The sequence below is a fragment of the Mixophyes fleayi genome, chromosome 9 (genome assembly GCF_038048845.1).
Source record: "Mixophyes fleayi isolate aMixFle1 chromosome 9, aMixFle1.hap1, whole genome shotgun sequence".
Taxonomy (NCBI): domain Eukaryota; kingdom Metazoa; phylum Chordata; class Amphibia; order Anura; family Limnodynastidae; genus Mixophyes; species Mixophyes fleayi.
Genome location: NC_134410.1, coordinates 124,391,766 through 124,463,854, shown reverse-complemented (window position 1 = coordinate 124,463,854; position 72,089 = coordinate 124,391,766). Strand labels below are relative to the sequence as shown.

Below are 72,089 nucleotides of genomic sequence, written 5' to 3'. Positions count from 1 at the left end.
CTTACATTTGATTTAAAGACTTGTTTCATTACTAGAGTCCTTTCTACCCACTACTGTTTTCATATTGCAGACATAGATACGCAACGGTGTGACAAGTGTATGTCAGCATGAGTACTTACAGGGAGACTCCAGGATTTCCATGTAATGAGTGATGTATTCAAGATCCTAAGGTCCAAGAGGAAACTTCCGAAGCCATGCAAGGTGTAGAGAGTGGAATCAAGGCAACTGCTGAGAGTAGCCATGTGAGATCGGAGGTGCGGAGTGGCCAGGTACTGTTAGTCTGACCAGCTACCGAGCATAGATGTCCTCTCTAGGAGTCATATCTAGAGGAACAATTGTGAGAGACTGTCCACCCGTGAGTACTGTGACTGACAGGATGTAGAATGTCTTAGATCCGGATCAAAGCCACTGTGACTAAAAAAGTGACAAGCAGATTGACAACTGCAGCATGAAAGAGTGTCAGCTCTGTGGTCATAATGTAATGTGATGCTCCTAGTTACGCTTTATTTTATCAGAGCGATGGCCTCTTATCCGTTTCTTATGCCAACTTTTATGTACTGCGCTACCATGTCTGTGTCATCTTCACACTCAACTTTCTTTTGCTCCTAAACCTACATGTACAGGGTCACCTCTCCTGAAAACTACTCACTGTGCCTGGGACAATGAGGACTGAGCTAGATGTGGGTGGGGAGCATGAGGATCTCCAAATGAAGGTGTCTGAGAGTATGCATCTACAGATGGATAGGGGCTAAAAACTGGCTATCAATGTTGAGCTGAATGCAGCCCAAAGCAGGGTCATTGGCAGAAACACATGGCTAAACAGTTACCCCAGCCAAAGCAAAGACATTTGGGGTTCAGCGTGTGTCAATCTTTGGGTTCCCACCCTAAGAAATGTTCCCTGTAGGAGTGATGTCACCATCTAAACATCTCAACTAAGGGATGCAGAATCTTTAGAGAGTATGCAAAAAAGGTCTCAGAGTCTACTATAAAAGTAGCTGAGAACAAAGGGTTGACTGACCAGCGGCATCGACCTGAGAAAGAGATGGAGGGAGCAAGGAGACTGGTACCCACAGTGGTTGTACTAGTCTCCTTACATCCATAACACAGTATTTTAAGTATATGTTTTATGCATAATTTTTATTAATTATATTATTCAAAATTTGCATAAAATACATCTACTCTTAAACCATGGCTTATTCACTTGACAGGGTTATGTACAATGGTCAAACGAAGCAAATAAACAAGTCTGCTTCTCTGCTCTGTTATCAGTAGACTCATGTCTAAGTCTGTTACCATCTTTCCAGTCATCTGAGATTAGATTGTGACACTTTTGTCTCCTGTTTATATCTTCTCTGTTCAAAACACAAAATGATATGTGTGCTGCTTGTACACCTTTCTCCCAAACTTTTATTAAAGGAATTCTGCTAAATTATCTGATCCTCTTACTTTCATTTTTGCCCAAATTGTCTTCTTATTGCATTGTATGTGACCTCATCCTTACAGGTCAAAACCTGATCGAGTCACATTGAAATGGAAATGCCAGGATAGTCAATCAGCTTGGCCAATAACCTCAATGATTGCAAGAGATCATGGGCTGATTGGGAGTTATCAGGAGCACAGAGAGGCATGGCGTGTGTCATGTGGTGCTTGATGACAAATGGAGCTATAAGGGTCACATACAAGATTGCAAATAAAAATATAATGGTGCCTTGTGGTGTCATGTATGAGAACGTACCAATTTTTACACTTCTAGAAGGGGGTCAAGGTGACATAAGCTCACAGCCTACTTTAGATATGAAAATAATACTCAGGGGGGGATTCAATTCTAAGTCTCACAGAGTCTCATCACACCAGGCTCCAACGGGATTTTGCAGGTAATTGAATTCCCACCCATAGTGTAAGACTATTTTGGTGAAAAGTAAAGCTGGAATCCCCCATTTAAGATCCAGTGCATGCCCCCACACCTAGTTATGACTGCAGGACACCCCAATTATTACTTTATAATGACCTCTTCAATTTTCTTGGAAATATTTCTCGTGGTGTCATACTTTATGTCTTTGCCCTTAAATAGTCTCTTGTGTTCATGGATGGCTTCAGGAGGATTATATAGCATTTGGGGCCAAATATAAAGCACAGAAGACCAAAACTAGACACTAATATGGCAAAAATCTCAACAGCAACAACATATTTTCCCTTAGTGCTGAGATAGGCTGGAATGAAGGATGTCCAGACACTAAGGAAGGTCAACATGCTGAAGGTAATGTACTTGGCTTCATTGAAGCTGTCCGGTAAGTTCCTAGCCAGAAAGGCGACAACAAAACTTATTGTGGCCAAGAAGCCCAAGTAGCCAATTGTGCAGTAGAACATGACAACGGAACCCTCGTTACATTCCATGAGGATTACGCCAATTAAGAGATGGTAACCAGGCTCTAGAAACGGTGGGGATCTAACCAGCCATACCAGGATGATAAACACCTGAACACAGGTTGAAATAAGAACAACGAGAAGGGCTGTCCGGGAACCAACCCACACCCTCAAATTGCTGCCAGGCTTGGTGGCTTTAAAGGCAATGACAACTATGATGGTTTTGGCCAAGATGCAGGAGATGCAAAGAGAGAATGTGACCCCAAAGAGAGCTTGTCTGATGGTGCAGGTCAGTCTGGATGGGCAGCCGATGAACGCCAAGGAGCAGAGAAAGCAGAATGTTAAGGACAGTAGGAGGAGGTAGCTGAGGTTCCGGTTGTTTGCTTTCACCACGGTGGTGTCCCGGAACTTGACAAATACACACAGCACCGTCATTGTGGTGACGGAGAAGATGATGGAGAATGAGGCCATCACCAGCCCCAAGGGTTCCCCATAGGAGAGGAATTCAATGACTTTAGGAATGCACTTGGTTCTGTCATTGTTTGACCACTGGTCTTCTGGACACATGAAGCAAGCGGTAGAATCTGCAAAATAATGTTAAGAGGATAATATCATTAGCAATAGGTCAATATACATGAAAATGTTTCTCAAATGGGCATGAAAACCACAGGCACCATAATATTCTTTCTACATGATGTGACCTCCTTGAGTCCAGGCACAATAATTATTTTTGCCGACTTGTTTAGATGGTATCAGGATTGTATAGGCCATATTGATTTTGGTAGATCAGTTAATGTATTTATTGTCCTGCTTTATCATATGGGGTTTAATTCAATGATTGATTTATGTTTTTTTAAGTGCTGTATTTTTTAATTTACTCAACAATTTCTTATGAAACTTTATATTGGTTATTTGACAGCAGAGATTAAAATGGGAGTCATATAGGAACACCAGGCAACATCTTTATCCTATCAAACTACTAGGCTATAGGAATTTGGCGTTGAAAACCTTGAACTCCTAAATTTATACGATCAACGTTTTAAATGTGTATTCAGTCAGTTGTGACCTTTTAATGGGACTATAACTCACTTGTTTGGTTGGAGATCATTCCATCGGGACACGGAACACAGTCAAAGCAACAGACGGGCTGACCTCTCTGTGGCGTCTTCCTGTAGCCCGGAGGACAGTCGTGGCTGCAGACCGATAACGGAACCTGGAATATCAAAGAGAGAAATGATTTGTACTTTCCTGTGGTTTGAAACATTTTTAGAATAAGGAATTTAAGATATAGTATTAAGTAATAAATCTATGGACGTAGCAGAATATAAAACAGATCATGAAAGCTGGATAGTTTTCAATAGAACAAAATACATTACATGGACATGCTGATGGAAATTCACCTTGCCTGGTCCTCCAGCCCAGAAGATGGCGCTGTCATTGATGAAGAGTTCCGGACCCGTATTGCTGAAATTACTAACGGTCCCAACTTTCTCATATTGTCCTCTGTTGTCCTTCAGGCGCCAATTCAGAATATCGAAGTACCCGTGGATGTCTCCATTAGCATCAAACGACACCTCTTCCCCAGCAGTGTTCAGAAACCAAACTCTTTTCAAGTAATACAGGAGCTGTTATAGAAACATATTAACATTTGTGGTGTAACAACATGGGACACGTTGATGGAGTCTACAAAACCCAATTTAATTTACAAATTGGTTCATGAAATTGAATTTTCTAAAGGCTAGTTGCTAATCAAAAAGAGATGATTGCTCCTATTAGAGATGTTCACTGACCCCCGTGTTTTGGTTTTGGTTTTAGATCTGGATTAACTTCATGTTTTGGTTTTGGTTTTTGGTTTGTCAAATCTGCCCTCGCGAGTTTTGGTTTTAGTTATGGATCCCTATTTTATTTCTTAAATTACATAAGTTGCCTCTTTTTTGTTCCTACATTATTATTAACCTCAATAACATTAATTTCCAGTCATTTCCAGTCAATTTTTGTCAAGTGACAAGAACACTGCTACCCCTCCTGTTTCTGTGTGAGCAATGTCACTGGAGACTGGAGAGTGACAAGAACACTGCTACCCCTCCTGTTTCTGTGTGAGCAATGTCACTGGAGACTGGAGAGTGACAAGAACACTGCTACCCCTCCTGTTTCTGTGTGAGCAATGTCACTGGAGACTGGAGAGTGACAAGAACACTGCTACCCCTCCTGTTTCTGTGTGAGCAATGTCACTGGAGACTGGAGAGTGACAAGAACACTGCTACCCCTCCTGTTTCTGTGTGAGCAATGTCACTGGAGACTGGAGAGTGACAAGAACACTGCTACCCCTCCTGTTTCTGTGTGAGCAATGTCACTGGAGACTGGAGAGTGACAAGAACACTGCTACCCCTCCTGTTTCTGTGTGAGCAATGTCACTGGAGACTAGAGAGTGACAAGAACACTGCTAGCCCTGTTTTTGTTTGAGCAATGGCACTGAGCAATGTCACTGGAGACTGGAGAGTGACAAGAACACTGCTACCCCTGTTTCTGTGTGAGCAATGGTGCTGGATCTCTTGGGGAGGGAGGCAATTATGGAATCCAAAACTCGTGAGATCCGACAATGCAACAATGACGTTTTGCCTCAATTCAGATCTGAGGTTGCACAAAAGTATTGACCCGGCTCGCGAGCCTACTAGGATCCCCTAAGTCCGGGTGGGCTCGGTTTTCAGAAAACCGAGCCCGAGCATCTCTAGTTCCTATTGATTATCCAAGACCCTAAAAATAAAACAACCCTCAACTATTTGTGCCTTTTTTCAGATTTAATTAATGTCAGGCCTTACTCCAAATGACATCTATATATATCCGAGTTGGCTTTGTTTTTTACCGCCTCCTATATTGCCTTCCCGTTAGCTTACCCTTACCCTAGACCTCTCTGGACAATATACGTCTATAATAAAAACATACCTGGACGAATTTACCTGCCAAGGTTTTACATCATGTTTATCAGCACAAGAATTTCCAGCGAAGGGTCCTTGGCCGGGTTTGCAGGACAGTAGATTGTGGATAGCGTGAGCAATGGTATACAGAGCGTTGTGGGCCATGTACGTGTTTTGTGATGTCGGATCATTGAACTCTGTGAGGTCATCCGTTACCAGCTTCTCCAATCCTGTACAGGCTGGACTGTCTCGACCTACTCCAGAGGATAAGCTGATATTAGCCCCATCCACAGCCCACCTGCAGTTGAATAATTGCTCCCAAAACTGTTGGATAGAGAACATCCTGGAGTGTGTGGAGGGACGGAGAGACTGGAGGAAGTTGGAGAAATTTGGTAGTATTTTTCTACTCTTCGCCATCCCTATGGTGCCATTGAGAATGTTCCAAAGCTGCTTTTGTAGGAATATTGGTGCGGTGAACCAAGATTCTATGCCAATCCACATTTTTCCAATGAGATTCTGTTGAAGGACCTCAGTAAATATCATGTAAACCTCTGCAGGAAAACAGTAGAGAATAATCACGTTGGCTGTTGATCTACGAACATTTTCTATCATCACTGGGATTTTTTCTTTGCTTAGAACATAGGTGACTGTTTCAAAAAATGCAATACAAATCCCGTTCTTGGTAGCCTCTCTTTTGAGTGCTGTAGCGGATGGCTGAAAATAGTCTATAGAGGAAATAAATATCCCTATCCAGGTCCACCCAAATTTCTTGCACATTTCAATCAAAGCTCGGGGCTGGCTCTCAATACTGACGCTAGTTCTTAAAAATGATGGAAACTCCAATTTGTTGCTGAGGGATGGAACTGTTGCTATGTAGCTGACCTGGAAATATATATAGAATGTATTTCTTTACAATGAGCTACCACTACGTATCTTGTAAAACATATATGATTACAGCTTTCATATATTTATATAATGTTCAAGTGATGTTATACAAACTCATGGACATTATATTAGTATTAACAGTTTTGATGTAATTCCTTCTAATCAGTTAGTCTGATTTAACCATTTCAGGTATGTATTATAAGCAATAATGTTCTCCTTACTCCAAGAGATATAGATATCACAATAAAAGTACTCCACAATGACTTCAAATATCCATATAATTTAGAGTATGGAGTACATTATCCCATATATAATAACAAAATAGGATGTCTAAATGTCAGAACTATGTAATAATACACTTGTTTATTATGTCTTATGTACAATATTATGTAGTAATAATAATAATAATAATGATACTTACTTGAGGTAACCTCCACAGACCAAGTACTCTCGCTATTGCCAGAGACGAGCTGGATATATCTCCAATAACAGCCGGTGGAATAGGCTGGGGTTCACAGTTATAATTTAGGGCATAGTTTCCACCACCTGAAGTCATCTGGAAAGTTGCCTGTAGAGATAATGGCTCAGAGAAGCAAGAGTCATACATCTGGAACCCCAGTGTGATGTTCGGTAGAAGATAGGGACTTTCGTTAACTTCTTTGACAGCAAAAAGTAAAGCGAGAATCGACTTGTACAGATCATTCCTGAAACTGGAGATACCGGGTATATCTCAGTACATGTCCTTCCTAACAACACATGTCTTTAACCTACAGATAAATGGCCTTATTTAGGGTAAGGAGTATTTTGAGCTAGAATGTACTATTCTCCACCTTCATAAAATCATGTATTGATCTCTTCTAGAACTGGAGATTAAAGTTACATTCTGTACTGATCTCTACTAAGCCTGAAGATCCAAGAGATATCTATATAAATATATAAAAGTCTAACGCTGCTCCTCACCTCTATAAACACACACACAAAACACACAAACAAATTTGGTAAAATGTTTGCAAATGACTCTTTTGTGCACTTGACTATTCCTACTGAATAGATTTTCCTCAATTCTACGGCTTATTTTGTTTGGTTTATTCCGGGTTTTTTTATGATAGCTTGAGTCTGATTGGTGGTTAAGGGCAACAGCTCCCCTTTTCCCCATAGATTTGACCTCTAGGTGATTATCAGAATATTAGTACTCACAGGACACATGGACGAGGATCTGGATGTTTGGAGAATACAATCACCGGCTTAGTTGAACTCGCACTTATAGGATTGACCATTCCTAACATGATGCTTCCTCTCTCGGTGTAATCTGGTAGAGGAGGGATGGAGAGGAGACACCTGGGCCCCAGGGCCACAGCACAGCAGAGGGACAGAGCCATGATACACAGATGGAAGTGGAAACACATTACGGACCTGCCAAGGACAGAACGACACAATCCATAGACATCCTGGAAATATCCGGTACAATGCGTGATAAAGAGGAAGTGTGTCATAGTGTCCTCTTACTGATCAGTGATGTAATAGATCGTCACTGCAAACCAGTATGTCTCTCTTACTGAAACACAACCTCATATTATATAACAGAGCAGGTCAACCCCGTGCGTTTGGTCAAACATCCCAGTAGCCAGAAATAGTGTTGGGACACCAGAATTGCCCCCAATTATGTGGTGAGATTCATTATATCCTATAGAAATGCTAAGACAAGGCGTTGGCTACTAGTCATATTGACTACTGTCACCAGAGGGAGGACAGAGAGAGGGCACCCAGCGCTAGACTGTTGGCCGTATTGATCACACTAACCCCCACTACATCTACTTGACCCCCGCCAGGTAAAGAAAGTACCGAGTTAGGACCGTATTTAGGGCTGTGTAAACGGATCACCTGCCCAGGGTGCAAAGCTGATTGGAGGGGGGAGCAGGGACATGAATATTTTAGGTTAATTGAGTTACAGTTGGGGATGGGGAGGCATCAATTTTCCGTCTTGCTCCATGTGCTTAAAATGTCTATTTACGGACCTGGATGGAACCATTTATCTTCCCTGGTCCCTCCCCATGTGTGGCTGAGGTGTTTTGTATTATGTAGTCCTGACAACACACAAGGTGGGGCTGGATATAACACTATTGGCATGATTTGATTTTTTGGGCATTTTTTGGGGATATTATGAGCGACCCATGGACCCTCACAATACCAAATAGGGCCAAAAGTGCCTCCAAGACTAGGCTAGTGAGCCATTCTACTAGGCAGCCCACCATTGCACCAAATACATACCATACTTCTATATAGACTCTGATATAGAGCACATAGCTACCAGATGCTTCAAAGCACACAGGTTATATTCAAACCAACGCTGTAACCTACTGGTTGTTTCTAACATACATAAATGTAACAGTGATCAGTCTCTGCTATCTGACACAATGGTGGCCGATCCCTCAAAGTACAGATCAGGTTCTATTTCTGCTAAGTTGGTTCCTATAAGAGTTACATTACATGTATACCTCGGCTTATGGGCTGTTACTGCAGTATAATGTAGACATAAAGCGAGTTGTTGAATATTTCAAGTCAATAGACAACGACAGACAAAGAGAGAACTTGCCTCATAGAACCAGCCGATGTGGAGTCGGATCCGTCCTGCGGGGAGCTGTCCGTGGTCCTGGATGACAATGTATTTATAATTTCACCGGTCTGTAGGGAGAAGTGTTCTTGGCCGTACTGGGATTTTCTGCCTCTTCTTTTGCTGCCTACTTGTCATTATAATTATCACAGTTTCTGCACCATATACTTAATTTTCATCATTATAATTGCTGGAATATAATTGCGCCATGTAATATAATTATTACATTGCATCGACTTGTAATTATTACTGTGAAATGCTTTGGGACTATATGTGGTAGCACATCACATCTTTTTATCTCAAAGGACAATATCAGGTCCTTAAGACAGACGGATATTTGCAACTGCTATCATTTTAATTTCAATTAGACCTTCATTTAACAGTTGCTATGCACCACCAAAGTGCACGTTGGGGTCTTTTTAGTAAGAAACTGAAAAAAAAATGCAAAAGTGTAAAAATTAAACCTCACAATGATAAGTAAGAAATAAATCCACAAAATGTTGTTTCATTATATAGAGACATTCGTTTGACTCCAAATTCTTCCCATCACTGCTCTGTTCTCTTGGGGCCCCTTTAAATATTAACCTAAACCTCTTTGACCTTTCCACCTGGACTCAGTTTTGGGTTAATAGGTATTGTTAGTCTGACCGACTAGTGGAGGAGCATGGATGTCCATTCTATGATTCATACCTAGAGGAGCAAGTGTGAGAGACTGTCCACCGGTGGGTCCTGTGTGAGGCAGGATGTAGAATGTCTAAAATCTGGGTCAAAGCAAAGACCCCGATACCACTGCGAAAGTGACAATCATAGTGGCGACCCCAGGGTGAGAAAGTGTCAGCTCTGAGGTCATAATGGCGTCCATTTATAATCGTCTTCACACTCAACTTTCCTTTGTTACTAAAACTGCACGTGTAGGGGCCACTACTACCCAATGTGCCCGGGATAAAGAGGTCTGAGCTAGATCTGGGTGGTGATTATGAAGATCTCCAGGTGTCTGTAAAAATACACCTACACCACCACACAGACAGACAGCGGGCTACACGTGAGGCTACTTGGTAATTATGTCCTATGTGCACCTAATGGGGTATGTTTTGTCATGAGGGTCCTGGGTTATTCCAATGCCCGAAAAAACAAGCAAAGAGCTACTTTTTGACATTTAGAGCCAGTGGTGATTGTGGAGGATTATATTGCCCCCTTGATGGAGGACATACAGCCTCTTAATGTTTTTAAATACACAGTTTATATCTTAGATTTATGTTTTCTTGTATGTAATGAAGTTATTATTTTTATTATTATTATTATTATTACTATTATTATTATTATTATTATTATTATTATTATTATAATCTTATATTCATAAGGTGCCACAAAAGGTCTGCAGCGCCATACGTGCAATATACAGTCGTACACAATAAACAGACAGAAATGATCCATAACACATTACATAATGCATAATACATAAAGCATAAAAAGTGAAATAATACAAAGACCAGATATGCCGATTAAACAACAAAATAGACAGATAGCTTGGTAATACAGATTAAATTATTTATGGAGCAATGATGAGAGCAATGGTAATGTCCAACATCAATTAGGCCTGAACTCAAGAAAACAGAGCTAGGAAAGCAGACCGAGAGGTGCAGATGGCCAGTGGAAGGAGAAAATAGGGAAAGAGTCTTAAGATCACGCTTGAAGCCTTGGAGAGTAGTGGCTAACCTGGGCACTGGAGACGGTTCCAAAGTTGGGGGGCAGCAATGTGAAGTCCTGGAGGCGGGAGCGGGCAGAGGTGATCAGTGAGGATAGTGAGGCACCGGTTGTTGGCAGAGCAGAGGGGTGGAAATCAGTGTGGGCAGAGATGAGGTTGGAGATGTGGGGATTGGGGTTCTTGAGAGCTTTGCATGTGAGGGTGACAAGTTTAAATTTTATTCTGTAGGATACGGGGAGCCAGTGTGGCATAGAAGGACGGCAGAGATAGAGTGGCACGAGATAAAAATAAGGCGAGCAATAGCATTCTGGAACGGCAAGGCAGGAGTTGGGTTGGCCATAGAGAAGGAGGTTACAGTAATCAAGATGGGAGATTACAATGGATTGAATAAGAGTTTTGGTGGTTTCCATGGTGAGAAAGGGCCGTAACTTGGATAAATTCTGGAGGTGGAAGTAACAGGATTTGGAGAGGGACTGAATGTGAGGAGAGGGAGAAGTTGAGGTCGTGGACTTGAGTTGCAGAAAAGAGGGTAGTGTTATCAACAGAAAAATTTCTGCAGGATGGAAGACAATTATTTCAGTCTTGGAAATATTAAGTTTAAAAAAGCTCTGGGACATCCAAGAGGAGATGGCTGAGAGGCAGCAGGAGACACGAGACATAAGAATAGGGGAGAGGTTGAGGGAGGAAACATAAATTTGGGTGTCAACAGCATAGAGATGGTACTGGGGGCCAAAGGAGCTGATAAGGTCACCAAGGGAAGAGGTGATAGTTAGACCAGAATCAAGGATTGAAGATACACAGGATTGTCAGGTCAGGACCAAGGTTTCTTCATCATCATCATCATCATCATCACCATTTATTTATATAGCGCCACTGATTCCGCAGTGCTGTACAGAGATCTCACTCATGCAAATTATACTCCTCACTATTTGAGTCTGGTTAACAACAAGACTTTCTGACTAAGTGTTCCAGCCGCCTGGTCTTGGTTATTCATCATACTAATGCTTCAGCTATTCAATTTTGCAATGATGACCTGCTGGACATTTATTCTGACATGACCATTTGTAATCATTTCCATTAGATTATTAGAATATTTTATCTTATTGTAGTTGTTGGTGCTATAAAAGTTAATTTGCCCAATTTTTCAATTATACAATCATACTTGTGTATATGAGCTAGAGTTACTGAAATAGCTATGGTATTCAGTAGGGATCCTAAGACCTGTAGGGAGTCTGACTCCAAAATCCAATATATAAATCATGTACTTCAAATGGTCTGAATTCCACTGCACAGCTGCCTGCTCCTACATCCTCTGCAGCATATACAGGGTGTAGTTCGAGCGTGTCAATACCTCTTGTTTTTGACGACGACAGGTCATTTTTAATCATTTATGATTTGGCAGCAACAGTCAACGTTGTTTAATATCTGATACGCCTCTATCTGGACTGCATAGTGGAGTGGCCCCGGTACCCAATTTGGTACCGGGGCCACAATACCTCCTCCAACTTTCAAGTGTAGTGTTTATAACTTATAAACACTACAGTAGTTCAAGCACGTCAATACCTCTTGTTTTAGACGACCATGGTACAGAGCATTCATCATTGAGATCCCATCAAGTATGTGAAAGACAGACAGGGTCGAAGTGTTATTTGTTGACTTCGTTAACAAAAAAACTGTCCCTGTTGCAAATATTCGTGCAATGAAGAGTGACTTTTTCAATTAAAGGCTCAAGTTTTCAAGTGTAGTGTTTATAACTTATAAACACTACAGTAGTTCTAGCACATCAATACCTCTTGTTTTTGATTATGACAGGGCATTTTACTTTTGGTTTAATTTGTTGAATTTGTTTTAATTTTGTTTTACTTTGTGCTCATGGCAAACGACTGTTGAATGGTCACATAATGGCAAAAAAAGAGTTGCAAGATGGAATTGTCCTTGGGCCCTCCCACCCACCCTTACGATGTTGAAATAGGACATGCACACTTTAACAAACCAATCATTTCAGCGACAGGGCCTACCAAACAACTGTGGCTGAAATGATTGGTTTGTTTGGGCCCCCACACCAAAAAAGCTATTCATCTCTCCCTGTACAAACTAAACAGGCTCTACTGAGGCAAGATGTCGTCCTCATCCTCAACCTCTGATTCCCCTCCCCCTACAGTGTGTACTTCCTCCTCCTCACATATTATCAATTCGTCCCTGCTGGACTCCACAACCACAGGTCCCTCTGTACTATCTGGAGGGCAGTGCTGTACTTGATTGAGGAATTGATAATTCATTTTTATGAACATCATTTTTTCAACGTTCTGAGGAAGCAACCTCCTTAGCCGCTCACTGACCAGGTTCCCCGCTGCACTAAAAACTCTTTCCGAGTACACACTGGAGGGGGGACAACTCAGGTAAATAGAGCCAGTTTGTACAGGGGCTTCCAAACTGGCTTTTTTTCCTGCCAGTAACAATATGGACTGTCTGACATGTCTATTTGGATGGTGTCAGCAAAATAATCCTCCACCATTTTTTCTATTGTGACAGCAACCAATGCAGCAACAGTAGACATGTCTGCAATGGTTGGCAGGTCCTTCAGTCCGGACCAGATGTTATCAGCATCCCCGCCAGTGGGTCTTTTAGGAAAACTGAGCTTTTTCCTCGCAGCCACAGATGTGGAAAAAAATGAGGGTGGAGCTGTTGGCATGTCACGGTCCTCTTCAGAGGACAATCTCCTGACCAGCAGGTCTTTGCACCGCTGCAGACTTGTGTCCGCTGGAAACAGAGACAAAACATACGCTTTAAACCGAGGATCGAGAACGGTGGCCAGAATGTATTCCTCTGACTTTAAAATAGTGACCACCCTCGGATCCTGGCAAAGCGTACGAAGGGCTTCATCCACAAGAGCTACATGCTTGGTGGAATCGCAATGGTTTACCAGCTTCTCCCTCACTTTCTCCAGCTGCTTCTGCAGCAGCCTGATCAGGGGAATGACCTGACTCAAGCTGGCAGTGTCGGTACTGACTTCTCGTGTGGCAAGTTCAAACGGCTGGAGAACCTTGCACAACACGGAAATCAGTCTCCACTGCGCTTGACTGAGGCGCATCCCACCTCCTTTGCCTATGTCGTAGGTGGCGGTGTAGGCCTGAATGGCCTTTTGCTGCTCCTCCATCCTCTGCAGCATATAGAGGGTGGAGTTCCAGCGCATCACAACCTCTTGTTTGAGGTGATGGCAGGGCAGGTTCAGGCTTTTTTGATGTGCCTCGAGCCTGCGGTAGGCACTGGCAGAATGCCGAAAGTGTCCAGCAATTTTGCGGGCCACCGCAAGCATATCCTGCACACCCCTGTCACTCTTGAGGTAATGCTGCACCACCAAATTAACGGTGTGGGCAAAACATGGGACGTGCTGGAAATTGCCCATATGCAATGCCCGCACAATGTTACTGGCGTTGTCTGACACCACAAATCCCCAGGACAATCTAAGTGGGGTAAGCCACTGCAAAATAATTTCCCTCATTTTCTCTAATAGGTTGTCAGCGTTGTGCCTCTTATTAAAGCCTGTAATACACAATGTTGCCTGCCTTGGCACAAGCAGACGTTGTGTAGATGCTGCTACTGATGCAGCTGCTGCTGTTGCTGCGGAAGGGGGATGCATCAACCCAGTGGGCTGTCACAGTCATATAGTCCTTCGTTTGCCCAGAACCACTTGTCCACATGTCCGTGGTTAAGTGGACAGTGGGTACAACCGCATTTTTAAGAGCACTGAGGACACTTGCTCGTACTTCTCTGTACATCTTTGGTATCGCCTGCCTAGTGAAGTGGAATCTCGACGGGATTTGGTACCGGGGACACAATACCTCCATCAACCCGTTAAATCCCACTCCACTGATGGCGGACACCGGGCGCACGTCTAACACCAACATAGCAGTTACAGCCGCAGTTATACGCTTTGCAATAGGGTGACTACTATCGTATTTTGTGGTCATGGCAAACGACTGTTGGACGGTCAATTGTTTTGTGAAAGACGTAGCGGTCTTACGACTTCCCCTCTGGGAAGATGACCGACTAACAGCAGCAACAGCAGCTGTGGCAGTAGTAGGCGTACCGCTGCAGGATTCCTCGGATGAATCCCATATAGAAGAGGACTCAGTCTGGCTGGTGACATGGCCTGCAGTACTAAATCTGATGGAGATCGTGGAGGAAGTTGACGAGGAGGGTGTTGGTGGTGTGTATCCAACAGGACCAAGGGATTTAGGTGTCCCTGTACTGATGACGGTCCTAGGCCCAGTTCCTGAACTAACCACTGAACTATGAAGGTTATTCAGGTGGTGTATAAGGGAGGATGTCCCTAGGTGGGCAAGATCCTTACCCCTGCTTATTTGAGCTTTACATAAGCTACATATGGCCATACATTGGTTGTCCGGATTTGGATAAAAATAACTCCAGACCGAAGAGGTGCATTTTTTGGTCTTCTGACCAGGCATGACGATGGGCTTTTTCATCCCATGGACATCAGCTGTTTCCCCCCCTGGTGCCTCATTTACAATAACCACATCACCATCCTCATCATCAAGTTCCTCCACAGCGCCAGCTACATCAATAGCCTCCTCCCGGTGTACAACATTGACACCTTGATTATCCAAATCTGGATCTACACTGTGGGTGATCCTTCCAACATATGCAGAGGGTGTGCTGCAAATGCTGGATGGAGTCACCTCTTCCCGTACAGTGATGGGAAGGTCAGGCTTCACAACCACCAACACCCTTGGACTCGCCTTGGGGATTTGTGATGTCATCTGTTTAGAAGGCAGAGTTCTTTGCTGTTTTGTTGTTGTTGCTGACAGCATAACTCTCTTAAATTTTTTGTAGGGGGGGGGGAGGAGGAGGGCTTAGATCCTTGGGTGAAGCTGGACCACTAGTCATGAACACGGGCCAGGGCCTAAGCCGTTCCTTGCCACTATGTGTCGTAAATGGCATATTGCCAACTTTACGTTTCTCCTCAGATGATTTTAAGTTTCTCTTTTTGCTACTTTTTGAGAACTTGGGCTTTTTGGATTTTACATGCCCTGTACTAGGAGATTGGGCATCGGGCTTGCCAGACGACGTTGATGGCATTTCATCGTCTATGTCATGACTAGTGGCAGCAGCTTCAGCATTAGGAGGAAGTGGGTCTTGATCTTTCCCTACTTTATCCTCCAAATTTTTGTTTTCCATTATATGTAGCACAAGAGAGCGTACCCATAAGCCACACACACTCGGCAAAGCCTTTAAAAATTATATGCGGCACAGGAGAGTACCACTGGACTTATACTGCTGAATCAGGGAACTTTGTAATATAGCAGTACCACTGGACTTATACTGCTGAATCAGTGAACTTTGTAATATAGCAGTACCACTGGAATTATACTGCTGAATCAGTGAACTTTGTAATATAGCAGTACCACTGGACTTATACTGCTGAATCAGTGAACTTTGTAATATAGCAGTACCAATGGACTTATACTGCAGAATCTGTGAACTTTGTAATATTGCAGTACCAATGGACTTATACTGCAGGATTGTTTTTGGATATTTTTTTTTTATTTATTTTTTTTATAATTATTTTTTTTTTATTTTTTTTATAACTTTTTAAAAAAAAATATTTATAATTTGGGAATAATGGGGAAATAACAATGCCCTTAGAAGGACAGAGCACAGGACACAGCACCACTGGACTGAACAGGACACAGCACAGGACCCAGCAGCACCACTGAACTCAGAAGGACAGAGCACAGGACACAGCACCACTGGACTGAGCAGAACACAGCACAGCACAGCACAGAACTGAACAGCACAGCACAGCACAGCACAGCACAGCACAGCACGAGATATAGCAGGACAGAGGACAACCTAACACAACCTCCCTCTACCCTGATCAATGCCCGAGTGAAGATGGTGGCGGCTAGCGGGGAATTTATAGAATACGAGTATCGCGAGATCCAACAGCGGGATTATGACTCAGAGCCTCGGTTTCAGTTTTGCAATTGGCGGGAATACCCGGATCTGTCTCGGATCCGGCTCGGATCGGCAACGTTCGGGTGGGCTCGGTTTTCAGATATCCGAGCCCGCTCATCTCTAATTTTTACATCAATTGTCATTTGAATAACTTCAACTTTATTGAACAAATGCTATGCACCCAAAAATAACACACTGTATTTAGTAAGAAAATGCAAATGTTAAAAACACTCATAATGATACGTAAGACATCAACCCACAAAACTTTATTCCATATACTATTATTATATATAGAGATATACTATTGTTATACATAGAGATATACTATTATTATACATAGAGATATACTATTGTTATACATAGATATACTATTATTATACATAGAGATATACTATTATTATACATAGAGATATACTATTGTTATACATAGAGATATACTATTATTATACATAGAGATATACTATTGTTATACATAGAGATATACTATTATTATACATAGAGATATACTATTATTATACATAGAGATATACTATTGTTATACATAGAGATATACGATTATTATACATAGAGATATACTATTGTTATACATAGAGATATACTATTATTATACATAGAGATATACTATTGTTATACATAGAGATATACTATTGTTATACATAGAGATATACTATTGTTATACATAGAGATTTGTTTAATATTACAATCTTTCTGTATTACTGTAACAGATACCTGCAATCACTACTCTGTGCAGTTGGGGCCCCTTTGAACTTTAGCTACAACTAGAGATGTTCACTAACCCCCGTGTTCTGGTTTTAGTTTTGGCTTTGGCTTTGGATCTGGATTAACTTTGTGTTTTGTTTCTGGTTTTGGCAAAATCTCCCTTGCGTGTTTTGGTTTTGGTTTTGGATCACAATTTTTTTTAAAATCACAATTTTTTTTGCTAAAATCACATATTTTTGCACCCCCCTATATTACCATTAACCTCAATAACACTAATTTCAAGTCATTTGCAGTCAATTTTGACCACTTTACAGACCTAGGGGTAAATGTATCAAGCTTAGAGTTTTCCGGTGGGTTTGTAAAGCCAATCAGATTCTAGCTATCATTTATTTAGTACATTCTGCAAAATGATAGCTAGAATCTGATTGGTTGCTATAGACAACATCTCCACTTTTCAAACCCGCCGGAAAACTCTCAGCTTGATACATTTACCCCCTAGTATTTGTATTTCAGCAATGACAATTAGCAATGGAGCAATGGAGCTCTCCTCTTTGTATGTTACCTATATAACACAGTACAATGTGACTGCAGATTTAGAAGACCAAGTCTGCCAGACTTATTATTTCTATTTCAGCAATGACAATCAGCAATGGAGCAATGGAGCTCTCCTGAATGTCACTGGAGACTTTGAAGAACACTACTACCCCTCCTCTTTCTTTTCTACCTATGATGCTGCCCAACTGCACTAGAGATTGCCAAGAACTGTGCTATCCCTTCTGTGTCCCTCTGTGAAATGGCTCTGGATCGCTGTGGAGGGCGGTACTTATAGAATCCAAAACTCGCGAGATCCAAGATCTGACGACATAGTGATGATGTTTTGCCTCGATTTCAATTCAAAGGGCGCGCGATAGTACCGTGCCAAGCCGGCTCGGTACTCGGTTCTGCTAGATTTGGGTGTGTTCGGTTCTCGGGGAACTGAGCCTGAGCATCTCTATCTAAAACCTTCTTGACCTTTCCACATGGGATCAGTCTTGGGTTAATAACCTGGATATGATTGCTGACTTACCTTTGTCTCTTACATTTGATTTAAAGACTTGTTTCATTACTAGAGTCCTTTCTACCCACTACTGTTTACTGATTTCCATGTAATGAGTGATGTATTCAAGATCCTAAGGTCCAAGAGGAAAGTTCCGAAGCCATGCAAGGTGTAGAGAGTGGAATCAAGGCAACTGCTGAGAGTAGCCATGTGAGATCGGAGGTGCGGAGTGGCCAGGTACTGTTAGTCTGACCAGCTACCGAGCATAGATGTCCTCTCTAGGAGTCATATCTAGAGGAACAATTGTGAGAGACTGTCCACCCGTGAGTACTGTGACTGACAGGATGTAGAATGTCTTAGATCCGGATCAAAGCCACCGTGACTAAAAAAGTGACAAGCAGATTGACAACTGCAGGATGAAAGAGTGTCAGCTCTGTGGTCATAATGTAATGTGATGCTCCTAGTTACGCTTTATTTTATCAGAGCGATGGCCTCTTATCCGTTTCTTATGCCAACTTTTATGTACTGCGCTACCATGTCTGTGTCATCTTCACACTCAACTTTCTTTTGCTCCTAAACTGACGTGTACAGGGTCACCCCTCCTGAAAACTACTCACTGTGCCTGGGACAAAGAGGACTGAGCTAGATGTGGGTGGGGAGCATGAGGATCTCCAAATGAAGGTGTCTGAGAGGATGGATAGGGGTTCTAAAAACTGGCAATCAATGTTGAGCTGAATGCAGCCCAACGCTGGATCATTGGCAGAAACACATGGCCAAACAGTTACCCCAGCCAAAGCAAAGATATTTGGGGTTCAGCATGTGTCAATCTCTGGGTTCCCACCCTAAGAAATGTTCCCTGTAGGAGTGATGTCAATATCTAAACATCTCAACTAAGGGATGTAGACTCTTTGGAGAGTATGCGAAAAAAGTCCCCAAAAGCAGCTGAGAACAAAGGGTTGACTGACCTGCTGCATGAACCTGAGAAAGAGGTGGAGGGAGCAAGGAGACTGGTACCCACAGTGGTTGTACTAGTACCTAGTACCCTGTCTCCTTACATCCATAACACAGTATTTTAATTATATGTTTTATGTATAATTTTAATTCATTATATTATTCAAATTTGCATAAAATAAATCTACATTTAGTGCAGTGTTGTTTGCTATTTCTTTCAGAGAAGAACATAAATATGTTACATATGTTGTCTGTAATATTTAAAGACGATGCAAATACTGAGGGTCGGATTTAATTCTAAGTCTCACGGAGTCTCATCACACCAGACTCCAACAGGATTTTGCAGCTAATTGAATTCCCACCCATAGTGTAAGACTATTTGGGTGATAAGTAAAGCTGGAATCCCCATTTAAGATCCAGTGCATGCCCCCACACCTAGTTATTGTCAAAGTCGTATAATTGGATGAACGAAAGTATATTGGTTTAATATTGGTTTGCCGTGCGTATTGCGAAGCGTACGCCACGTGTTACGTGACGTAGTGCGTTCGCACGGTAAAATACGCACGCACACACTCGCATTACAACAGTTAGTTATTTATATAATTTCATATTGGTTCTGTTACACTGTAATTCAGGAGCAGATAGTATTCGGTTTATTATTAGTATATATATATATATATATATATATATATATAGTGATTATATGTACATTGTAGTGTTATTAAAGGTTTAGGTAATAGGAAAGGTGTCATGCCTGATATCATATTGAAGCCCTAATCATCAGCAGCTGTCCGGTGCAGTCGGCGAAGAGATCGCACATTGCATACTTTAGTTATTGATATTAGAGAGTAAACCTTTGTATGATACTTGCTATGAAAAGGAGCAGACCCCCTGGAGAGAAGACCCCCACCTTTGGATTCCTTAGATTGAATCAACCTATTACCTGTCTGGCCTGGACCCACCCAACGTCTGGACCTATAGAAACAATCTACGTCATCTCTATTGTTCACAATGAAACACTGACTGTATATATATTAGCTGCATCACACTGGGGCCTTAGTCAACTCTGACACAATATTCTATACAGAATATTGTCCATCGGGTCCCGTGGTTGCGCAGCGTGCGCAAGCGATTGCAGCGGTATTTATGTACTTAACTTTTGGTATTGGCTGTGCTGTACTATACTTTTATCATGATATAATAATGTATTGAATTGTTGACTATTTACATCTGTTAAAATAAATCACTTTGTGCTTTGGACACACATTCAATTGATTGGGCAATGCTTATTTTAAAACGATAGAATTACTTTAATAATTAAGGGTGGATTGACGGACGCGTCGCATAAAGCAGGAAAGAACGTAATGCGTCTAATACCTGTGGTTCACTGTGTGTTGCGAAACCGAATGTCCGTTGTTGCATAGACTGAAGGAATGCTAATTAGAATCTAGGGACAAGAAAGAAAATGTTTCTTTTTATTGTCGTTTTATGTTTTAAAGTGTATTGCATTGCTGAGCGTATGTGTATTTCCTGCTGTGCGTACGCGAACTTCTGGTAGATTTGCCACGTGGTTGAACAATAGTTTTGATAGTTATTATGTGCATACTGTAAGCACATGGTAAAGTCTCTGAAAAGATAGTGCCATTGTTTGGGAAAGTTATTTTCTGTGCAGAAAACTAAGGTGTATATGTTTGGTGAATGTATGATTTTGAAGTGAAAGTTGATTTACTGTCAAAAAGACAGGGATATCGGTTGCCGTTTGACGAGGCGGGCTTGCAACCGAGGTAGTATACAAGGCAGGTATACTGGCAGCAAAAGCCCTGTTTGAAAAGAGAACAGTTAAAAAGCTTTTGGAAACTTTCTCCCCAAGAATAATCGCAAAGTTTAGCGATAGTTAGTATTGCTAAGCGGTGCGATCGGAACGCATGGTTTCGCAACCGTGCTTGTGACTTGGGTTGAACGGCTGAGAGGAATTACGCTGGTACAAACGGGTATAAAACCCCGGTACTACCAGTTCAGTAATACTCAACAGAATTTTGTGGAGAGCCAGGATATCGAGGAGCTGATATTTCTGTTGTCCATAGTGATATTTCTGGGTTAGGAGGTGCGTGGGCGTAGCCTGTGAAACCGTCCACGGATAAAAAATCTCTAGTAAGTTCTGTTTGAAAGGAGAACAGGTAAAAAGTCTTTTTTTTGCGTAGCATTGAGAAATAAGTTGTTTTCACAATGGGTGCTAAGCAAACGCTAGAGATGGTTGATGTTGTGCTGCTTAAGGAAGGACCAATTGATTCCGCAAGGTTCCGTATGTTTAATAAATATGGTGCGTATGCAACGGCATACTGCGACAAATGGGTCAAGACGACCCGGGAGTGTGTGAAACCTTTCCCAAACATAGGTACTCTTGACTCAGAGGTGTTAAATAATGTTAGAGATAAAGTGCGGTTGATTAAATCAACAAAAATGAGAATTGAACATGATGACTGTTTAAAATTGTGGCAAATGGAAGGTAACACGTGGCAGAGCAGCGAACGCACAGCGGAAGTGAGTGTAAGGAAAAACACGTGTTCAGCGGAAGTAAGCGTACCGGAAACCAGCATTTCGGAAGTGTGCGTTGCAAAGCGTGGCGAACTGAGCGCAAACACGCCCCCGATAAATTCGGTTGGGGCGGGAAGTACAGCCAATACCAAAAATGTAAAAACTGTAACTAGTAACGTGTATGTTGTTTTAAGTAATGTTAAAAGTAATGTTTCAGGACAAAGAAGAGGAACGGTCCCACCAGCAGGGGCAGCTGCTGAAAGTGGTGAGAATAATGAAAAGGTTAACACAGGGGGAGACATCCATTGTACTGCAACAGCAATTTCAGCAACTAGTTTTAGTGATTTGGTAGACTTACATCCTGTCTGCACAGCAGCAGTTCCCAATGGGAAAGCAGACAGGAATAGTGATGTTCCCTTAAAACATGTAGCAAAGCATGATCCATGCACTAGGTCTGAAACATTTTCAATTTTTGTCTGATTTCCCTGATCCTAGGAAAGATTTGACCAAATGTCAGCAGTTTATTAGATATTATGGTAATGTGTATGAGCCAACTAATAACGATTGGCGAGTATTATTGAAGGCCTGTCTTCCTCTCAATACTGATATACAAAAGTTCATTAAGGATTGTATGTTGGAGGAGGATGAATCCTTAACCGAGGATGATAATCAGGACAATATTAGACAAATAATCACACGGTTGGCCACATATTTCCCAGTGATAGTGGACTGGAGTAAAATTTTTAGTATCCAGCAAAAAAGATAGTGAAAATGCAACAGACTATTTTTGCAGAGCTTTGATAGCAATGGACAAATATACTGGGGTACCAGACATAAAAGATAATGTATATTACAGCGAGGTTGCTGTTAAAGTTCTAATGGATGGCCTCATGGAAAACTTGAAAAGAAGGGTGCAAACTTCATTACCATACTGGAAAGGAACCACTGTAAGTGCTCTCAGGGAGTCAGCTATAGAACATGATAAAAGTATAAACAAACAGAAAGAGACACTAAGTGATAGGGTAATGATGGTAAGTATCCCAGCACTAGAGGAACTGCACACACGACCACCAGAATACAACCCACATAACAGGAAACCCAGAATAGTGAGATGTTACAATTGCAGAGAAGAAGGGACACATGAGTAGGAACTGTGTAGAGAGAAGAATGGATACCTAGGTTGGAAATCACATAGACATCCACAAAGGAGGCGTACACTTCTCTCAGAGGTTCCCCTACAATTGATTGCACACTCTGTAACAACTAATATTCTGGGGAAGAAATATAGCCGACTCTAGAGTTAATCTGTGGTGAGCATTAAGGTGCAAAATGTAGAAAGAAACTTATTTTTTTAAAAGTAATCTTTGTTGATTTTGTTTGTTCATTTATGTTGTGCAATGTTTGTTTTCCTAAATTGCTAGCCGATGGCAAAGAATAGAAATGTTTGTTTTGTTTGCTGTTTTAAGATAACTATCTTGTTTTTCTTTTCACAGATAAAGGGGACACAAAAGAAGTATAGACAAGTGTTTAAAAGGGGTGAGATAGAGAAATAGAAGAATCACTCTTGAAAGACAAATTAACAATAGACAATTGGAACACTCTTTTGTTTTAGGCTGCAGTGTCTCATGATAATTTGTTTGGCTGAGAATCATTATCCAACAATGAAGTATGTACATACTTTGCTCCAAAATATCGTTTTATGTATTTCAGAGAAAATATGAGTCACTAAGAGTACATTTTTACATTTCTCTATCATAAGTTAGAAAAGTCCGTTGAAAAGGTATGTAGTCAATGAGATACCGAGTTCTTAATGAACAAATGACGGACGACACTGGATTGCACTGTTAAGATCCCCTAATCAAGTATGGGGAGGGGTCATAGTTAGCAAATAGCTAAGGGGAACAGTGGAATGAATACAGCCATTTCCCCATAGAGTCAGAGTCCAATCCAGCTGTCATTTTGTTGTAAAAATCTCCCTTTCTACATGTATGTTTCTATTCAAACCTTTGTATTCCCATCATTCATTGCTTTCCTATTTCCCATTCTTTACACAAATGCTAGTCTCTCTCTCTCTCTCTCTCTCTCTCTCTCTCTCTCTCTACCCTCTCTCTCTCTCTCTCTCCCTCTCTCTCTGCTCTGGTAGAGATAAAATCAGACACAGTCTCAACAATGGGGCTAAAACATATTTTATTTTTTTACATAAGACAAATTCAGAGATACACACACTAGATTGACATAAGTTACAGAAACAGTCAGGGGTTTTGTTTTCATGTGTATAGAAATTGCTGATTTTTAAACAGAAAGGTTCTGTTGTGGAAATACGATTCATGTTTTATAGATTGCATATCTGTTTTGTTTTTTTTGTTTTATGATTCGTGCCTCCTGTACAAAAATGTGCCTTTTTATGGATGCACAAAGGGTGGAGACAGGAGATTGCTAGAGGATAGGCATACAGATATGCATCTCTGTGAAGAACACTGGAGTAGGATTTTTACCACAAGATACGACATAATGTGAAACCCTAGAAAATGTAGAATTTTCATGTTTTATATTTTTCACTGTTAGACAGGCATGTACTGGATACTGTTATATTTGAAGAAAGTGTTATAGAAAGAGACCCCTTTGCCTTTCCCACTTAGTCAAGTAGCTGAATATGAGGTACTGAGAATGACATGTGAGTTGGCAGAGGGAAAATCGATTGATATACATTGGTCTTTAGCATTTTTCTAGTCTAGAGGGCGATGTTGAGGTGACTGAGAAATCGTTTTATAGCAATACCAGCACATGATTAGGACACTACATAATGGACTTTAGACAGTGACACAGTTACCAACTGAAGTAGCTGCTAGTAAGGTCCACACTTACACGCACAACCATACAGGGCTGTCACACCAGGGAGAACATAGCTGTCAAATAGACAGCAGGGTTTTATGTGACAGTTAACAAGTCTATGTTTTGTTTTGTTTTTCATTGTATTGTTTTAGTTTTAAAAAGGTGAACACACACACACATGCACGCATACACATATTGGTTAATATAGGAAGATTTGTGTTACCCGAGGGATAAACTGTCTGGAAGGTGAAGAGATGTGGTGAGGAGTCTGGTGGACTCTGGAGAGATGGACAAGGTAGACCAATAGCGCAATCCCATATCCCTCCTGCTGATGGGTTTTCCTCCAGGTAAAACAAATACACGTCATCCAATTACCACCATGCAGGATCCTCAAGTATACACAGGTGTACCAATGAAATATATCTGGTTAGTGGTGTATTGAAATGTGTCTAATGTATTACTGTATCATACTCAAAGCTTTTGTTATTTAATGTGATAGCCCTAGAGTTATAATAGATGATAGGGGTATTCATGTTATTGATAATAGATGTATAATGTATGAGTAGTGGTAACAAATCACATACTTTCAGTTAGCCATAAACCAGTGTGAACATAAAGTAGTGGTACTCAGTAGAATGAATTGAATAGAATAAGAGTTGGAACTTGATTGAAGTGCCACTAGTCCTTTCCCGCTACCAAGAGATCACCCTTGGGCAGACTCCTAACCTGTCAGTTTTTGAAATGTTCTTGACCTCTCGTGAGATGAGATTGTAACTGGGAGGCTAGGTTAGACCTTGAGAGAAGGTAAATAGTGAGACAGCAACCGAGAACGTCCAAAACACTGTTTCCTGAAAAGTCACACTAACTGTCAGGATGTTGGATCGGGAGAGTAAGTTGTGGAGCAGAAATCTCTTAAGCTTAGGTTATTTGCCAGACAGGTACCAGGTGTAGGCTACCAGCCTCACGGCTTCAAGGGTAGCAGAGACACACTGGTGCCCATACCACCCACTGCAGAGGGGCCAACACTCAGAGAAGGGTCCAAGGGCACTCATGAGTTTGTACTGGAAGGCCTCGAATGCAGTTAGTAGCACCTGAGCCAAAGGCGAAGACTGTTGTCCAGCATGAAGTTGTAGTTTTTCCTCTTTTGTGTTCTCTCATTTCACTCTCTTCTCGGGACGGTTAATTCTTTTGATTATTAGCAGGTGACAGAGACTGGTTCAGGTAATGATAAGGAGGTGTTGGGGAGGAAGAAGTTAGTAGCATAATCAGTCCAGCCAATTACTCTATTCAATTCAGGGGTAAAGGAAAATTTGGAAACCTTGGAGCTTGGAGAAAGTGCGAGGGGCTATTGTCTGAGTAGCATTACGTCCGTAAGTACGGTGACCCCATAGTTAAAAAAGAGATACACCCAGCGATGCCAGTCCAGTAATATCCGGACTCGAGCAGGCATCCTTGAGAATGATTATCATTCTTGGGAGGGTAAGGTTTTAGACCAAACAAAGTGCTGGGCGTGCTCACACGTGCCTCAGTGATTATATCAAGTAGGATTAGTTCTCTTTCCACTAAATATTCTTGAGGTACCCGAACTATGGGCGGGAGGTCACTAAGGGAAAAAGTAGGACACCTAGGTCCCTTAGTCTGAAGTCTCCCAATGCTTTGCAAGCCGATCACTGTTAAATCTGAGTATTGAGAGACTGGGAAGAACGAAATGACAATAGCCCGCCCACAAGTGTTGATGAAAAGAACTGGTGACATTATTAGATGTGTGTATATTAACGCAAGCTGAAGGAGATTGCATATGACATTATTGATAGACATAGGATGATGCTATTGATGAACATGAAGTGTTTAGATGTATTCTGAGCTTAAAGACATGCGTTGGACAGAAGAACCTGTTAAACTTGAAGAACTGTAGTAGAGAATTCTGTATAGCTGATACACGTTCTACTGTACCATGTACCTTTCCAAATAATGTATTAAGTGTTTTATTGCACCCTTGAAGGGCATACAAAAAGTTATCTCCAAGCTCCAGAAGTGTACGGTTTATAGTAAAAGAAGAAGTCGTTTAGAGGATCAAGACTTTCTATTATGATAACTTGTTTAGCTCTACAAACAGCGTGGACATACACCAAGGGGAATTTGTATTACATAACAATGAAACGTGGTACTGAGATCCTGCATATAACATCTTTAAGGTGATAGTTTATTGTAATATCAAAGGGTGGACTGTCAAAGTCGTATAATTGGATGAACGAAAGTATATTGGTTTAATATTGGTTTGCCGTGCGTATTGCGAAGCGTACGCCACGTGTTACGTGATGTAGTGCGTTCGGTAAAATACGCACACACACACTCGCATTACAACAGTTAGTTATTTATATAATTTCATATTGGTTCTGTTACACTGTAATTCAGGAGCAGATAGTATTCGGTTTATTATTAGTCTATATATATATATATATATATATATATATATATATATGGTGATTATATGTACATTGTAGTGTTATTAAAGGTTTAGGTAATAGGAAAGGTGTCATGCCTGATATCATATTGAAGCCCTAATCATCAGCAGCTGTCCGGTGCAGTCGGCGAAGAGATCGCACATTGCATACTTTAGTTATTGATATTAGAGAGTAAACCTTTGTATGATACTTGCTATGAAAAGGAGCAGACCCCTTGGAGAGAAGACCCCCACCTTTGGATTCCTTAGATTGAATCAACCTATTACCTGTCTGGCCTGGACCCACCCAACGTCTGGACCTATAGAAACAATCTACGTCATCTCTATTGTTCACAATGAAACACTGACTGTATATATATTAGCTGCATCACACTGGGGCCTTAGTCAACTCTGACACAATATTCTATACAGAATATTGTCCATCAGGTCCCGTGGTTGCGCAGCGTGCGCAAGCGATTACAGCGGTATGTATGTACTTAACTTTTGGTATTGGCTGTGCTGTACTATACTTTTATCATGATATAATAATGTATTGAATTGTTGACTATTTACATCTGTTAAAATAAATCACTTTGTGCTTTGGACACACATTCAATTGATTGGGCAATGCTTATTTTAAAACGACAGAATTACTTTAATAATTGTCTACAGGACACCCCAATTATTACTTTATAATGACTTCCTTAATTTTCTTATAAATATTTCTCGTGGTGTCATACTTTATGTCTTTGCCCTTAAATAGTCTCTTGTGTTCATGGATGGCTTCAGGAGGATTATATAGCATTTAGGGCCAAATATAAAGCACAGAAGACCAAAACTAGACACTAATATGGCAAAAATCTCAACAGCAACAACATATTTTCCCTTAGTGCTGAGATAGGCTGGAATGAAGGATGTCCAGACACTAAGGAAGGTCAGCATGCTGAAGGTAATGTACTTGGCCTCATTGAAGCTGTCCGGTAAGTTCCTAGCCAGAAAGGCGACAACAAAACTTATTGTGGCCAAGAAGCCCAAGTAGCCAATAGTGCAGTAGAACATGACAACGGAACCCTCGTTACATCCCAAGAGGATTATGCCAATTAAGAGATGGTAATCAGGCTCTAGAAACGGTGGGAATCTAATCAGCCATACCAGGATGATAAACACCTGAACACAGGTTGAAATAAGAACAACGAGAAGGGCTGTCCGGGAACCAACCCACACCCTCAAATTACTGCCAGGCTTGGTGGCTTTAAAGGCAATGACAACTATGATGGTTTTGGCCAAGATGCAGGAGATGCAAAGAGAGAATGTGACCCCAAAGAGAGCTTGTCTGATGGTGCAGGTCAGTCGGGATGGGCAGCCGATGAATGCCAAGGAGCAGAGAAAGCAGAACGTTAAGGACAGTAGGAGGAGGTAGCTGAGGTTCCGGTTGTTTGCTTTCACCACGGTGGTGTCCCGGAACTTGACAAATACACACAGCACCATCATTGTGGTGACAGAGAAGATGATGGAGAATGAGGCCATCACCAGCCCCAAGGGTTCCCCATAGGAGAGGAATTCGATGACTTTAGGAATGCACTTGGTTCTGTCATTGTTTGACCACTGGTCTTCTGGACACATGAAGCAAGTGGTAGAATCTGCAAAATAATGTTAAGAGGATAATATCCTTAGCAATAGGTCAATATACATGAAAATGTTTCTCAAATGGGCATGAAAACCACAGGCACCATAATATTCTTTCTACATGATGTGACCTCCTTGAGTCCAGGCACAATAATTATTTTTGCCGACTTGTTTAGATGGTATCAGGATTGTATAGGCCATATTGATTTTGGTAGATCAGTTAATGTGTTTATTGTCCTGCTTTATCATATGGGGTTTAATTCAATGATTGATTTATGTTTTTTTAAGTGCTGTATTTTTTAATTTACTCAACAATTTCTTATGAAACTTTATATTGGTTATTTGACAGCAGAGATTAAAATGGGAGTCATATAGGAACACCGGGCAACATCTTTATCCTATCAAACTACTAGGCTATAGGAATTTGGCGTTGAAAACCTTGAACTCCCAAATTTATACGATCAACGTTTTAAATGTGTATTCAGTCAGTTGTGACCTTTTAATGGGACTATAACTCACTTGTTTGGTTGGAGATCATTCCATCGGGACACGGAACACAGTCAAAGCAACAGACGGGCTGACCTCTCTGTGGCGCCTTCCTGTAGCCCGGAGGACAGTCGTGGCTGCAGACCGATAACGGAACCTGGGATATCAAAGAGAGAAATGATTTGTACTTTCCTGTGGTTTGAAACATTTTTAGAATAAGGAATTTAAGATATAGTATTAAGTAATAAATCTATGGACGTAGTAGAACATAAAACAGTTCATGGAAGCTAGATAGTTTTATATAGAACAAAATACATTACATGGACATGCTGATGGAAATTCACCTTGCCCGGTCCTCCAGCCCAGAAGATGGCGCTGTCATTGATGAAGAGTTCCGGACCCGTATTGCTGAAATTACTAACGGTCCCAACTTTCTCATATTGTCCTCTGTTGTCCTTCAGGCGCCAATTCAGAATATCGAAGTACCCGTGGATGTCTCCATTAGCATCAAACGACACCTCTTCCCCAGCAGTGTTCAGAAACCAAACTCTTTTCAAGTAATACAGGAGCTGTTATAGAAACATATTAACATTTGTGGTGTAACAACATGGGACATGTTGATGGAGTCTACAAAACCCAATTTATTTTTAAAAATTGGTTCATGAAATTGAATTTGCTTGTTAGTTAATTTTCTAAAGGCTAGTTGCTAATCAAAAAGAGATGATTTCTCCTATTAGAGATGTTCACTGACCCCCGTGTTTTGGTTTTGGTTTTAGATCTGGATTAACTTCATGTTTTGGTTTTGGTTTTTGGTTTGTCAAATCTGCCCTCGCGAGTTTTGGTTTTGGTTATGGATCCCTATTTTATTTCTAAAATTACATAAGTTGCCTCTTTTTTGTTCCTACATTATTATTAACCTCAATAACATTAATTTCCAGTCATTTCCAGTCAATTTTTGTCAAGTGACAAGAACACTGCTACCCCTCCTGTTTCTGTGTGAGCAATGTCACTGGAGACTGGAGAGTGACAAGAACACTGCTACCCCTCCTGTTTCTGTGTGAGCAATGGTGCTGGATCTCTTGGGGAGGGAGGCAATTATGGAATCCAAAACCCGTGAGATCCGACAATGCAACAATGACGTTTTGCCTCAATTCAGATCCGAGGTTGCACAAAAGTATTGACCCGGCTCGCGAGCCTACTAGGATCCCCTAAGTCCGGGTGGGCTCGGTTTTCAGAAAACCGAGCCCGAGCATCTCTAGTTCCTATTGATTATCCAAGACCCTAAAAATAAAACAACCCTCAACTATTTGTGCCTTTTTTCAGATTTAATTAATGTCAGGCCTTACTCCAAATGACATCTATATATATCCGAGTTGGCCTTGTTTTTTACCGCCCCCTATATTGCCTTCCCGTTAGCTTACCCTTACCCAAGACCTCTCTGGACAATATACGTCTATAATAAAAACATACCTGGATGAATTTACCTGCCAAGGTTTTACATCATGTTTATCAGCACAAGAATTTCCAGCGAAGGGTCCTTGGCCGGGTTTGCAGGACAGTAGATTGTGGATAGCGTGAGCAATGGTATACAGAGCGTTGTGGGCCATGTACGTGTTTTGTGATGTCGGATCATTGAACTCTGTGAGGTCATCCGTTACCAGCTTCTCCAATCCTGTACAGGCTGGACTGTCTCGACCTACTCCAGAGGATAAGCTGATATTAGCCCCATCCACAGCCCACCTGCAGTTGAATAATTGCTCCCAAAACTGTTGGATAGAGAACATCCTGGAGTGTGTGGAGGGACGGAGAGACTGGAGGAAGTTGGAGAAATTTGGTAGTATTTTTCTACTCTTCGCCATCCCTATGGTGCCATTGAGAATGTTCCAAAGCTGCTTTTGTAGGAATATTGGTGTGGTGAACCAAGATTCTATGCCAATCCACATTTTTCCAATGAGATTCTGTTGAAGGACCTCAGTAAATATCATGTAAACCTCTGCAGGAGAACAGTAGAGAATAATCACGTTGGCTGTTGATCTACGAACATTTTCTATCATCACTGGGATTTTTTCTTTGCTTAGAACATAGGTGACTGTTTCAAAAAATGCAATACAAATCCCATTCTTGGTAGCCTCTCTTGTGAGTGCTGTAGCGGATGGCTGAAAATAGTCTATAGAGGAAATAAATATCCCTATCCAGGTCCACCCGAATTTCTTGCACATTTCAATCAAAGATCGGGGCTGGCTCTCAATACTGACGCTAGTTCTTAAAAATGATGGAAACTCCAATTTGTTGCTGAGGGATGGAACTGTTGCTATGTAGCTGACCTGGAAATATATATAGAATATATTTCTTTACAATGAGCTACCACTACGTATCTTGTAAAACATATATGATTACAGCTTTCATATATTTATATAATGTTCAAGTGATGTTATACAAACTCATGGACATTATATTAGTATTAACAGTTTTGATGTAATTCCTTCTAATCAGTTAGTCTGATTTAACCATTTCAGGTATGTATTATAAGCAATAATGTTCTCCTTACTCCAAGAGATATAGATATCACAATAAAAGTACTCCACAATGACTTCAAATATCCATATAATTTAGAGTATGGAGTACATTATCCCATATATAATAACAAAATAGGATGTCTAAATGTCAGAACTATGTAATAATACACTTGTTTATTATGTCTTATGTACAATATTATGTAGTAATAATAATAATAATAATGATACTTACTTGAGGTAACCTCCACAGACCAAGTACTCTCGCTATTGCCAGAGACGAGCTGGATATATCTCCAATAACAGCCGGTGGAATAGGCTGGGGTTCACAGTTATAATTTGGGGCATAGTTTCCACCACCTGAAGTCATCTGGAAAGTTGCCTGTAGAGATAATGGCTCAGAGAAGCAAGAGTCATACATCTGGAACCCCAGTGTGATGTTCGGTAGAAGATAGGGACTTTCGTTAACTTCTTTGACAGCAAAAAGTAAAGCGAGAATCGACTTGTACAGATCGTTCCTGAAACTGGAGATACCGGGTATATCTCAGTACATGTCCTTCCTAACATCACATGGCTTTAACCTACAGATAAATGGCCTTATTTAGGGTAAGGAGTATTTTGAGCTAGAATGTACTATTCTCCACCTTCATAAAATCATGTATTGATCTCTTCTAGAACTGGAGATTAAAGTTACATTCTGTACTGATCTCTACTAAGCCTGAAGATCCAAGATATATCTATATAAATATATAAAAGTCTAACGCTGCTCCTCACCTCTATAAACACACACACAAAACACACAAACAAATTTGGTAAAATGTTTGCAAATAACTCTTTTGTGCACTTGACTATTCCTACTGAATAGATTTTCCTCAATTCTTCGGCTTATTTTGTTTGGTTTATTTCGGGTTTTTTTTATGATAGCTTGAGTCTGATTGGTGGTTAAGGGCAACAGCTCCCCTTTTCCCCATAGATTTGACCTCTAGGTGATTATCAGAATATTATAACTCACATGACACATGGACGAGGATCTGGGTGTTTGGAGAATAGAATCACCGGCTTAGTTGAAGTCGCTCTTATAGGATTGACCATTCCTAACATGATGCTTCCTCTCTCGGTGTAATCTGGTAGAGGAGGGATGGAGAGGAGACACCTGGGCCCCAGGGCCACAGCACAGCAGAGGGACAGAGCCATGATACACAGATGGAAGTGGAAACACATTACGGACCTGCCAAGGAAGGAGGGACACAATCCATATATATCCTGGAAATATCCGCTACAATGCGCGGTAAAGAGGAAGTGTGTCATAGTGTCCTCTTACTGATCAGTGAAGTAATAGATCGTCACTGCAAACTAGTATTTCTCTCTTACTGAAACACAACCTCGTATTATATAACAAAGCAGGTTAACCCCGTGCGTTTGGTCAAACATCCCAGTAGCCACCAGCAGTGTTGGGACACCAGAATTGCCCCCAATTATGTGGTGAGATTCATTATTTCCTATAGAAATGCTAAGACAAGGCGTTGGCTAGTAGTCATATTGACTACTGTCACCAGAGGGAGGACAGAGAGAGGGCACCCAGCGCTAGACTGTTGGCCGTATTGATCACACTAACCCCCACTAAATCTACTTGACCCCCGCCAGGTAAAGAAAGTACCGAGTTAGGACCGTATTTAGGGCTGTGTAAACGGATCACCTGCCCAGGGTGCAAAGCTGATTGGAGGGGGGAGCAGGGACATGAATATTTTAGGTTAATTGAGTTACAGTTGAGGATGGGGAGGCATCAATTTTCCGTCTTGCTCCATGTGCTTAAAATGGAACCATTTATCTACCCTGGTCCCTCCCCATGTGTGGCTGAGGTGTTTTGTATTATGTAGTCCTGACAACACACAAGGTGGGGCTGGATATAACACTATTGGCATGATTTGATTTTTTTGGGCATTTTTTGGGGATATTGTGAGCGACCCATGGACCCTCACAATACCAAATAGGGCCAAAAGTGCCCCCAAGACTAGGCTAGTGAGCCATTCTACTAGGCAGCCCACCATTGCACCAAATACATACCATACTTCTATATAGACTCTGATATAGAGCACATAGCTACCAGATGCTTCAAAGCACACAGGTTATATTCAAACCAACGCTGTAACCTACTGGTTATTTCTAACATACATAAATGTAACAGTGATCAGTCTCTGCTATCTGACACAATGGTGGCCGATCCCTCAAAGTACAGATCAGGTTCTATTTCTGCTAAGTCGGTTCCTATAAGAGTTACATTACATGTATACCTCGGCTTATGGGCTGTTACTGCAGTATAATGTAGACATAAAGCGAGTTGTTGAATATTTCAAGTCAATAGACAACGACAGACAAAGAGAGAACTTGCCTCATAGAACCAGCCGATGTGGAGTTGGATCCGTCCTGCGGGGAGCTGTCCGTGGTCCTGGATGACAATGTATTTATAATTTCACCGGTCTGTAGGGAGAAGTGTTCTTGGCCGTACTGGGATTTTCTGCCTCTTCTTTTGCTGCCTACTTGTCATTATAATTATCACAGTTTCTGCACCATATACTTAATTTTCATCATTATAATTGCTGGAATATAATTGCGCCATGTAATATAATTATTACATTGCATCGACTTGTAATTATTACTGAGAAATGCTTTGGGACTATATGTGGTAGCACATCACATCTTTTTATCTCAAAGGACAATATCAGGTCCTTAAGACAGACGGATATTTGCAACTGCTATCATTTTAATTTCAATTAGACCTTCATTTAACAGTTGCTATGCACCACCAAAGTGCACGTTGGGGTCTTTTTAGTAAGAAACTGAAGAAAAATGCAAAAGTGTAAAAATAAAACCTCACAATGATAAGTAAGATATAAATCCACAAAATGTTGTTTCATTATATAGAGATGTTCGTTTGACTCCACATTCTTCCCATCACTGCTTTGTTCTCTTGGGGCCCCTTTAAATATTAACCTAAACCTCTTTGACCTTTCCACCTGGACTCAGTTTTGGGTTAATAGGTATTGTTAGTCTGACCGACTAGTGGAGGAGCATGGATGTCCATTCTATGATTCATACCTAGAGGAGCAAGTGTGAGAGACTGTCCACCGGTGGGTACTGTGTGAGGCAGGATGTAGAATGTCTAAAATCTGGGTCAAAGCAAAGACCCCGATACCACTGCGATTGAAAAAGTGACAATCATAGTGGCGACCCCAGGGTGAGAAAGTGTCAGCTCTGAGGTCATAATGGCGCCCATTTATAACGCCAACTGATACTGTACTGGGGTACCATGTCTGTGTCGTCTTCGCACTCAACTTTCCTTTGTTACTAAAACTGCACGTGTAGGGCCACTACTACCCACTGTGCCTGGGATAAAGAGGTCTGAGCTAGATCTGGGTGGTGATTATAAAGATCTCCAGGTGTCTGTAAATATACATCTACACCACCCCACAGACAGACAGGGGGCTACACATGTGGCTACTTGGTAATTATGTCCTATTTACACCTAATGGGGTATGTTTTGTCATGAGGTTCTTGGGTTATTCCAATGCCCGAAAAAACAAGCAAAGAGCTACTTTTTGACATTTAGAGCCAGTGATGATTGTGGAGGATTATATTGCCCCTTGACGGAGGACATACAGTCTCTTAATGTTTTTAAATACACAGTTTATATTTTAGACTTATGTTTTCTTGTATGTAATGGATTTATTATTTTTATTATTATTATTACTACTATTATTATTATTATTATTATTATAATCTTATATTCATAAGGTGCCACAAAAGGTCCGCAGCGCCATACGTGCAATATACAATAGTACACAATAAACAGACAGAAATGATCCATAACACATTACATAATACATAAAGCATAAAAAAGTGAAATAATACAAAGACCAGATATGCCGATTGAACAACAAAATAGACAGATAACTTGGTAATGCAGATGAAATTATTTATGGAGCAATAAGTGAGAGTGATGGGAATGTCCAACATGAATTAGGCCTGAACTCAAGAAAACAGAGCTAGGAAAGCAGACCGAGAGGTGCAGATGGCCAGTGGAAGGAGAAAATAGGGAAAGAGTCTTAAGATCACGCTTGACGCCTTGGAGAGTAGAGGCTAACCTGGGCACTGGAGACGGTTCCACAGTTGGGGAGCAGCGATGTGAAGTCCTGGAGGCGGGAGCGGTCAGAGGGGATCAGTGAGGATAGTGAGGCAGCCGTTGTTGGCAGAGCGGAGGGGTGGAAATGAGTGTGGGTAGAGATGAGGTTGGAGATGTGGGGGTGGTGGTTCTTGAGAGCTTTGCATGTGAGGGTGACAAGTTTAAATTTAATTCTGTAGGATATGGGGAGCCACTGTAGGGACTGGAAGAGAAGGACGGCAGAGATAGAGTGGCACGAGATAAAAATAAGGCGAGCAATAGCATTCTGGAACGGCAAGGCAGGAGTTGGGTTGGCCATAGAGAAGGAGGTTACAGTAATCAAGACGGGAGATTACAATGGATTGAATAAGAGTTTTGGTGGTTTCCATGGTGAGAAAGGGCCGTAACTTGGATAAATTCTGGAGGTGGAAGTAACAGGATTTGGAGAGGGACTGAATGTGAGGAGAGGGAGAAGTTGAGGTCGTGGACTTGAGTTGCAGAAAAGAGGGTAGTGTTATCAACAGAAAAAGAAAGGGGGGAGATGAAAATTTCTGCAGGATGGAAGACAATTATTTCAGTCTTGGAAATATTAAGTTTAAAAAAGCTCTGGGACATCTGTCACGAGCCGCGGCGGGACGTCACTTCCCTCCAACTCCCGACCGTTGCCAAGGCAACGGTCGGACGCCTCCTCAGCGCCGCGTCCTGGCAGCCAGGCGCGCATGCGCCCTAGGGACAATCAGGCAGATTCAGCCTGTGGCTGAATTAGCAGGCATTAGCCTGCAAGTGTGGATTTCAGGGCTAAGCCCTGATTGGTCTTGCTAGGTGCTGGCAATTAGCCTGCAAGTGTGGCTATGTCTAGGGGCAGGTTCTGATTGGTTGTGGGTTGTATTTAAGGCAATGAGGTCTGCTGCCTCATTGCCCGTTATAGTTTCTGTATCCAGTCTGCTGTACCTGCTCTCTGCCTTGTTCCTGTCTATTGGACTTGCTGTTGTTTACCCGTGTATGACCCTTGGCTTGGATTTGGACTTTGCTTGTGTATCCCGTGACCCTGACCTCTGGCTTGAATACCGACCTCCCTGTCTGCTCGTGACCCTTTGACCTCAGCTTGTATACTGGTATTGTTGTCTGCTGCCGGCCCCTGACCTCTGCTTGGATTCCACTCCGCTTGCCTGGGTTCTCCCCAGCCGGTACACACTTCACGACCCTCTGTCAGTCTGCAGCCCAGTCTGTCCCCACCATCAGGGGCTCCAGTGAACACCTGACTGGCAGAGTAGATTCCGGGTTGTGTCGTGCCGGCTGGAGGGGTTCCTAACAACATCCAAGAGGAGATGGCTGAGAGGCAGCAGGAGACACGAGACATAAGAATAGGGGAGAGGTTGAGGTAGGAAACATATATTTGGGTGTCAACAGCATAGAGATGGTACTGGGTGCCAAAGGAGCTGATAAGGTCACCAAGGGAAGAGGTGATAGCTAGACCAGAATCAAGGATTGAAGATACACAGGATTGTCAGGTCAGGACCAAGGTTTCTTCATCATCATCATCATCACCATTCATTTATATAGCGCCACTGATTCCGCAGCGCTGTACAGAGATCTCACTCATGCAAATTATACTCCTCACTATTTGAGTCTGGTTAACAACAAGACTTTCTGACTAAGTGTTCCAGCCGCCTGGTCTTGGTTATTCATCATACTAATGCTTCAGCTATTCAATTTTGCAATGATGACCTGCTGGACATTTATTCTGACATGACCATTTGTAATCATTCCCATTAGATTATTAGAATATTTTATCTTATTGTAGTTGTTGGTGCCATAAAAGTTAATTTGCCCCATTTTTCAATTATACAATCATACTTGTGCATATGAGCTAGAGTTACTGAAATAGCTATGGTATTCAGTAGGGATCCTAAGACCTGTAGGGAGTCTGACTCCAAAATCCAATATATAAATCATGTACTGCAAGCTTTGATTATACACTGCCTGATCAATGTCTCAAGGTAAACTACTGAATCCGTTAATCTGACATACAGCCTTACATTGGAAGGAAGCAATGCTAATATAATATACAAATTAGATTTCAGATTCAATTAGATATTCCGTAGAATCTTTTGTAACAGATATATATATATTCAACTGAATCTTAAAATATAGATTTGGTTCATCTTTATATTTACCTATTGCATTTAATTATTAGCCAGGAAAAATTGTCTTACAGGGTGTGTGTCCTTAATTAATTCCTGATGATTGTTGACATATGGATAGTTTTTTTATTAATAATAATAATAATAATAATAATAATAATAATGACATCATATAAATATATCTTAATGTGTTACACATGCATTGCAGCTCTGTTTTTATTTTTTAATAGAGAAATATTTTGCCTAATAAATAGATTATTTTATCATCATCGGAAGATAAATAAATACATAAAAAGATGTGTCATCTTCCATATTTTTTATCTAACATATTTTATTTCTTGGTTACACCAAAAGGCTAGGGGTGTTATATTCACTAAAATAAAAATGACAGTTGTGTTATGTTTTGCAAAAATGTAAACCAAGTAATTTCAGGTCACGTAACTTAAAGGTGTTTGCTCGATGATATGCAAAAGGTCAGGGTTTTAATTAACATGAAAAGACTTTTTCACCATTGTCCATTTGAATTCTTTTTTGTTTTGCTTTGTTAGATTTTCTTTCCCTTGTTTTATTAATTTAGTTTGTTTTGTTGTCACTGGTTTTATTAGATTGACATCCACGACATCATTTTAATGAGTAAACTTGCTGTTTAATCATACACATTTATATAAGAGGATCTATACATAGTTTTGCTCACATAAGGTACAGGTCATGTAGAAAAACCCTTTACCATATTTTTAATTAGGTTATCTCTAGTGCATTATCTTTTTCTTGTAACAATGAAAAGATTAAAGGTTAGATTTACTAAAGTCTGGTGAAACTGCTGTTTTTCTGCGATTTTTCCGGCCGGATCTACTAAAGCCCCAACCGCCGTTAAAACGGCCAGAATTGACATTTTTCAAAACCACCACTTTACAAACCACCATCCCGATTTTAACAATGATGATCATACAAACAGATGGATTTACTAAGCTGGGGTTTGCAAAACCGCCGCAAAACAGCCATCCAAACGGCCAAAATTAAAGAGTTGGCTGTGAGTGGCGAGGTTGCCCACCCTGCATGCTGTTTGAGTTATTTTGCCATTCAGAACATAAGAGAAAGCACTATTGACATTTAAATTATTTGGGCAATCATTATTTAGTGGTTAAGGGGCAAAATGAATTTAATATTAACATATGAGGGAAATGTATTTATTTATTTTTTGGGGACAATTTTATAGCATTATATTATGGGGGAAATGTGAATATATAATAATATTAACTGATTGTTAATGGTGAATTCACTTATTTATGTTGCCCAATGTGGCATTACATAGTGCCCAAATAATATAATAAGTAGCTATAATATGATGGGGGAAAAAAATCCCCCATAAGTTAATATTAAATTCATTTTGCCCCTCAATAATTAATATTTATTAAACTAGATAGTACTAGATAAATGATGCTTGTTATGGCTAACAACCTTTTGTGAATTTTCTATAGAAAACAAATTAAGAACCAAAACAGACCGTAGTGTGTACTGTACTAAATTTGGACATTTAAAAACACTTTTTAACAATAAAATTACTTTACAATTTAAAAAATTGACTTTTCTAGTTGAAAACTGATGGCGAGCAAGTGCTGTACCAATTTGTGTAGCGCATATTGCGTTCTAGGCATGTTAGCGCAATTGTGGATGGATGCAGACTAGGAAAAAGATGCATTAACGCATGAGAAAGCCATACTATTTTCCTGTGGTCGGGGGCAGAGGCAAATAACGGATAATGATGATGATGGTCTTGGCACTGGTGAAATGCTTTTGATTGGCTGCTTGCAGTTGCCTCGCTGATGCTCATTGGTGCTTCCTTCATCACAGGGGCATATATAATGCTTTAGCGTGCCTGTTTAAGTAGGACTTGTTGGATTGTTTCGTGTATTAGACGGTGAGCTGTTTCTACTGTATTAGTGATTTAAAGTTTCTAGTAGCAAATTGCATTTGTTGCCCATAAAACAAGTGGATAAGAACATTTTTTTTTTTAGGTAAATAATGCCCATATGAGGGCCAACATTGCATCATGCCCATTCTGCAAACAGATTATTTGAACATTATTTTTAAAAAATTTAATATCCACCGCCGAATTTTACCCAATGTCGCTAATCAAGAAAACCTAAATTCAAATATCGTTGTAAAATCACTTTACAGGACATAAAGTACTGCTTGCCCTAAAAATGTTACACCTCCAAGTCATGTTATAGAACAACCCCTTAGAACTAGTTCACATAAGCTGGAGACGTCATCGATGTAACCATCCGTAATCGATCCTTTCTTTAATTTTAGTCGTTTATCTCAACCTTGTTTTATGTTTTAAAATATTATGCAATAAATTGTTAAATAATATATATATTTGTTTGTAACAAGTTAAATATTTTTCAGCAATATTTCTGGAAACAATTGATTCTGTGACATCCATACTAACAGCACTGCATAAATACTTATATTGGATAAGCCTGACCTAAGCAATGGAAGTGATACATGGTAAGTCAGCGGAATTAAACAATATGACACGTATAACAGAAGTCATCCTTCTGGGATTTGCTTCTTTCTCCAATTGCAAGTCAATAATCTTTGTGGTGTTTTTGACAATCTTTATTACAACGGTGGTAGGCAACAGTCTTATCATCTTGGCCATTAGGTTGAACATTCATCTCCACACCCCCATGTATTTTTTCTTATTGAACCTCTCTTTTCTGGAGCTGTGCTACTCATCCATTATAATACCCAACATGTTATCTGGAATTTTAAGAGGAAGCAATGCGATCTCATTCACCGGTTGTATCGTCCAGTTCTGTCTATTTACTCTTTGCGCCACCACCGAATGTGTCCTTCTGGCCGCCATGGCTTGTGATCGCTACGTGGCGATCTGTCAACCCCTACACTACACAGTCATCATCAATAGGATGGCTTGCGTGTATCTGGCAGGGTTGGCCTGGTTAAGTGGGATTCTAAATTCGCTTATAAATACCGTCATTGCTTCTGATCTGCAATTCTGTGGACCCAACTCTATTGACCGTCTGTACTGCGAGGTCCAACCGGTCATACATCTGTCCTGCTCCGACACACACCTGATTGATATTCTGGACACAATTGCAGGTGCGGTGTTTGGATTCAGCTGTCTTGTCTTCATCCTCACATCCTACGTTTTCATCCTGGTGGCCATCTTCAGGATCAAATGTAGGACCAGCAGACGGAAAACCTTCTCCACGTGTGCCTCTCACATCACCGTCGTCATCCTTTACTTTGGAGCGCTCACGTTTATGTATCTTTTTCCTCATAGCAAGTCCTTCCAGAGGTTAGATTCTGTGGTCTCCATGATTTATTCTACGGTGACCCCCATGCTCAACCCCATGATTTACAGCTTGAGGAACCAACAGATTATAGGAGTCTTGAAGAACGTCATCGTTTTCAGGTTCAATTCCTACAACTGATATTGCTTTGCCTCATTCCTGCTGTATTTTGCATTGCTCACAAAACCAAAATGACTTTGTTTCATATACGGGTGAGTTTGACACCAAAGCTTTCTGGCACCACTAGGAGAGGTCTGTTACTCCTGAAATCAACTATGAATTGATCTAAAGATACGTGCGCTGATGAATTCAGTTGTAGGTCTGCTGTACACAAGACTCTGCAGGATACGTTCAATCCCTTTGTGTAATATACATTCACAAAATAACATACAGGGAAAAAAACTGATGAATTGATGTGACCTGTAAATAATATAGACATTTATAGACAAAACAGTTAAAAACAATAAAATTCTTCTATATATTTTTTTTTCCACAACATACAATTATTAGAATGATCTTAATGTCTACTGAACATAAAATACATTTTTTACAGTTGCGCCTGATTGCAAACACATGTTATAGCATGTATACAAGACTGTCATCACTACTGATGAGGACTTAGACTAGCCCTGTAGCTGGATCAAGAGATATGGCAGAAAAACAAGTAACTTTGAGAAAACCAAAGCTTAATTTGGATGTGGCTGCGTGCACTCAAGTTTATCTATGCCCTTACTGTACATTGACTACAGGAGATAGATAGATAGATAGATAGATAGATAGATAGATAGATAGATAGATAGATAGATATGAGAGATAGATAGATATGAGATAGATAGAGAGATAGATAGATATGAGATAGATAGAGAGATAGATAGATAGATAGATAGATATGAGATAGATAGAGAGATAGATATGAGAGATAGATAGATATGAGATAGATAGATAGATAGATATGAGATAGATAGATATGAGATAGATAGACAGATAGATAGATATGAGAGATAGATAGATATGAGATAGATAGATAGATAGATAGATATGAGAGATAGATAGATAGATAGATATGAGAGATAGATAGATAGATATGAGAGATAGATAGATAGATATGAGATAGATAGATAGATAGAGAGATAGATAGATATGAGATAGATAGATAGATAGATAGATATGAGATAGATAGATAGATAGATAGATAGATAGATAGATAGATAGATATGAGAGATAGATAGATAGATATGAGAGATAGATAGATAGATAGATATGAGAGATAGATAGATATGAGATAGATAGATAGATAGATAGATAGATAGATATGAGAGATAGATAGATAGATAGATATGAGAGATAGATAGATATGAGATAGATAGAGAGATAGATAGATATGAGATAGATAGATAGATAGATATGAGAGATAGATAGATATGAGAGATAGATAGATATGAGATATAGATAGATATGAGATAGATAGATATGAGATAGATAGATAGATATGAGATATAGATAGATATGAGATAGATAGATATGAGAGATAGATAGATATGAGATATAGATAGATATGAGATAGATAGATATGAGATATAGATAGATATGAGATAGATAGATATGAGAGATAGATAGATATGAGATAGATAGATAGATATGAGATAGATAGATAGATAGATAGATAGATAGATAGATATGAGAGATAGATAGATATGAGATAGATATGAGAGATAGATAGATATGAGATAGATAGATAGATAGATAGATAGATATGAGATAGATAGATAGATATGAGAGATAGATATGAGATATAGATAGATAGATAGATAGATAGATATGAGAGATAGATAGATATGAGATAGATAGATAGATAGATAGATGGATATGAGATAGATAGATAGATAGATAGATAGATAGATAGATAGATAGATATGAGAGATAGATAGATATGAGATAGATAGATAGATAGAGAGATAGATAGATATGAGATAGATAGATAGATAGATAGATATGAGAGATAGATAGATAGATATGAGAGATAGATAGATAGATAGATATGAGAGATAGATAGATATGAGATAGATAGATAGATAGATAGATAGATAGATATGAGAGATAGATAGATAGATAGATATGAGAGATAGATAGATATGAGATAGATAGAGAGATAGATAGATATGAGATAGATAGATAGATAGATATGAGAGATAGATAGATATGAGAGATAGATAGATATGAGATATAGATAGATATGAGATAGATAGATATGAGATAGATAGATATGAGATAGATAGATAGATATGAGATAGATAGATAGATAGATAGATAGATAGATAGATATGAGAGATAGATAGATATGAGATAGATATGAGAGATAGATAGATATGAGATAGATAGATAGATAGATAGATAGATATGAGATAGATAGATAGATATGAGAGATAGATATGAGATATAGATAGATAGATAGATAGATAGATATGAGAGATAGATAGATATGAGATAGATAGATAGATAGATAGATGGATATGAGATAGATAGATAGATAGATAGATAGATAGATAGATAGATAGATAGATATGAGAGATAGATAGATATGAGATAGATAGATAGATAGATAGATAGATATGAGATAGATAGATAGATATGAGAGATAGATATGAGATATAGATAGATAGATAGATAGATAGATAGATATGAGAGATAGATAGATAGATAGATAGATAGATAGATAGATAGATAGATAGATAGATAGATAGATAGATATGAGATAGATAGATATGAGAGATAGATAGATATTAGATAGATAGATAGATAGATATGAGAGATAGATAGATATGAGATAGATAGATAGATATATAGATATGAGATAGATAGATAGATAGATATGAGATAGATAGATAGATAGATATGAGATAGATAGATAGATAGATAGATATGAGATAGATAGATAGATAGAGAGATAGATAGATATGAGATAGATAGATAGATATATAGATATGAGATAGATAGATAGATAGATAGATAGATATTGTCACGACTTGCATTCTACTTGTAGTACCACTGCCCACCAAAGGGGCCACTGTGCTACTTTTATCATTTTCCTTGATTACTGAGAGTTGTGTCACCTGCATGAGGCCTATATAAACCTGCCTGCTTCATACGGTCTGGGCCAGATCATCAGGTCATTCCTATGAGCATTTCCTGTGCTAAGCTTTTGCCTGCTAGCTGGACTCCTGCATATTTCTTCATTGAATTCACTACTGCTGTTATCTGCTATCTTGACTCCTGCAAATTACTTCATTGTATTTTCTATTGCTGTTACCTGTGTCCTGGACTCCTGCATCTTCAACCATTATACCTGGTACTTGTAGTTCTACGCTGCCTGTTAAAATCTACTATTGCTGTTACCTGTGTCCTGGACTCCTGCATCTTCAACCATTATACCTGGTACTTGTAGTTCCACGCTGCCTGTTGAAATCTACTATTGCAGTTACCTGTTGTTTCTCATCTGCACATTGAACTGTCTCATGGATTACCCTGTCATCTGTGTTTGTTAATAAAGTCATTATAACCCCTTATCCCCTCTCCGTGGTCATACCTGGGAAATCCTGACAGATATGAGATAGACAGATATGAGATAGATATTAGATAGATAGATATGAGAGAGAGAGATAGATAGATAGATAGATATTAGATAGATAGATAGATAGATACAGTGGTTATGCTGCCCCCCTATGTAACAATTGTTCCCCACACCTCATAGATTGGAAGCTCATTTGGGCAGTACCATCTTTATCTTATCTTCTGATTCATGTTATCATATCATGAATCCCTTAATGTACAGAACTATCTACTATGTTGGCTATTTAGAAATAAAATTTGATAATAATAATAATAATAATAATTATAAGAAGAAGAAGAATTAGAACCCGTTCCATATCCCCTTTTGGAACCTTCAATGTGGTTTTAGTGAGTAGAGCGGGCTATATGCAGCCATCCACATCTCCTAATGTCAGTACTTGCAGCTGCTATCGGACCCCCCTACTTGAGATTGTGAGGATAACATTCTTTTTCCTGTTTCAAACCACATCCCAGTGCAGAAAAATATATGAATCATTTTTACTTTGTTCATTTTATTAAACATTTTGCTATGTGCTTTTAAATAAGTTTTACACCATGTTAATACACATGTATGTAAAAATTAATTTTAATTACATGCATTAATATTAATGCCATCATTGCCTGTTTCTACAATGCTGTGTCTCTTTTGACTACTTATTCCCTAAATATTGGAATTAATTTGTAGTAATTGTATCACTTCGATGGCTCTCAAATATATATTTATATATATATATATATATATATATATATATATATATATATATATTCTTCACTTTTAAATTCAAAATTATATTAAGTCATTGGTACTAGAGATAAGTATATTTATTGTGCAAACAACAAATTGAACGAGATTAGAAAACACAGGGAAGGTGAAATTAGAGCCTACTGTAAATATATGTAATTATTTCAAGGAAACTTTTTCTCCCTTTTGAAACTCTTAGTAATTTTTCTAAAAAAATAAACAAAACTTTACATGTTTATAGTCAATATTACCTTTCCTGACATGTTTATAATGCAGTTCGAACTATACAATTAGAATGTTGACATATAATTTGATTGCTTTGGCTGATACTTATAACCTTTAATTCAATGTAAAATCAGAGTTCAACCTTTGGAATGTTTTAATTAACTAGTTCTCGGGTTGGATTTCTATTTTGTATTTCAAAACCTATACAAAGAATTGTACAAATTATTCCTCATTTTTTTTAAAAAATAAAAAATCCAGTTATATTTCAGCTTTGTTTTGCAAATCTCCTGGCCATACAAAATTGATTTATTTTCCTGAGGACACTTTGCTAACTCTGAGGGATTGGCAAGCTTAGATTTACTGAATTGTAGTTAATTTATTCAAGAGGGATCCTGATGTCTGCTGGGAGCCAACATTCTGTACATAAGTCACATACAGCGACATTATTCCAGCATATACTCTGTCCGCAGCTTACAGGTAAATTGCTGAAATCCATCATTTCACCTTCAATCAAAACATTTGTGAGATTCCAGGGAAAAATATGCTAAAGTCATCATATTTTTTTTAAATCTTAGAACCTTTAAATTCCATTTTTAGGAAGTCCTCTGACATGATTGTCTAGTTCTAAAAGTAAACTGACCTCTGATTATTGTCATCCGTCATAAATTGATTTCCTTTTCACTATTTGGAAGTAATTTGTGCTATGGAATACACAGAACAGATAAACCAGGAAGTAAATAGCATTTGCCTTAAAAGGGGTTTTCTAACTTTTTCATTTTTTAAGTGGTACATGCAAATTTTTTACTAGACACTTGGCTCTATAGCCTTTATAAAACTGTCTCTATAAATTAATTTGTGCTCTTTGGATTCAACACTATTGTAAGTGCCACGAAAAGCGGCGAAATATCCGTAAAATCTATGTGTGTGTGTGCGAGTGAGTGTGTAATAGACATATTTGTCTATATGTGATTATTTTTCTTGCCTTTCATACCCGTAAACTGTTTTATCTCCTGGAAAATGGGTATTTATCCAATAATACATTGCAATTATTTACTTACTATCCTTTTATATCAAGTTACATCAAATCCTAGATTTTGTCTTGATAAGTCATGCCTGATTAACCTGTGGCTCTCTAGGTGTTGTGAAACTACAAGTCCCAGCATGCTTGTAGATACTCAATACCTGGAGTCACAGGTTTCTAGGCCTGCATTAGGCCTCAGGTATAGAGAAATCTTGCACATTGTTGCTTATTGCAATGAACTACAGTATAGAGCTATGTACACTGGTCTGCAGTCAAACAACTGAGCTATGTGAGGGCAACAATGTAAGGGGTATATTTACTAAACTGCGGGTTTGAAAAAGTGGAAATGTTGCCTATAGCAACCAATCAGATTCTAGCTGTCATTTTGTAGAATGTACTAAATAAATGATAGCTGGAATATGATAGGTTGCTATAGGCAACATCTCCACTTTTTCAAACCCGCAGTTTAGTAAATATACCCTTAAGTCTTTTATTTTCTAAACTTCAATTGAAATAGGATAGAAACCTACTTATTGTTAGGTGTTACAGCCCCTATATATAGTGTGTACCAGGTTGTTAAAGAAGATCAAATGTTATTTTGAGAACTGCATATGTTCAAGACAAATAACCGATCTGCAAAAGAAGAACTTTGAGAACTCAGATAAGTACTAACTGCGTAGCAGTGTAAGTATTGTGAAACTACATATCTCAGCATAAGACACAATTCACAAATGCGGTACTACCCCATATCCATGCTGTTAACATTTTTATTTAAAAAAATATATACCGTATATACTCGAGTATAAGTCGACCCGAAAATAAGCCGAGGCACCTAATTTTACTACATAAAACTGGGAAAACTTATTGACTCGAGTATAAGCCTAGGGTGGAAAAGAGCGCTAATTTAAAAACCTAAATAAAAATGATAGGTTCAATCTATGAAATCATTTTTAGCTAGATGACAAGGAACATTCATAAATGATTATAAAATCAGAGAGAGAGAGAGAGAGAGAGAGAGAGTCAGAAAATATATAAGGATATTATGCCTCCTCTCAACAAGCATGCAAGTTCTTCTAAGCAACTGACTGAGGACTTCAAAACAACGGTAACTCAGAGTTACAAGGCAGAGAAAAGCTATACAAATATAGCAAAATGCTTCCAGTTAGGAATTTACCCTGTCAGAACCATCATTAAGAAGTAGAAGAGGTACTGGTGCTGTTTAAATCAAGGCAAAACCTGGAGACCCAGAAGATGTGATCGAACGGCTTGTAAATCCACCCCGCAGTGGAACGCATATGCGTTCCAACAACAGGAAGTTCGGCATTTGGAACGCAAGTTTGCGTTCCAAATGCCGAACTTCCTGTGTTGGAACGCATATGCAGAAGTTGAAGCCGAGGGACCGGACACCAGGTAAGTTCACCCGTGTATAAGCCGAGTGCCCTTTTTCAGCATACAAAAGTATGCTGAAAAACTCGGCTTATACACGAGTATATACGGTATATTTTTTTTTAGTTTTAGTGCTACATCCGTCTCTATGGTAGAAAATTGGACATGTGCGATTTTGTGTCAAAAGTTTTCCCGAATTTTACGTGTAAATTCATACGTGGAACAGAAACCCCCCAAAAACTACCATTATTAATAAACCATGTAGTGCTTAATATCTATGTTTTACCTAATTGAAAATATATATAATCGCTCCAGTAAATTATTTTATTTATAATATTTTTGGGGGGATTTAAGATACTTTTAAGTTGGGAAACCAAATACTATCTCTTGTTTCTTTGTAACTTTTTAGTAGAGCTGAACCTTTAATCATATCTCTATATTAGTAAACAGGTATTACATATATTGCGTTTTTGTTTTTGATCCCTAAATGCATAACCTTACATTTATCTATGTTAAACCTCATATTCCATTTGGCCGCCCAATCCTCCAGTTTATTTAAGTCCCTCTGTAGAGAAGCTACATCTTGCTCTGATTTTATTACCTTACAGAGTTTAGTGTCATCTGCAAAAATAGAAACTTTGCTCTCTAAACCATCACCAAGATCATTAATAAATATATTAAAAAGGAGTGGCCCCAGCACGGAACCTTCAGGTACTCCACTTGAAACTTTTGACCAATTAGAAAATGTTCCATTTATCACAACTCTCTGTTCCCTATATAACAAGTTTTCAATCCAAGTACAAATGTTGTTTCCGAGACCCAGTTCCCTTATTTTGTAAAACAACCTCTTGTGTGGCACTGTATCAAAGGCCTTTGCAAAACCTAAGTAGACCACATCTACTATTGTCGTTTTATGTGCTCCAACAGCCGGAAATGAATCCCAGAGGGAATTTGCATCAACGTCAATGCTGAACCAGCGGCCAAAAAATATTATTTTGGGGGGGCGCTGCTTCATCTACCTATTCCACGTTCCAATCCTGCCAGACTGTACAGTGATAATACATTCAGAAAAATAAGGCAAATAATGGTAAAATAATTAGTAAGATTTTTTAAATATTATTCCAGACTAAACAATTTTAATATTTTGTTTTGTATCCTAATTAATTGCAGCATGGAGTTATTACATGGTAATGATTATGGCCAATCAGTTGACTTAAACAATCAGACACTTGTAACTGAATTTATCCTTCTGGGATTTGCATATTTCTCCAACTGGGAATCAATCATTTTCGTAGTCTTTTTGACCATCTTTCTTATGACTGTGATAGGGAACAGTCTAATTATTTTGGCTGTTAGACTGAACTTTTACCTTCACACCCCCATGTATTTTCTCTTATCGAATCTTTCTTTCCTGGAGGTGTGTTACACATCCACTACAATACCGTATATACTCCTTGGAATTGTAAGAAGAAGCAGTGTGATCTCGTTCACAGGTTGCATGGTTCAAGTCTACCTATTCACACTGTGCGCCACCACCGAATGCATTTTCCTAGCCGTCATGGCTTGTGACCGCTATGTGGCAATCTGTCGGCCACTACACTACACAGTCATCATAAATAGTATGGTGTGTGCGTACCTGGCAGCCTTTTCCTGGTTGTGTGGATTTCTAAACTCAACCATCAACACTATCGTCATTTCGCGTCTCCATTTCTGTGGACCTAATTCGATAGACCGTCTGTATTGTGAGGGCCAGCCGCTGGTACGTCTCTCCTGCTCCAGCACCCGACTTAGTGACATCCTTGCTACACTTTCAGCCGCTGTGTTCGGAGTCACCTGTCTTGTCTTCATCCTCACATCGTACATCTTCATCCTAACGGCCATCTTCAGAATGCCAAGTAGGACCAGCCGAAAGAAAAGCTTCTCCACGTGCGCCTCTCATGCCACCGTTGTCATCCTTTACTTTGGATCGCTCACGTTCATGTACCTTTTGCCTCAAAATAGATCCTCCCAGACTCTTAATTCTGCAGTCTCCATGATCTATTCTACGGTGACTCCTATGCTCAATCCCATCATCTACAGCTTGAGGAACCACCAGGTTCTAAGAGCTCTGAAGAACATAATGGCTCTTAGATGACATCGGTGCCCCTGTATGTGTCGTTCATACATTCTAAAAGCTACAGATTCAGATCATTTCCTTCTACAATTTAGGATCTAAGAAACTTGTTCTGATAAATCCTACAGTAATTTTTATCTTTGTTTCACCAGATTCCTCCAAGTTTTGGAGGGCATTACGGTGTGGACCCCAAATCTCTGTTGAGTTTACAATGCAGACCCCAACTGTCTAATGAATTTTCAATAAAGACCCCGAAAACATTGGTGACAGTCTCACCCCCCCACCCTCCCCCCCAGAAGACCTTTGTGGCAACACATTGTAGTGTACCTAACACTGCTGTGGATCTGTAGTCTTGACAACTGGGCCAAGACATTGTCATTCATACTAGATGGCTACCAGCAATCTGACAGCTGGATAACACTGAGCATTCACCGATCAAAGCGTTGGGAGCACCCTGCACTCTGATTGGTGAATGACCAGTTCAATCCACCAATTGAAGTGTAGGCTGGTTCCCTGACACAGCTGACATGCAGAGTTGTGCCGGAACGAGCTGGAACCCCTCGCTAATGATGATGAGTTCTGACATTTCGGAATTCATATTATGCTTCCTCATTTAATCCACAAACCATGTGTATAAGGATAATATGTGACTCCTTTAACGAAAGCCACTTTCAGCTTTCAGGATACTTTCCTGGGTTCTGCTGTTACCAGAACCTCCACATTGATCATAATATAGTTGTGGAGGCTTCTAGATTATCCATAGAGTGTATTCATGGTACCGAAACATCACAGGGACAGCTGTGACTCCCATTGCCGCACCACTGTCCTTAAATTTGCAGAACAAAAAATGAAAGATAGTATCACTAGTTTTTATCAATAAAACATGCTATCACAGAGCAAATAATAATCTGCTATTTCAAAGTACATAATATAATAATATAACAATAAATCAAGAAGCCTACAAAATTTAACCCTGAAGCTCAAATTAATTATAAAATGATTTGTAAATTAGTGCAATTCAATTAATTTTTTTTGTGCTGCTTTCTGGTGGAAAGATAAGCATATATTAAGGTTGTATCAATTCAGTTTGAAGAGATAGAAGTCTGAGCTCTTCCTCCCCCCCCTTCCCTGTTCACTACAACTTGGCAAGCAGCCAGCACTACTAGGAGGGTCTTACTTTGTTGCAACAATGTTGCAGCGTAATTGTTTTTCCATTATAAGACACTGTGGAGAATATAAGTAAAATTGTATTTTGCAAAGGAAATAAAACCACAATTCAGTGACCACTTGAAGCAGAAGCTTCTACAATTCTATGTTACTTTACTAGAAGTGAGTGGTCTCTATGTAAAGCTTTCACACTGTTTAGGGAAAGGCAGCACGGAGGCTCAGTGGTTATCACTTCTGCCTCACAGCACTGGGGTCATGAGTTCAATTCCCGACGATGGCCTTATCTGTGTGGAGTTTGTATGTTCTCCCTGTGTTTGCGTGGGTTTCCTCTGGGTGCTCTGGTTTCCTCCCACACTCCAAAAACATACTGGTAGGTTAATTGGCTGCTATCAAAATTGACCCCAGTCTGTGTGTGTGCTAGGGAATTTAGACTGTAAGCTCCAATGGGGCAGGGACTGATGTGAGTGAGTTCTCTGTACAGCGCTGCAGAATCAGTGGCGCTATATAAATAAATGGTGATGATGATGATGATGATGAATTCTTCTTACCCCCACTGGTAGAGGACACAGTTAGTAGAACAGAGGATACAGTGAGAGGTAACTCTGCAGAACATCTTAATATTGTGTCTTCAAGTGACAGCAGCAACAGCCTTTAATTCACCAGGGAAATCACCACAAAATATCTATATTTATTTTAAAATAATCCAGTTCCCACTTCCAACCATGGTATGGTATTTGTGAGTATGGTTGGCTGAATACAGGCAACTGTATACCCCACAGGGAGCTGCTGAATCCCCCCCTCCCTGAGACCACAAGGCTTAAACTTAGTCTTCAACCCCACACTTCTTTATATAGCCAGAAGATCTAATGATGCTATTTATATATCGGATATTTTACTTTATATTTCCAAGTTGGTCTGTCTTTATATGCTTCTTCAGATAAAGACGAACTTTAAAAATATGTGTGTTAAAAATGTATTTTACTTATTGTATTAAAAATATTTTTACCCCCTGTAATTCAAAGTGTTGTATAAATAACCTAGAACGCATTTTGTGTAAAAAAAATAAAATGGAATCTATTTATGGATTTATCTGAATTGTTTTATTAAAAAAATAAATTAATAATTTTTGTGCTTGTTAAAACTGCAAAACAATAGATATGTAAACATATATAAATATTATATTTTCCCTATGTAATTCCAAGTGGTGTAGGAATCGTTCCTAGATTTGTATCCATGCGAAAATTTCAGTTATGAACAAAGTGTTTCCTTGTGCAATTTTTAATTCTAAAATATATATTAAAAAAGATGATGTAGCTATAGCATTGGTTTTTATTTCTAAAATTGCAAAATATTTTGGTAGAATCTTACGATTATTTTAGTGCCCCCCCAAACAGAAAACAAGCACTGTGATCAACAGGAAATAGCTTAGAATAAAATGCAAGTTTGAGTGACATTTTTACTCTATAAGTAACAGATGAGAATGAAACTGTAGAAAAATAATATTTTCAATAAAACCCAAATGTAAAACCTGTAATGCATTTATTATTAAAAGTGTAAGGATCCATTTACACAGTTCTTGTTCATAGCAATAGTAATATTTTATTCTGTTATTTTGGTATGTTTCCTAGAGTTAAAAAAATACATTGTTATGTAATAATAAAATAAATATTTATTTCAAACACACTTTGGTAAATTTTATTATATTTAGGTATTAGAATGTTGACACAGAATTTACGTTGTGTTCTAATTTTTAAAAAGTAAGGACAATAAGCACCAAAATGTTTAGTTAAATCAACTTTGACAAATGCTCTGTCTGGTGTGCTTACAAGCTACAAATGTACAATATTTTTGGACTTTTTATTTTAATTAAATTCTGTACATCTCCTTTCCCTATAAATTCTACATAAAACCAGAACTAAACTTGAAAAATGTTCATGCTGTAGAGATGGGTGAAATATTCCATTTTATTTTATCCACTCTGATTAATCAGTGAATATTCAGTAGTTTCTCACTATACACTGCCATATTTTTTGGAAAATATTTCTCACCTATCTCTTTATTAAAGGTTATTTATGAACTGTAAAAATGGAAAACTACAGCAGAAATGCTGGTTTTTTTTCATGACACCACATGATAACCTTTGCACAATTGTACCCAGTTTTACAGAGAAGCATATGGCGTTGTCGGCATCTGAAATATTGAAGTATTTACCAGTGGCGTTATCAACCGAATCAGTTTCTCTAGGCTCTCAGCAGATAAAGGACGAGGACTTCACCCACCAGAGATTGACCGGGCAGAAGCTCTTCCTATTTTGCTTGACATAGATTAATACCGCAAATGTAAAATACATTATTATTATTATTATTATTAGGAGGACATTGCTAAGGGTAACGGGCGACAAGCCCCGATAGCCGGACATCAGGGTCTCCCGACAGCGCAGAATAGTAATCTGAGGTCCCAATCACACTGACGCAGGAAGGCTGAAATTAAGTTCATACATTCACTTGTTTAAGAACATCCCTAATGCTGTTTTATGGACATCTGTTTACTACTCTGATTTGCTGGTGGGTATATACATGATTCAAATTGGGTGTGTGACTTATTGATTGTTATTGAAGGGTGGCCATCAGCAATATTTCCCGATCGTCTAAACTAGCTATGGGGAGAGGCATTAAATGAGCGTTAGACCTGAAAGAAAAACAGGAAATCCATTGTCTCATCTATTTAATCATTGATCGACGATTTTCCTTCAAATTTATGTGATTTAGGGATTTTTATCAATTTAAAAAACATGATTTTCACCAGTGATGTTTCCAAGATATCAACAGATTTTCCCATTTATTTTAATGGAACATTCATTTCAATGGTGTTTCCACCATGTGTGCTTTAAATGAATGGAAAACTTCTGGCCCAGAGGTGTTTCCTCCAAATCCTTGTATACAACGTATTAAATATAAAACACAATCTTCACTCCTGAGCTCTCGTATGTGGAAAAAAAATATAGTTTTCTTCTTTGATCTGTCATAGTCCAAAAATCAGCCCTTGAGGGGGACATGCTTGCGAATGGATCTGGCAAAGGGGTTGTCCTGTGGACTCTAAGCTTTGAACTTTTCATAAGGGTCATCAGTAGAGAACTGGTCCACTCGAAAGTGTTAATGCTGTTTTTTTGCACAATCCTCCCATAAAGGCACTAGTCCAACACTGTCGAGGCTGTGGCTAGTTTTCACTGTGGCAGCGAGACCCCACGCTTGCGGTCTCCTGTTATGGTGAAAATCAGCCAGGGCTTTCGAGTGCTTAGGTTCGCTGAGGATTTGGTGGAAGCACGCTCTTTGTATGCATTTATTTATTGATTACCAGGGCTTTTCCTATTGATTTCAGTGGGTCCATTCATTTCAACGGACCAATCCATTTCAATGGGCCCATTCATTTAATTTGCAACAATTCTCTTAAAAATAAAATTGTAATCTCTGTAGCATTTTCAGTGTCAGCATTGTACAATTGTAATGGACATTATAATAGACACGGCTAAATTAATGCATTTGCAAATGAGCTGGAGGTATTGGCATGCTTAGAGTTCCTGAATTATAGTTAATTTATTCAAGAGGGATCCTGAGGTCTGCTGGGAGCCTGTCAACAACATTCTGTACATAAGTCACATACAGAAACCTTATTCCAGCATATACTCTGACCGAAGCTTACAGGTATGGTACTGTAATCCATCATTTCACCTTCAATCAAAACATTTGGGAGATTTCATGGAAAGTTAAGGTAAGGTCATGTCTTTTGAATTTGGCCCTTATTTCTACATGCTTTTAGAAAGTCCTCCGATATAATTGTCTGGTTCTATACCTAAACGGACCTGTAAAAATAAGTAGCCGACATAAACTAATTTCACTATTTGACAATAATTTACGCTGCAGAATCAATAGATCAGGTAGACGGGTGGGGTACGGTATACCAAGGCTCGGGATGTCAACAAGCACTATTCTTACAAAAACAAAAACGATTTGTTAAAAAACAACATGATGACAATATACACTTACCTTGATAGGGAATGCGTGGAGATCTGTAGACTCTGGTGTGCGACTCGTGATGATTCTAAAAATGCTGCATCCCAGCGTTGGATTGGGATGCCAGGTAAGTATTGAAAGTTTAACCCTAACCCTATCCATATCCATATCCCTATCACTAACCCAAACCCTAGCCCTAACCCTAACTCTATGTTAAAGGTACCTCCTTAAATGTGCTTGGTGACATCACAATCCAGCGCCAGCACGCAGCATCTTCGGAATTACCACACGTCGCATACCAGCGTCTTCGGAAATCCACGACGTCACTGCGCAGGTAAGTGTATATTGTTATCACGTTGTTTTGTAACAAATCGTTTTTTGGGGTTTTTTTTGTAGTAACAGTCATACAATAGAATAACATGCATTTAAAGGGTTTTACATTTCAGATCTATTTAATTTTTTGGGCCGGCCCGATCCCTTCTGCCACTTTCACGACGTACATTGTTTTTATATTTGGGGCTTTATGTCATTGCTTTTCTGCCATGTTGTTAGGTCCTAAATCAGAGTTGTTTACTTGCTTTGCTCTTGGATGTGACCACAGAGAGAAGCTAGAAATATAAATAATACCATCATCATCACCATTTATTTATATAGCGCCACTGATTCCACAGCGCTGTACAGAGAACTCACATCAGTCCCTGCCCCATTGGAGCTTACAGTTTAAATTCCCTAATATACACACACCGCACTAGTCAAAGTTGCACGAGGGCAAAGACAGGCAAACGAAATAAAAAACCCTTTTTAGAACTGTGTCTGTAAATACAATTGTGCTCTTTGGATGCAACATCGTTATAACATCCAGTAATGAATTCTTGTTTTAATTATCTGGCTTATTTATTATGGATAGTGCTATGTACACTGATCTGTCCTATAGAAATTAAATAAGTTGCTTGCTTTAATTTTGTACATGGTACTAGAACTGTGTCATAGTCGGATTGCTATGGTTACACTACCTATGTGCTCATTGCACCATTTATAAAATATATCCATCCTTTAGAACTGCTTCAAGATAAAAACAAAAATGCTGCAACCACCGTGAGATTCTATATCCGTGGTAACTGTGATAGCTGGATCACTGTTGTGGAACTACATATCCCAGCATGTTTGAACTTATAGATAGGATTTCACAAAAGTGGTGCTATGATAATTCCCCGCTATTAGCATTTTTTAAAAGAAGGCTGATTTCAGAAACAGCGTCAATTTAAACACTGCGGATGTCTGTTTTGAGAAATGTATAACATTATTGAATAAACCACGTAGTGTTTAATGTTTATTTCTCTGTAACTATTTCAGTACATTACAAGAATCTCTCCAGAATATTAATATGTGTTAATTATATTGCATCACTGATAATTATTAGTAGTTTGATAAATATAATTTATGAAAACTAAACTATCTCTCGTCATTTTTAAATATTTAAGATAGCCAGCCTTTCCTTTACTTGCATTTTTGTTGTATAATGTTTCTTTCAATTACATATAGAGAGTTATGAAACATTATGTTTTACTTAAAAAATATATACCTTATTTCCCCATGTATAAGGCGCTCCCATGTATAAGACGCACCTTAATTTTGGCCCCAAAATTTGAAGAAAAAAATATTACGGTAGCTGTCAAAAAAGGCAGGGAGAGTGTAATGGCCGGCTGCTTTGATTGTGATCAGAGCAGCCGGGCAGCACACTCTCCCTGCAAACGCCCCCCACCCCCTGCCACTGTACCTCTGTCCCCCTCCTCCTGGATGCGTGCATACAGCTGGCCCCCTACTCCTGGATCCCCGCTGCCACTGTGCCTGTCCCCCCCTCCTGGTTACCTGCTGCCACTGTGCCTGTCCCCCTCCTCCTGGATCCCCGCTGCTACTGTGCCTCTGTCCCCCTCCTCCTGGATGCGTGCATACAGCTGGCCCCCTACTCCTGGATCCCCGCTGCCACTGTGCCTGTCCCCCCCTCCTGGATCCCTGCTGCCACTGTGCCTGTCCCCCTCCTCCTGGATCCCCGCTGCTACTGTGCCTCTGTCCCCCTCCTCCTCGATGCGTGCATACGGCTTGGCCCCTCCTTCTGGATACCCGCTGCCACTATGCCTGTCCCCCTCCTCCTGAATCCCCCCCGCTACCACTGTAACGCTGCCCCGCTCCCCCTCGATCCCCCCCGCTGCCACTGTAACGCTGCCCCCTCCCCCCCTGCATCCCCGCTACACCTGTATAAGACGCACCCAGGCTTTAGACCCCAAATTTTTGGGAAAAAGGTGCGTCTTATACATGTGGCAATACGGTATATGGACTAAAAAATAAAAGTTTGGTGTTAGAAACAAAGTATTTCCCAGTTGTTTCTCTTAACTTTTTTAAATATCAGATCAGCACCACTGTCCTCAATTTCGTTAATAGTTCCACTTCACCTGGCGAATTAGAGGCTGTCCAAGCACCTTCTGGATAGCAGTGACCGAACAATATTGTTTAGTATTGAACTAATTAACTTGTACTATTTAACGGGGCTGGGATAAGAAGTAGACCAAAGAGGTAGATGACTTGAGGTCTGACTAGACTGGCCAGATATAAACTATCATTGTTTCCCCCTCCATTCTCATGTTCAGTAATAATTGTTTGACAATTTTATGTTTTCTGAAAGACAGGAAAGAATTTTAACCAGCGCCCCAAAATTATTTTCAGCCAAGGCATCTGCCTCTACTGCCTACTCTATGTAGCATACCTGCTAAATTGTACAACATAGATGTTCATACATGCAATACTTTCAAGAAAATTGTTAACTTGTATAACTTACTTGAAAAACTTATCACTAAAAATAGAAAATTCTGTAAATGATGGTAAGATAATCAGTCCAATTTTGAATATATTATTTCAGGCTGAACAATTTAATAAGTTTTATTTTGTATCCTATACCGTTGCCGCATGGAGCTAGTATACGGCTATTCAGTTGAATTAAACAATCAGACACTTGTAACTGAATTTCTCCTTCAGGAATTTGCATATTTCTCCAACAAATCAATAATTTTTGTAGTCTTTTTGACCATCTTTCTTATGACTGTGATAGGGAACAGTCTAATTATTTTGGCCGTTAGACTGAACTTTTACCTTCACACCCCCATGTATTTTTTCTTATCGAACCTTTCTTTTCTGGAGGTGTGTTACACATCCACTACAGTACCGAATATACTCTATGGAATTGTAAGAAGAAGCAGTGAGATCTCATTCACAGGTTGCATGGTTCAAGTCTACCTATTCACACTGTGCGCCACCACCGAATGCATTTTCCTAGCCGTCATGGCTTGTGACCGCTATGTGGCAATCTGTCGCCCGCTACACTACACAGTTATCATAAATAATATGGTGTGTGCGTACCTGGCAGCCTTTTCCTGGATGTGTGGGTTTCTAAACTCAACCATCAACACTATCGTCACTTCGCATCTCCATTTCTGTGGGCCTAATTCGATAGACCGTCTGTATTGTGAGGTCCAGCCGCTGATACCTCTCTCCTGCTCCAGCACCCGACTTAGTGACATCCTTGCTACACTTTCAGCCGCTGTGTTCGGAGTCACCTGTCTTGTCTTTATCCTCACATCGTACATCTTCATCCTAACGGCCATCTTCAGAATGCCAAGTAGGACCAGCCGAAAGAAAAGCTTCTCCACTTGCGCCTCTCATGCCACCGTTGTCATCCTTTACTTTGGATCGCTCACGTTCATGTACCTTTTGCCTCAAAATAGATCCTCCCAGACTCTTAATTCTGCAGTCTCCATGATCTATTCTACGGTGACACCTATGCTCAATCCCATCATCTACAGCTTGAGGAACCACCAGGTTCTAAAAGCTCTGAAGAACATAATGGCTCTTAGATGACATTGATGCCCCTGTATGTGTCGTGCATACATTCTAAAAGCTACAGATTCAGATCATTTCCTTCTACAATTTAGGATCTAAGAAACTTGTTCTGATAAATCCTACAGTAATTTTTATCTTTGTTTCACCAGATTCCTCCAAGTTTTGGAGGGCATTATGGTGTGGACCCCAAATCTCTGTTGAGTTTACAATGCAGACCCCAACTGTCTAATGAATTTTCAATAAAGACCCCGAAAACACTGGTGACTTATAAAACAGTCTCACCCCCCCTCCCCCCCCCCCAGAAGACCTTTGTGGAAACACATTGTAGTGTACCTAACACTGCTGTGGATCTGCAGTCTTGACAACTGGGCCAAGACATTGTCATTCATACTAGATGGCTACCAGCAATCTGACAGATGAATAACACTGAGCATTCACCAATCAAAGCGTTGGGAGCACCCTGCACTCTGATTGGTGAATGACCAGTTCAATCCACCAATTGAAGTGTAGGCTGGTTCCCTGACACAGATGACGTGCAGAGTTGTGCCGGAACGCACTGGAACCCCTCGCTAATGATGATGAGTTCTGACATTCCGGAATTCATACTATACTTCCTCATTTAACCCACAAACCACGTGTATAAGGATAATATGTGGCTCCTTTAACGAAAGCCACTTTCAGCTTTTAGGATACTTTCCTGGGTGCTGCTGTTACCAGAACCTCCACATTGATCATAATATAGTTGTGGAGGCTTCTAGATTATCCATAGAGTGTATTCATGTTACCGAAACATCACAGGGACAGCTGTGACTCCCATTGCTGCACCACTGAACCCTGAAGCTCAAATTAATTATAAAATGATTTGTAAATTAGTGCAATTCAATTAAATTTTTTTATGCTGCTTTCTGGTGGAAAGATAAGCATATATTAAGGTTGTATCAATTCAGTTTGAAGAGATAGAAGTCTGAGCTCTTCCTCCCCCTCCTTCCCTGTTCACTACAACTTGGCAAGCAGCCAGCACTACTAGGAGGGTCTTACTTTGTTGCAACAATGTTGCAGCGTAATTGTTTTTCCATTATAAGACACTGTGGAGAATATAAGTAAAATTGTATTTTGCGAAGGAAATAAAACCACAATTCAGTGGCCATTTGAAGCAGAAGCTTCTACAATTCTATGTTACTTTACTAGAAGTGAGTGGTCTCTATGTAAAGCTTTCACACTGTTTAGGGAAAGGCAGCACGGTGGCTCAGTGGTTATCACTTCTGCCTCACAGCACTGGGGTCATGAGTTCAATTCCCGACGATGGCCTTATCTGTGTGGAGTTTGTATGTTCTCCCTGTGTTTGCGTGGGTTTCCTCTGGGTGCTCTGATTTCCTCCCACACTCCAAAAACATACTGGTAGGTTAATTGGCTGCTATCAAAATTGACCCTAGTCTGTCTGTGTGTGTGTGTGTGTGTTAGGGAATTTAGACTGTAAGCTCCAATGGGGCAGGGACTGATGTGAGTGAGTTCTCTGTACAGCGCTGCAGAATCAGTGGCGCTATATAAATAAATGGTGATGATGATGATGATGAATTCTTCTTACCCCCACTGGTAGAGGACACAGTTAGTAGAACAGAGGATACAGTGAGAGGTAACTCTGCAGAACATCTGAATAATGTGTCTTCAAGTGACAGCAGCAACAGCCTTTAATTCACCAGGGAAATCACCACAAAATATCTATATTTATTTTAAAATAATCCAGTTCCCACTTCCAACCCTGGTATGGTATTTGTGAGTATGGTTGGCTGAATACAGGCAACTGTAGACCCCACAGGGAGCTGCTGAATCCACCCCTCCCTTGAGACCACAAGGCTTAAACTTAGTCTTCAACTTCCTTATATAGCAAGAAGATCTTATGATGCTATTTATATATTCGATATTTTACTTTATATTTCCAAGTTGGTCTGTCTTTATATGCTTCTTTAGATGAAGATGAACTTTAAAAATATGTGTGTTAAAAATGTATTTTATTTATTGTAATAAAAATATTTTTTACCCCCTGTAATTCAAAGTGTTGTATAAATATTTTGTGTAAAAAAAAAATGGAATCTATTTATGCATTTATCTGAATTTTTTTGTTAACAAAAATAAATTAATAATTTTTCTGCTTGTTAAAACTGCAATACAATAGATATGTAAACATATATAAATATTATATTTTCCCTATGTAATTCCAAGTGGTGTAGGAATCATTCCTAGATTAGTATCCATTCAAAAATTTCAGTTATGAACGAAGTGTTTCCTTATGTAATTTTCAATTCTAAAATATATATTAAAAAAGATGATGTAGCTATAGCATTGGTTTTTATTTCTAAAATTCCAAAATATTTTGGTGGCATCTTACAATTATTTTAGTGCCCTCCACTAAACAGAAAACAAGCACAACTGCGATCAACAGGAAATAGATTAGAATAAAATGCAAGTTTGAGTGACACCTTTACTCTATAAGTAACAGATGAGAATGAAACTGTAGAAAAATAATATTTTCAATAAAACCGAAATGTAAGACCTGTAATGCATTTATTATTAAAAGTGTAAGGATCCATTAACACAGTTCTTGTTCATAGTCATAGTAATATTATATTCTGTTATTTTGGTATATTTTCTAGAGTTAAAAAAATATATTGTTATGTAATAATAAAGTAAATATTTATTTCAAATACACTTTGGTAAATTTTATTATGTTTAGGTATTAGAATGTTGACACAGAATTTACGTTGTGTTCTAGTTTTTAAAATGTAAGGACAATAAGCACCAAAACGTCTAGTTAAATCAACTTTGACAAATGTTTTGTCTGTGCTCACAAGCTACAAATCTACAATATTTTTGGACTTTTTTTATTTGATTTTATTTTAATTAAATTCGGTACATCTCCTTTCCCTATAAATTCTACATACAAGCAGAACTAAACTTGAAAAATGTTCATGTTGTAGAGATGGGTGAAATATTCCATCTTATGTTATCCACTCTGATTAATCAGTAAATATTCAGTAGTTGCTCACTATACACTGCCATATTTATTTGAAAGTATTTGAAAAAAATTCTCACCTATCTCTTTATTAAAGGTTATGTATGAACTGCAAAAATGGAAAATTACAGCCCAAATGCTGTTTTTTTTCATGACACCACATGATAACCTTTGCGTAATTGTACCCAGTTTTACAGAGAAGCGTATGGCGTTGTCGACATCTGAAATATTGAAGTATTCACCAGTGGCGTTATCACCTGAATCAGTTTCTCTAGGCACTCAGCAGATAATGGACGAGGACTTCACTCACCAGAGATTGACCGGGCAGAAGCTCTTCCTATCTTGCTTGACACAGATTAATACCAGAAATGTAAAATACATTATTATTATTATTATTATTATTATTATTATTAGGAGGACATTGCTAAGGGTAAGAGGCTACAAACCCTGATAGCCGGACATCAGGGTCTCCCAACAGCGCAGAATATTAATTTGAGGTTTCTATCACACTGACACAGGAAGGCTGAAATTAAGTTCATACATTCACTTATTTAAGAACATCCCTAATGCTGTTTTATGGACATCTGTTTACTGCTCTGACTTGCTGGTGGGCATATACATGATTCGTATTGGGTGTGTGACTTATTGATTCTTATTGAAGGGTGGGCCATCAGCAATATTTCCCGATCGTCTATAGTAGCTATGGGGAGAGCCATTAAATGAGCATTATGTAACGATCTGCTTACAGCTTACTGCTTTGCCTGGCAGCTCCTGCCTCCTGGACTTTTGGACTTTATTATTTGTTATTTTTGTGTGTTGCAGCAGTACCTTCATTCACCAGAGATGCTGCTATTGTGCCCTACTTGTTTGTATCAGGGGTTAACCTGCCCTGTAATTATTCCTTGCACCTGGGTGTGTCCCTTCTTAAACCTGTCACTCCCAGCATACATGGCTGGTTATTGTTGTCCCATCCTGTGATGTCATTTCCTTGTTGCAACCTGTGGATTCTTCCTCCTGCCTTGCTCCTCTGGTTCATGCCTGCTTGGAACCTGTTCATACTTCCTGCTTCCCTGCATTAGCTGCTTACCTGCTGGTTTCTGAACATTCTTATTATTTCCTGCATCAGCTTGCACCTGGTATTTACTACTGCTCTTAATTACCTGCTATTTATACTTTTCTGCAAATAAACAGAGTGTTTTCACCATATTCGTGACTCCTAGCTGTACTTCTGTTTGTGACAGTGACAGTATAACCAGTATTCTGGGACCTTTTTCCTGTAATCAAGTTTTCATTTGTTTTTTGCAACATGTCTGTTTCACCAATCATGGAATTACCACTGCTACAAACTTTACAGATGGACATTATATTGCTACGTTCTCAGCTTGCTACATTTTCCTCTTTACTTGTGGACCCACTCAGGAGACTGTCAGATTCTGTCTCTCTTAATTCAGAAGCTGCTGAGCTGTCTCAATCCACCTTCTCTGCTGATGAACCTGTGAAACAGCACCTCTTAAAAATACTTCTACAAATTTGCTGTTTTCTATGAACTATGGGGTAACAAATTCCCAGTACACAGGTGGTCCACACCCCATCTGACCGAAGAGGAACGGCGGCGCAGGATAACATACAAGTTGTGTCTCTACTATGCCAGCAATGCACATTTCTTGCAGGACTGTCCTGTCCGTAGACCACGTCAGCTTACTGAACCATCTCCTGTTATTTCCTCTCCGCATTCCAAAATTATTTATGCTCCACCATTTCTGTTCTCTGGGAAGAGACCCAATCTGCCAGGTCCAGCCGCCTGTGCCGAGGTGCCAGCCTCTGTCTCCTGTGCCGAGGTGCCAGCCTCTGTCTCCTGAGCCGAGGTGCCAGCCTCTGTCTCCTGTGCCGAGGTGCCAGCCTCTGTCTCCTGTGTCGAGGTGCCAGCCTCTGTCTCCTGTGCCGAGGTGCCAGCCTCTGTCTCCTGTGCCGAGGTGCCAGCCTCTGTCTCCTGAGCCGAGGTGCCAGCCTCTGTCTCCTGTGCCGAGGTGCCAGCCTCTGTCTCCTGTGCCGAGGTGCCAGCCTCTGTCTCCTGTGCCGAGGTGCCAGCCTCTGTCTCCTGTGCCGAGGTGCCAGCCTCTGTCTCCTGTGCCGAGGTGCCAGCCTCTGTCTCCTGTGCCGAGGTGCCAGCCTCTGTCTCCTGAGCCGAGGTGCCAGCCTCTGTCTCCTGTGCCGAGGTGCCAGCCTCTGTCTCCTGTGCCGAGGTGCCAGCCTCTGTCTCCTGTGCCGAGGTGCCAGCCTCTGTCTCCTGTGCCGAGGTGCCAGCCTCTGCCTCCAGCTCTGAGTTGCCAGCCTCTGCCTCCAGCTCTGAGGTCACATGATCTGCCTCCAGCTCTGAGGTCACATGATCTGCCTCCAGCTCTGAGGTCACATCATCTGCCTCCAGCTCTGAGGTCACATCATCTGCCTCCAGCTCTGAGGTCACATCATCTTACTCCAGCTCTGAGGTCACATCATCCTGCCACTGTGTCCGGTCCTGAGTCTCCTGCCACTGTGTCCGGTCCTGAGTCTCCTGCCACTGTGTCCGGTCCTGAGTTTCCTGCCTCTGTCTCCGGTTCCGAGTCTTCAGCCTTTGTCTCCGGTTCCGAGTCTTCAGCCTTTGTCTCCGGTTCCGAGTCTTCAGCCTCTGTCTCCAGTTCCGAGTCTTCAGCCGCTGTCTCTGTTCCTGTGCTTCAGCCTGCTCCAGAGGGGGCGCTGCCCTTAAAGACTCTTCCAGAGGGGGCGCTGCCCTTCCAGTCCGCTCCAGAGGGGGCGCTGCCCTTAAAGTCTGCTCCAGAGGGGGCGCTGCCCTTCCAGTCTTCTCCAGAGGGGGCGCTGCCCTTACAGTCTTCTCCAGAGGGGGCGCTGCCCCTACAGTCTGCTCCAGAGGGGGCGCTGCCTTTACAGTCTGCTCCAGAGGGGGCGCTGCCCTTACAGTCTGCTCCATAGGGGGCGCTGCCCTTACAGTCTGCTCCAGAAGAGTTGCCAGTCCATGCGGTCCAGCCCGAGTTGCCAGTCCATGCGGTCCAGCCCGAGTTGCCAGTCCATGCGGTCCAGCCCGAGTTGCCAGTCCATGCGGTCCAGCCCGAGTTGCCAGTCCATGCGGTTCAGCCCAAGTTACCACTTGGTGCTGTCTGCCCTCAGGCTTCTCAAAGTGCTGTCTGCCCTCAGGCTTCTCAAAGTGCTGTCTGCTCTCAGGCTTCTCAAAGTGCTGTCTGCCCTCAGGCTTCTCAAAGTGCTGTCTGCCCTCAGGCTTCTCAAAGTGCTGTCTGCCCTCAGGCTTCTCAAAGTGCTGTCTGCCCTCAGGCTTCTCAAAGCGCTGTCTGCCCTCAGGCTTCTCAAAGAGCTGTCCCTGCCAAGCCTGCCGCCCAGTCCGGGCCTGCTGGCAAGCCTTCTGCCCAGTCCGGGCCCGCTGCCCAGTCTGGGCCTGCTCCCAAGTCTGCCGCCCAGTCTGGGCCTGCTCCCAAGTCTGCCGCCCAGTCAGGGCCTGCTCCCAAGTCTGCCGCCCAGTCCGGGCCTGCTCCTAAGTCTGCCACCCAGTCTGGGCCTGCTCCCAAGTCTGCCGCCCAGTCAGGGCCTGCTCCCAAGTCTGCCGCCCAGTCTGGGCCTGCTCCCAAGTCTGCCGCCCAGTCAGGGCCTGCTCCCAAGTCTGCCGCCCAGTCAGGGCCTGCTCCCAAGTCTGCCGCCCAGTCCGGGCCTGCTCCTAAGTCTGCCGCCCAGTCAGGGCCTGCTCCCAAGTCTGCCGCCCAGTCTGGGCCTGCTCCCAAGTCTGCCACCCAGTCCGGGTCTGCCGCCCAGTCCATGTCTGCCGCCAAGTCTGCCGCCCAGTCCGGGTCTGCTGCCAAGTCTGCCGCCCAGTCCGGGTCTGCTGCCAAGTCTGCCGCCCAGTCCGGGCCTGGTGCCAAGTCTGAACTACCACCTACCTTCAATGGGGATATACAGCAATTTAATGCTCTGATTAAATTTTTTATATCCTATTTACCATCAGTACCTGACCTCTTAGATAACCAACGGAAGCAAGTATATTACCTGTTATCCAACTTTACAGGAAAAGCTTTGGAATGGGCCAGCCCCTTTATTGAGATCAGAGATCCCCTCCTTTCTGATTTACAGCTTTTTTGTGAGGCAGTGTTCGAAGAATTTGCTCCAACACTTGTCAGCCGTACGCCCTGCATGTCTTCTGGGCCAACTTCATTGTCTCCAATTGCCCAACCCTTGAGGCTACCTGCATGTGCTATTCAGTTTGAGCAATCCTGTGTCCCTAAAAAGAAAGCAAGGAAAAAGAAAGGTAAAAAGAAGAGAGGTGAGACTTTGGGATTCCTGCATGCCTTGGACATGGTTGCCGTACCTTCGTTGTCCATGGATGAGGATTTCTCCACTACATGCCCCATAGTGGACTATGACTCTGACACTTTCAAACACTTTTGGTAATGTGGGCGTCTGGAATCCACCCTTAAGGGAGGGGGTACTGTAACGATCTGCTTACAGCTTACTGCTTTGCCTGGCAGCTCCTGCCTCCTGGACTTTTGGACTTTATTATTTGTTATTTTTGTGTGTTGCAGCAGTACCTTCATTCACCAGAGGTGCTGCTATTGTGCCCTACTTGTTTGTATCAGGGGTTAACCTGCCCTGTAATTATTCCTTGCACCTGGATGTGTCCCTTCTTAAACCTGTCACTCCTAGCATACATGGGTGGTTATTGTTGTCCCATCCTGTGATGTCATATCCTTGTTGCAACCTGTGGATTCTTCCTCCTGCCTTGCTCATCTCCATGCCTGCTTGGAACCTGTTCATACTTGCTGCTTCCTTGCATTAGCGGCTTACCTGCTGGTTTCTGAACATTGGTATCATTTCCTGCATCAGCTTGCACCTGGTATTTACTACTGCTCTCAATTACCTGCTATTTATACTTTTCTGCAAATAAACAGAGTGTTTTCACCATATTCGTGACTCCTAGCTGTACACCTGTTTGTGACCGTGACACATTAAACCTGAAAGAAAAACAGGAAATCCATTGTCTCATCTATTTAATCATTGATTGCCGATTTTCCTTCAAATTTATGTGATTTAGGGATTTTTATCATTTTAAAAAACATGATTTTCAGCAGTGATGTTTCCAAGATGTCAAAAGATATTCCCATTTAATTTAATTTAATGGAACATTCATTTCAATGGTGTTTCCAGCATGTGTGCTTCAAATGAATGGAAAACTTCTGGGCCAGAGGTGTTTCCTCCAAATCCTTGTTCACAACGTATTAAATATAGAACACAATCTTCACTCCTGAGCTCTCGTATGTGGAAAAAAAATATAGTTTTCTTCTTTGATCTGTCATAGTCCAAAAATCAGCCCTTGAGGGGGAGATGCTTGTGAATGGATCTGGCAAAGGGGTTGTCCTGTGGACTCTAAGCTTTGAACTTTTCATAAGGGTCATCAGTAGTGAACTGGTCCACTCAAAAGTGTTAATGCTGTTTTTTTGCACTGTCCTCCCATAGAGGCACTAGCCCAACACTGTCGAGGCTGTGGCTAGTTTTCACTGTGGCAGCGAGACCCCACGCTTGTGGTCTCCTGATATAGCGGAAATCAGCCCAGGCTATCGAGTGCTTGGGTTCACTGAGGATTTAGTGGAAGCACGCTCTTTGCATGTATTTATTTATTTATAACCAGGGCTTTTCCTATTGATTTCAGTGGGCCCATTCATTTCAATGGACCAATCCATTTCAATGGGCCCATTCATTTCATTTGCAACAATTCTCTTAAAAATAAAATTGTAATCTCTGTAGCATTTTCAGTGTTCAATTGTAATGGGCATTATAATAGACACGGCTAAATTAATGCATTTGCAAATGTGCTGGAGGTATTGGCATGCTCAGAGTTACTGAATTATAGTTAATTTATTCAAGAGGGATCCTGAGGTCTGCTGGGAGCCTGTCTCCAACATTCTGTACATAAGTCACATACACAGAAACCTTAATCCAGCATATACTCTGACCACAGCTTACAGGTATGGTACTGTAATCCATCATTTCACCTAAAACAAAACATTTGTGAGATTTCATGGAAGACTAAGGTAAGGTCATGTCTTTTGAATTCGGCCCATATTGCTACATCCTTTTAGAAGGTCCTCCGAAATAATTGTCTGGTTCTATACCTAAGCTGACCTGTAAAAATAAGTAGCCGGCATAAACTTATTTCACTATTTGACAATAATTTACGCTGCGGAACAAATAGATCAGGTAGACGGGTGGGGTACGGTATACCGAGGCTCGGGATGCCAGCAAGCACTATTCTTACAAAAACAAAAATGATTTGTTAAAAAACACAGAGAATGCGTGGATTTCCGAAGACTCTGGTATGCAACTCGTGGTGATTCCGAAAATGCTGCATCCCAGCGTTGGATTGTGATGTCAGGTAGGTATCGGAAGTTTAACCCTAAACCTATCCCTATCCGTATCCTTATCACTTACCAAAACCCTAGCCCTAACCCTAACTCTATGTTAAAGGTACCTCTTTAAATGTGCTCGATTACATCACAATCCAGCGCCAGCACGCAGCATCTTCGGAATTACCACACGTCGCATACCACAGTCTTCGGAAATCCACGACGTCACTGCGCAGGTAAGTGTATATTGCCATCACGTTGTTTTGTAACAAATCGTTGTTTTTTTTTGTAGTAACAGTCATACAATAGAATAACATGCATTTAAAGGGCTTTACATTTCAGATCTGTTTAATTTTTTGGGCCAGCCCGATCCCTTCTGCCACTTTAACGACGTACATTGTTTTTATATTTGGGGCTTTATGTCATTGCTTTTCTGCCATGTTGTTATGTCCTAAATCAGAGTTGTTTACTTGCTTTGCTCTTGGATGTGACCACAGAAAGAAGCCAGAAATATAAATAATACCACTAGTCAAAGTTGCACGAGGGCAAAAACAGGCAAATGAAATAAAAAACCCTTTTTAGAACTGTGTCTGTAAATACATTTGTGCTCTTTGGATACAACGTCGTTATAACATCCAGTAATGAATTATTGTTTTAATTATCTGGCTTATTTATTATGGATAGTGCTATGTACACTCTGGCCTATAAAAATGAAATAAGTTGCTTGCTTTAATGGCGCTAGAAATATGTCATAGTCAGGTTGCTATGGTTACACTACCTATGTGCTCATTGCACCATTTATAAAATATATCCATCCTTTAGAACTGCTTTAAGACAAAAAAAAAATGCTGCAACCACCGTGAGATTCTATATCCGTGGTAACTGTGATAGCTGGATCACTGTTGTGGAACTACATATCCCAGCAGGCTGGGACTTATAGATAGGATTTCACAAAAGTGGTGCTATGATATTTCGCCGCTATTAGCATTTTTTTAAAAGAAGGCTGAGTTCAGGAACAGCGTCAATTTAAACGCTGCGGATGTCTCTTTTGAGAAATTTAATGTAAAACAGGAGATGGGCAATTATATGACGAATGAATGATCAATACTTACTTGAAAAATAAGCCGGTTTCTAAAGATAACCACCCCAAAAAATAACATTATTGAATAAACCAGGCAGTGTTTAATGTTTATTTCTCTGTAATTATTTCAGTGCATTTCAAGAATCTGTCCAGAATATTAATATGTGTTAATTATATCACATCACTAATAACACATGTCTGCAAAATGTAAGGTATTGAAAGCTTTTTTTAATAATACTTTTATATTCTCAATTATACTCCTGTGTACATCAAGAAATAGTATATAAAAAAAAATACCACATCACATTTACCTATAAGGGGTTACATACATTTTTAAGAAAAAACAAGAAGTTTAATTGTTCTTAGCATATTTATTGTTAAATACGAAGAAGTGTAGATTTTATCACTGTGTTTTTGTCTTAATTACATAATAAAATAACAATAAAATCAAACAATAATAGAAACAAAACCATAATTATTGAAAAAATCCTTAATATCTTGCTTTTTTTTGGCGTCAAACTTCGTTTTGTCGCTTTTCGCTTATACGGTTTTTCTGTCATCTCTGTGTATCATCCAGCAGTAGTCAGCTATCACACTGATGTCCCAATGACCCTGGTATCTTCTTTCTACATCTTTAACGTCTTGGTGGAACCGTTAACCCTGTTCTTCACTGTAGTCTCCGAGATTATTCGGGAAATGTTCAATATGGGAAATCTAAAAATGTACCTTTAAACTCATATTGCAGCCAAGGTTTCTGTAACTATTAAGCATTTCCCTGACAGTTTCTTTGTAGTTTTGATCCTTGACATTGCTTGAAAATTTTGAAATCACTTGTCTGAACGAAGTCTACGCAGAAAGTTTCACAATATTCATTACACGCCCGAAATGTTCATCTTTTATTAACTTTCTAATGTCAGGGCCTGTAAAAATGGCCTCCTTCAGTTTAGCATCGGACATGTTAGGGAATTTGGTGCAAAGATATTTGAAAGTTTCTCCATCTTTAGGCAGTGCGTTTACAAATTGTTTCATCAGTCCTAATTTTATATGTAGAGGTGGAAGTAAAACTTTATTTGCATCTACTAAACTGGATTTGATGACATTAATTTTTCCAATTTCTAAACTTTTTCGAACTGGCCAATTGTTTTTTTTGCCAATGTAAATGTTTAGCTCTGCTATCCCATTCACAGAGAAAACATGGGAATTTAGGGTAACCTTGTTGCTGGCCAAGTACCGTGCATAAAATTTTAAGATCTCCACATATTAACCAGTTGTGTCTTGCATATCCAATCAGTTCCAAAACAGTTTTCAAATTTTCATATGTTTCTTTAAGATAGACTGAATGTGCTAATGGTATTGATGCGTATGTGTTGCCATTGTGCAATAAAACAGCTTTTAAACTTCTTTTTGAAGAATCTATGAATGTATATGTCCTGTGTGTGTGTGTGTAGTGTGAACTGGGCGTGTGTATGTGGTGGTAGGCAAGGGTTAAAATGAGCCGACACAGAGTAAAACTGTGTTGCATCTGTTGTATCTGGTTCCACCTTTGCCAGCTCACCTTGTAGTTGTAGTTGTTGTGTGTGTGCAGTGTTCTTTAGACCGTATGGGGTTTAGACCCTTTGTACAGTTCAGCTCTATACTACCGACTGAATTCATTTAAGACAATGTCTTATAATAAATGTAGGCAGAATACATTTATTATTTTAAAGAATATGAAAAAAAATGACTTATTCCTAAATACACGTTTTGCAGAAAAACGTTGTGTGCTATGCAAAAATCGGGAGTCATTTTCGTACCAAAAATCTATAAGTATCACATAAATTCATTAAAAAAGATTTTCATTGCAGACCTGTGTAATTATTAGCAGTTTTGTAAATATAATTTGTGAAAACTAAACTATCTCTCATCATTTTTAAATATTTAGAATAGCTAGCTATTCCTTTTCTTGCATTTTTGTTGTATAATTTTTCTTTTAATTACTTATAGAGAGTTATGAAACATTATGTTTTACTTAAAAAATATATATATGGACTAAAAAATAAAAGTTTTGCGTTAGAAACTAAGTATTTCCCAATTGTTTCTTTTTTTTTTTTAACTATTTATTTTGAAAAAAAAGCAATCATGTACAGATAAGAGTCAACAATTTGTACATTTGCAGGATTAGAAACAAAAACAGAGAACAGTACATATCGTAGGCATATGTCAGTGAAGCTGAAAA

The 72,089-nt window shown here is 40.1% G+C and overlaps 5 protein-coding genes across 5 annotated transcripts; 3 read left to right on the top strand and 2 right to left on the bottom strand.

The window, feature by feature from the left end:
- Window positions 1-2,049: 2,049 nt before the first annotated feature.
- Window positions 2,050-6,771, bottom strand: LOC142101892 (extracellular calcium-sensing receptor-like). Its single transcript, XM_075186322.1, has 5 exons — window positions 6,586-6,771; window positions 5,322-6,161; window positions 3,765-3,989; window positions 3,454-3,577; window positions 2,050-2,948 (listed from the first exon to the last, which is right to left on the bottom strand). The coding sequence occupies exons 1-5, from the start codon at window positions 6,769-6,771 to the stop codon at window positions 2,050-2,052; spliced, it is 2,274 nt and encodes a 757-aa protein (XP_075042423.1).
- Window positions 6,772-27,717: 20,946 nt separating this feature from the next.
- LOC142101891 (extracellular calcium-sensing receptor-like) lies at window positions 27,718-32,795 on the bottom strand. Its single transcript, XM_075186321.1, has 6 exons — window positions 32,614-32,795; window positions 31,837-32,125; window positions 30,573-31,412; window positions 29,433-29,657; window positions 29,122-29,245; window positions 27,718-28,616 (listed from the first exon to the last, which is right to left on the bottom strand). Exons 1-6 carry the CDS (start codon window positions 32,793-32,795, stop codon window positions 27,718-27,720), a joined length of 2,559 nt encoding a protein of 852 aa, XP_075042422.1.
- Window positions 32,796-40,663: 7,868 nt separating this feature from the next.
- Window positions 40,664-41,365, top strand: LOC142101890 (olfactory receptor 5V1-like). Its single transcript, XM_075186320.1, has one exon. The coding sequence runs from the start codon at window positions 40,664-40,666 to the stop codon at window positions 41,363-41,365; it is 702 nt and encodes a 233-aa protein (XP_075042421.1).
- An 8,397-nt stretch (window positions 41,366-49,762) lies between these two features.
- Window positions 49,763-50,338, top strand: LOC142101889 (olfactory receptor 6Z7-like). Its single transcript, XM_075186319.1, has one exon. The coding sequence runs from the start codon at window positions 49,763-49,765 to the stop codon at window positions 50,336-50,338; it is 576 nt and encodes a 191-aa protein (XP_075042420.1).
- Window positions 50,339-58,827: 8,489 nt separating this feature from the next.
- LOC142101888 (olfactory receptor 5V1-like) lies at window positions 58,828-59,403 on the top strand. Its single transcript, XM_075186318.1, has one exon. The coding sequence runs from the start codon at window positions 58,828-58,830 to the stop codon at window positions 59,401-59,403; it is 576 nt and encodes a 191-aa protein (XP_075042419.1).
- The last annotated feature ends 12,686 nt before the right edge of the window (window positions 59,404-72,089 follow it).

Bases quoted from the DNA above. Each gene is read 5' to 3' on its own strand.
- LOC142101892 (XM_075186322.1), bottom strand. From the start codon at position 6,771: ATGTATGACTCTTGCTTCTCTGAGCCATTATCTCTACAGGCAACTTTC. The intron at 6,162-6,585 runs GTAAGTATCATT...ATATATTTCCAG, and splicing joins GTCTGTGGAGGTTACCTCAA to GTCAGCTACATAGCAACAGT. The intron at 2,949-3,453 runs GTGAGTTATAGT...ATTATTTTGCAG, and splicing joins AATGATCTCCAACCAAACAA to ATTCTACCGCTTGCTTCATG.
- LOC142101891 (XM_075186321.1), bottom strand. From the start codon at position 32,795: ATGGCTCTGTCCCTCTGCTGTGCTGTGGCCCTGGGGCCCAGGTGTCTC. The intron at 32,126-32,613 runs GTGAGTTATAAT...CGGTATCTCCAG, and splicing joins GATCCTCGTCCATGTGTCAT to TTTCAGGAACGATCTGTACA. The intron at 28,617-29,121 runs GTGAGTTATAGT...ATTATTTTGCAG, and splicing joins AATGATCTCCAACCAAACAA to ATTCTACCACTTGCTTCATG.
- LOC142101890 (XM_075186320.1), top strand. From the start codon at position 40,664: ATGTTATCTGGAATTTTAAGAGGAAGCAATGCGATCTCATTCACCGGT.
- LOC142101889 (XM_075186319.1), top strand. From the start codon at position 49,763: ATGGCTTGTGACCGCTATGTGGCAATCTGTCGGCCACTACACTACACA.
- LOC142101888 (XM_075186318.1), top strand. From the start codon at position 58,828: ATGGCTTGTGACCGCTATGTGGCAATCTGTCGCCCGCTACACTACACA.